Raw genomic sequence first — 72,089 nt, 5'->3', positions numbered from 1 at the left:
TTTTGAATTAAAATGAATGTTAATTCCAGTTCGGGTAGCAAGCTGGTGGGTTTGTCTTTTTAAAGGAGCAAACAGATCTTATTATTCCTCTGAATGTTGCAGGAGAAGGGATGAACATTGCAGAGCACACGGGTTTGGGAAAGTACGTAACTAGGTATGTGTTGGGGTCACCTGCTAACATTAACCAACTATGTTCAGATCAGAGTGTGTCCATGATAACTGCTGGCAGGCTGTTGGTTTCAAAGTGGCTGGATCAGAGCAGTACAGCATACAAAACATGGAGCACTTGCTGGCTGTATGTATGTCCAAGGTACGGAGTCACAAGCAACAGAGGTATTTGGGGGCACTCAGGGTTATAATACAAGTGGTGAGAAAACTCTCGCTGGTGTGAATTGCACCCGAGAATGTGGCAGGTTCAGAGAAGACTGTTGAAGGGGATCTCCTCCCACCCTCTCTAAAACTTCCAGCTTGGACTCTAAATAAGAGTATCAGCTCCCTTCAATACCCACCATACTATCCTGTCCAGGTTACTTCCTTCTAGAAATACCCTTCTTCAGGGCCTTCTAACTCCCCCCCCCTCTTTTTTTATTTTTATTTTTATTTTTTTTTACTTTACAAGATAGCTTCAGCCAGGCCTTTTCCTCTGGTTGGTATGGAGAGCCCCTTCAGCAGTTTCCCCTGACCCTGGTACCCTACTAGATCCCTTGGACGTCTTTCTCGTCCTCTGTTTCTTACTGAGCATGCTCTCTCATTGGAAAAAGCGTTTTCATTCCTTGATGCTTCGTCGCCTGACCCAACCACCATTCCCGAATCCATCACCTTTGAGGCAGATAACTAAGCACAGGTGACGCTAAACCCAACTTCTTCCACTTAAAGGGCCAGCCCACCCTGTGACAGGCACCTTTGCATGAAATCATTGTTAATCAGTTATTACAGCAACCCATTTGTGTTTATAATATTAGATATTTAATTAGCTTTCTCACAAAATGAAGTAGTACTGAGCTATTTTCTGTATTGCACTTTTCCTTTGAGCACTAATAGGATGATTAAAACTGTCTACTTCTCCTGAATATTTACATATGTTAATGATCTATCAAAAGGGAATAAAAAAGGATCAGATGGATATCTGCTGCCCAAATTCTTATGGTGTCTGCCAAGTAGTATATAACTGTCAACAGGGAAGGAGAAAGTAAATCAGAAACTATATTCATCCAACTGAAAAAAGAGAGAGAAATAAATCCACAACAGCTGTTAATTAGACATGGGCCAGAATCAAAATACCCATGTGCAGGAACAATAGAAGTTTGTGAGCGTGAAAAATCCATTAATTCCAATGAATTAGTTTCTTCCTGTGAATTTCTGGAGAGTGCTCCAGAATATAAGCTGTCTGATTTAAAAATGAAGTTTCCCTCCATTGGGATGCAGTGATAACCTTGACAATGTAAAATGAAGCACTTATTTCTTTTTAAGTCTATAGCCAAACACACTGGAACAGTAGTACTGAGAGAAGTGTGAAATTCTCCCATTAATCCCTATACAGTGTTAAATGTGAAGCCTAATTAAACATGCCAACCTCGTTAACCATTTCACTACTGATTTATTGTATTCAAAATAGGCAGCTAATATGCTTATCCAATTTGGCTGAATGTAACTGTCATGGTCTGTGGGGAGGGAACAGTGAGCATGTTGAGGTCACAAAAAGGGATGGATGTTTTGGTCCAGAGACTTTTAAAGAACATTGAATTTGTGGTATTCATTATTCAGGTCTACAAACCTGTTCTTTGTTATGCATACTTGATTCTTAAATACAACTGTTTTTTAATCAAACAGTGTCAACTTGAAATCTAGATAGTTTAAAAAAATGATCTCACAATAATTTCAGATCCCATACCTGCTTTCAAGTCCCCTAGCCAAAATGTGTGGTTTTGCAATCATATTTTCCATTTTTCTCAGTTGTTCTTTTGTGAATGATCCAGACAAATGGGAAAACTAATCCTGCAAACCCTTAAACGTGTAATTTCATATGCATGAGGAGTCCCATTGACTTCTGTGCGTTTTCTTAAGTCTGTGTGGGATCAGGCTCTATGGAGACGAAACAGAGTGAAACTGACTATACACAAAGTATTCTCAAATGCACAAAACAAAAAATAAATTAAACTGGTAAATGTTTCTTAATTTCTTTCACTGATAATCATCTTAGGTGCCACTTGTAAAAATACTTCCAGAGAGCAGAGTGAGTGTTAAGTTGACAGTGCCCCTCTAATGTTTATATTTTTCATTCTATTTAGCACATTTAAAAGGGATTGATAAAAAAGAAGTTTTTGGAGATGTTACTGATTTATACAGTATGTATTATTAAAAGCATGTAAAGATTGGGAGAAAACCCTGAAGTTGTTCCCAATAAACTCTTTGGGGCAGGGGCCATCATTTTGTTCTGTGTTTCTACGGCATCTAGTACCATGAGATGCAGGATAAGGGCTCCTAGGCATTACTGTAATTCAAATAATAAATAAAATAGTAATCATGATGATGAGACAATAAGGCAAGGCTAGTGCCAAACTCTGAGTCATCAATATGTTCATCACGTGAGCAGGAGACAATGTGATTACGAGGGACGTGTTAGCATTTCTGTATCTATAATACAGTTATTCCAAGCTTCTCTTGCACATCTGTTACACATTGTATATTTTGAAATAGAAGCTTCAGAGCTAGTGGTATTAATACCTCTAAGTCCATGAAGGAGATGAATTAATAAAGGAATTGAAGGCAGTATAACAAGCACTGAGGCTGCCACTTGTTCACTATGAGCCAGATTTTGCCACTTCCCTACACAGGATCTCTTCTATGCATGGCCTTCCTAGGCCGGGCAGAACTGCAGTCTCTGTGCCTGAGTATGGCACCTCAGAGAGGGCAAGGAAGAGTGGAGAGCAGGTGGAATCATAGTTCTCTTCTCCCTTTGTGCAGGCCAGTGGGGTTGTCTGGCAATGTAGGAGGAGCGTCTGCTACAGCCCATGCACTGGGGAGCTCTGGAAGTCATTCTGCCTCTCTGATACAGAATGCCATGCAGCTCCACTCTGCCCTCACACGTCTGTGCCAACAAGGGAAAATCTAGCTCAGGGGTTTTCAACCCCGCCAGGGGCCCAGCTCAGCTGTGTGATAAAGGCCAGCCTGCATGGCGGGGTCAGGGTTCCTGGCTGCCTGGCCCAGTAGGATCTGGGATGCCCCACTGCGCAGTGTGGCGGTGTTGGGGCTGCCAGTCCAGGTCAAGCCAGCCTGGCCCATACGGTGGAGGGTCCAGGGTCAAGGCTGCCAGCCAGCCCCACGGGGTTGGAGGCCTGGGGTCCAGGGATGCTGGCCTGCCCCATGATGGGGAGGTCCGGGACTCCCAGCCGGCCCTGTGGGTTGGGAGTCCAGAGCTTCCGCCCAGCCCCGCAAACTCCAGGCTCCAGAGCACTGCCTGGCCCCTCCAGCCCAGATAACACATTGTGGCCCACCTATGCGGCCAACAATGATAAATAAGTTGAGAACCACTGATCTAACTCTAAACTGCGTTACCTCCTTTTCCCCAGCTATAAAACAGGGATAGTAAACTTGACCTAGCTGAGAGGACTGTTGTGGGTGTTACTTAATTGTGAAGATGGCAAGCACTATGTAAGTGCTACATATGTCTATTAATGAGTTGACTTTTCAATGAGCAGCAGGTGCATTGGTTAGCTAAATAGCCCCATCAACCATCAGTCTGGGAATACTCTCTCAGGTTTTAAAATATTCAGAGGTTGTTAGCAGAGTCCAATCCCCACCTGTGTTTCTATAAATTTCATTCAGCATACAGTATTATTCAACAGCTGCAAGATAATGAGGTCATATGACATGTGGATAAGAGAGATTACAACAAAAAAGAAAAGTCTGAAGAGTTTCATTGATCTGAAACTGATGAAAGTTCTAGCCTTCAGAACCTACCTCATGCAAAATAATTATATACACGAGATGGCTTATTGTTACATAGATGTAATAAGCGTAACCACTGGCAATGTACACCACTGACTGTAAGAGACGATTACTTTAATGAACCAGTTCGCATTGCAATTACTATATGTATATTTCCAACAGTAATGAGAAGGTTTTGAGAGAATGTTAAATGAAGGACATCTTGAAGATTCCTTTTTAGATAATGAATATCCCTGAATATTTTCTGCATCAATTACGGTAAGGTCCTCCTCTTAAGAAGTGTTGCTTGCAGCAGAAAATACAAAATAAGAGACCTAATCAAGTACAGAACAGGACATTTTAATAAAGCCAGTCACAATAATATTTTGTCTTCCTTTCCTTTTTAATTTTCACAATAACTTAATAACTGGAAAATCATTCAATCACACAGAGAAGTAGGGTAACTGCATCTTCAGAGTATCATTCCATTTGCTGCACATAGAGAGTTAAATATTCCATCAATGGTGGCCCTTACTGATTTGGGTGGGACACAACTCTTGCTGCATCTGCTCTCATTGTTACTGTTCCCTGAGACCAATATCATTCTCTTCACTGGAGAGTGGGTGTAGTGCTAGGAATTTGTTCAGATTCATAAATCTTTTTCCCCAAGGTGCTCTGTTGTTAAGTCTCCTTTGTGAGGAGGAAGTGGAAGAAAAAAGTCTGATGATCATCATCACTCTATTTCTGAAATACAGACCGTTCTATTGTTTCACTGTGAAAGGAGCAGCATTCACAATTAGCTAGAACCAAGTGCTATAGCATATACTTTAGAAAAGCTGCGTGACTTGCTTTGGCCACATTGTTATTACCAAATCAGTAAATCAGCCAGGAATAGTCTGTGGTTCAAATTGACTATATCACACTCCTACTATTATAATAACATAACTAAAAACCTTCAGGCATCTTTCAAAGTTGTACATTGCTGTTATTCCCTGAGTCCAGGAAAGTTTTGTTTACAAACAAAAAGTCAGAATCTCATCAGCAAAAGCATTATTGATTAGAAAAAACACATTTAATATACTGTAAGAGCCAGATGTCACTGGGTTGTTAATAGAGTTTCTTTAGCTCTGGTAAAACCAAGGGGGTAAGGTAGGAATCACATACTGTAGGGATTAAATTAAAGATATCCATTTGTTCAATCTAGCGAGTGGAGCAAACCACAGTTTTTTAAATGTCTGTGGAGTACACAGTATCTCAGTAGAAAACACCCAGGCAACCAAACAAAAACAGAAGCTCATGCTGTTTACAATTGAGATTCTAGTCAGGGCAATTGCCATACAGACTGTTTTTATCAGGTAATTTACATTAACTCTGCTCCAACTTTCAGATCCTTACATGCTCTCCATTTTAGACTCCTTCCCAGGTGTTTTCAGATGCCCTGTTAACGTTCTGGGATCTGCTTCTTGCAACTTCCAACCCAATTTAAGCACAGCAGTATTGTCAACTCAGAGTCTTCAAAAATCATGAGATTGTCTAAAAAAATTACAAGATTTTTAGACTCAGTACATCTTGGGTTCTTTTTAGTCTTCTGGTTTTTGAGCCTTTACTGGTTAAGTTTTCAAGCTTTTCTAGTACTTTGGACAACATGGTTCAATTCACTGCTCCACCACAGACTTCCTGTGTGACCCTGGACAAGTTCCTTAGCTTCTCTGTGCCTCAGTTCCCCATTTGTAAGATGGGGTTAATAGCACTTCCCCTACCTCAAAGAGTTCCCCTACCTCAAAGAGGTGTTGGGAGGATAAAGATATTAAAGATTGTGATGCACTCAGATACCACAGTAATGGGGACCACATACATACCTAAAATATATAGAACTATGTAGGCTAGAAATTTACTCTCCTTTTTTTTTCAAATGAAACCTGAGCTTCTCATATATTCACATGACTCCAGGAGCTGGGACCCTAAGAAAAATACCAAATATTGCAAGATAAAAAATAAAATCAGGATAACTGGCAGCACTGTAGCACTCTTGCTGCAGAAATATGGTATGGTTTTATAGCAGTGACTCCAGAATAAGCAGATCAGGAAATACTCAGCACATTCCATTCTCTCTCTCTCCCCTGTAAAAAATAAAATAATATTTTATTATATTAAATTTCCAGCAATTTATCATAGAAAATACCAGTCTAGGAAGTTTTCTTTTGTACTTATAATATTACAGTGTCACCATGGTTATGGTTTAAATGGTTAGTTTTTAATATATGAATAATGCACAGGAAAAAAGCAGGAACCCCAAGCCAATGCAGCAATGGAATGCAAAAATGGAAAGAGAGTGATGCTAAGGAAACATGCATATAACATGCAAGATTCAATTAAGAACAGCTGGCTTGCATCCGGGCTGGTTTCATGAAGGAGGTGTGATTGATATATCTAGCAGTTTTTACGACACTCACTGAAACCATAACTTCAGATGAGGATGTATTTGACACACAGATCTGAAAAAGAAAGCCTGGTTTCATATATATATTTATATATCACACACACACACAACTGCTGCATTATGAAACGTAGGTCTCATCTCCACTGTTTTGTCCTCAGCTGTATCTGTAAGTATGTGAGATTACGATGATTGTCTCCACGTGACACAGTTTCAAATCATAATCTGTAACTCAGCTCTAACCCTACTCTGGATTTAGGGTATGGTAGCACAACTGTTGTACCACCAATTCTTTCACATATGGTTTCTTCACATTAGAGGCTGGAACTTGCAACTGTCATCATAACTGAGCTATCTGAACCTCCCAACAATCAGTGTCTTCTGTTTTAGGGGACTCCATAAGAGGGAGTCCTCTGTACCTAGCTCTTTCCAATGTTCACTAATGCCACTGCTTCAGCCACCCATAGTGCATCGCTGCCTGTATGAGGTTAGATTAGGTTAGATTCAGCAATTCTTGCTCTTGTTCAATAGCTCTCCAGACAGTTAGAGGAAAGGTCAAGAGTGCAACTGAGGGAAGAAAATCAGAGTATAGCAGCACAGCAAGATCCCTAATCAGCATGAGCAGCTCCTGATGAAAATCACTTTGCAGGTTGCAGAGGACAGGATCTGCATGTCCACCCATTTCATCCTTTCCAGATATGGTAATACTTTTCCCTCCTTCTGTTTATGGCCATGCTGAGTGCACAAGCCTCTGGGCTGAGGTCAGAGAACTCTTGTCCTGGTTCATCAAAAGAGATTGAACACAAGATGGGGTTTAGATAGTGTTTTGGTGGACTCCTGAAGGAAGCTGGTTGAAATCAACTAGTTGTTCAGGTAACAGATTGCATCAATACCTTCCTTGCTGAGGCAAGCTGAGATATTGCAACTATTATGGAAACATTATAGTTTATAGGTTTTACAGAAGGAGAAAATTCACTAAATCAATGTAACATCACACCTTTAGTTAAACTAGTGCAACATCTGTGAGTTGACAAGCCCTTAAAGGAGGAAAAGTTGGAGGTATGACTGACAGGGTCAAGAACAGGTGACAAAGGTATCAAGGGCACTCATGTTTCCTTATCTCTGCATTTTGTTTAGGAATTTCATCATCTTTTTTCCACTGGCAGCAACCCTCCTGTGCTGTTCATATTTCAAGCATTCATTCCATGAATGTATGATTGTGGCTGACAAGGCACCACAGGTCTCACTGTTGGAAAATACATGTAATGTCCAAAGCAGCCTTTAATTGACAGAAGAATTTTAGGACATATGTAAAAACTCCCGTAAAGCAATGAGATTCAGGAGGGACAAGACTAGAAAATTACCAAAATCCTCTGCTCTGACCAGCTGAGATACCATGAGAATTCCCATAAATGAATACTTATACAAAGATAAGTATAAAAACAGAAAACAGTGGAGATTTTTAATCAAAATTTGAAAACTTTTGTTGTTTTCATGTTTTTGTTTTGTTTTCCAAACTCTTTAGAATTTGTTAATTGTATTTGATTTATCTGTTTAATTTTCTGAAAAATTAAACTTTTTTAAAAAAATATTTTTATTTTTAAAAAATGTGTCTAAACTGCTTAATAAAAAAAGACAATAAAACAACTAACCAGGCAATTAAAACAAACCAACCTCCCTCCACACACACACACAAAGAAAAAGAATATTGTGCATTATTAAATTGCCACCATAGTTGTCCTAAGAAATGAGCAAAATATCAATTAGCTAAAAATAAATACATCAATTCATCTTACGCTTTCTATACTCTGGAAAACATATATCATGTACCGTTTTAAACATGCACTGAGAGTGAAGGACATACATCTATACCCCCCTTCATCTAAGTATCTCTAAGGCCTGGTCTACACTAAGAAGGGGGTTCGAATTAGGGTACGCAAATTCAGCTACGTGAATAGCGTAGCTGAATTCGAAGTACCCTAATTCGAACAACTCACCCGTCCAGACGCGGTGGGGTCGAACTCCGCGGCTCCCCCGTCGACTCCGCCAACTCCTTCTGCCGAGGTGGAGTACCGGAGTCGACCGCGGCGCTTCCGGAGTTCGAACTATCGCGTCTAGATCAGGCACGATAGTTCGAACTCCAAAAAGTCGAACTCTCCGCGTCGAACCGGCAGGTAAGTGTAGACGTACCCTAAGAATGTTTTCATACTTTAATTAATCCTTAAAACACTGTTGTTAAATACTTAAGGAGTATATATAATAACAATAACTTCACTGAGCAATGAAATGCAGCTACTACTGCATGGGACAGAACACAACAATTGTTTAACAGTGTACAGGACCATTACACATCGGTTTAGGACAAGAAGAGATGAAGAACACTGTATTCAATTCAAAAGGCAAGGATATGAAATAGGTAGTGTGTAACACCTGTTGTGAAATTTATACAGAAGATCAGAGGTAATCCCTCTAAGCTCTTACAGAAATGACCCCAAATAGTCAGCAATCAGAACATTGATTTCACATTACAAAAAGATGAGAAGGAACATACAACAGCTTATTACAGTTAGTTTTCTGCACAGTATCATCTCACTCAACTTCTGGCTCCCATTCCTTCCACTTATTGTATCCACAGTCATCACAGTTTTCAGGACCAGTGAAACAGATCTGTTGACTTGTGACTGTTAATAGACTTAAGTATTATCATAGACTTCTTTCTTTCTTTCTTTCTTTGTCTCCCCCTCCCTCTTTTTGCCTTTATAGTAAATTTGGATTGATTACAGGGGAAATATAAATAAAGCAGATATTCAAAGAATTTTGAAATGCTTGGTTTATTATATTAACATCATGTGATATGGTAACTGCTATTTAATACTTTTATATTTAACTCTACTAACCTCAACAGATTTAACACCATGGTTAAATTTGCCCTTTACTTCTGTTCTTCCCCTTTATTCTTCAAGTTCATCCCTCACATTATTTTCACATATATATTGGGTTAAATAACTATCCAAGAGTACATTATCTACTACGAAAGATATATACTGCCTTCTTGATGTGTTCACTGAATTCTCATTAGTATTAATGGAAGTTAATGCACATCAAAGGGATACGATACCCCTGAGAGCAGTGCCTGAATGAGGGGAGGAAGTGGGTGGATAAAACATGTCCTTGTTGTCAGTTGGAAAAGGAACACATTGCAAAGAAGAGGGAAGGTATGTAGGAAGGGATGCACACAATCACTTTTCTTTGTTTACATGCCATCTTTCCACACCCACCCCAATACACACACAATTCGAGCCCTGAATGAAAGTACAGATTGTGTATATACCATATTTAAAGTTTCCATTTATTTTCATAATTGTAACTGATATTAAAAATAGTGGCCAATATTTTCAAAAGTGATTAGTGATTTTGGGTGCTCAATCTGAGATGTAAAAGGAGCATGATTTTCAGAGAATGGGGGATTGGCACTTTCTGAAAATTAGACCTTTTTAAGGTGTCTCATGTTGGTCACCAAGAACTGAGGCACCCAAAATCATTAGTCTTCTTTGAAAATCTTGGCCAGGAATACTTCAATAATCAGCTAGTATCTCTACATGACCGAGTTGCATAGTTTAATTTAACCATACTCTTGATTTAGAAGACCTTAGGTTTTATTGCTAGACACCAAAACAACACAATGATGGTGAGGGACCACATTTTAATCTGACCTCCTTAACTGTGCCAATAAAATTTACAAGCACATCTGATGTGTACATGCATATCAGCACTTACATTTTCAATGATACATCCTTTCAATGCAAATACAGATTTTGCCAGTGCAATATTTATGCATTTATGACCTTTTATGACCTTTCAAAAGAATCAGAGTTAAACCAACAAAATAATTTGAAAATGAGTGGTATATCCATTCAGAATAATAAGGGCTAAGTAAAATGGACAAATGTCAACAAAATATTCTGGGAATATCCTTTCAAATTGTAATGGTGTCCTTTTGCATGCATGCCTTCTGCTGGCATATTGATGGAAACAATTAACATCATTAGCATCTCGGAGAGTGTTCATGGCAAGCCAATTCTGAATTTTAAAATTTAATACCAGAAATATGACTCCAAGCTGCTGCACTTATCTTATAATGGAAAGGTGTTGTACTCTGTGACATGTGTCCAATCAAAACCAGCAAGAACAAGAAAGACAATCCAGTGCTTAAGGTGCTAGCCTGGGATTCAGAAGATTTTCATTCAGTTCCTGACTCCAGCAAGGACTGTTTGACCTTGGACAAGTCACTTACACTAAGATTTTCAAAAGTGACGTGATTTGGAGTACCTAGGTTTTTCAGGTGCCCAACTTGAAACACCAAAAATGGGTTGATTCTCCAAGAGTGGAATCTCAGCACTTTGTGAAAATCTGGCTCCTTTAAGGTTTCTCAAGTCAGTCACCCAAAAATTTACCTGACCTAAAATCCTTAGTCTCTTTTTTTAAAATGCCACCCTTAGTCTCTCTGTTTCTCAGTTCCCCAACTGTAAAACATGTTAAATATTTTCAGGTTTCAAGACCTACAAAAGAGGGGATCAGACACCATGGATATATAGGTCCAAGACACCTTGGAGATATAGGGCCAGTGTCATAAATATAAAGAAAGGGGTAGCATAAAATCCCTCCTTGGCAGCTGTACTGAATCACTTTATCTGTAAGGGGTTAAGTAGCTCAAATCACCTACTTGGCACCTGACCAGAAGGACCAATGAGGAAAGAAGATACTTTCAAATTGGGGGGTGGGGGGGAGAATTTGTTCGTGGCTCTCTTTGTTTGTTCCCTCTCTGGACGGTGAGAAAAGCCAAGCAGGGACATCTCCTAAAAATATACCTGGAATAATCCATCTACGATTACAGAAATTGTAAGTAAGGCAAGGAAATGTGTTAGGTTATCTTTTGGTTTAGCTTGTGAATTTTCCTGTGCTACAAAGGTAGTTTAATTCCTGTTTTTGTAACTGTGAAGCTGAGTCCAGAGGGGAGTCCTCTGTGTTTTGAATATTTTTATTACCCTATAAAGTTACCTTCCATCCTGATTTTGAAAGTGTGATTCTTTTACTTTTTTCTTTATAATAAATTTCTTCTTCTAAGAACCTGATTGATTGTAGTGTCCTAAAAATAAAGGGTCTGATCTGTACTCACATTGATAAGGCAATAAATTGGTATATTATTCTCATGCCTCCCCAGGAAAGGGGGTGAAGGGACTTGGGGGATATTTTAGGGGGATAGGGACTCCAAGTGACCCTTCTCTGAATGTTTGTGTAAAACACTTGGTGGTGACAGCAATACTGTCCAAGGACAAGGAAATGAATTTGTGCCTTGGGGAAGTTTTTAACCGAAGCTGGTAGAATATAAGCTTAGGGGGTCTTTCATGAAGGTCCCTACATCTGTACCCCAGAGTTCAGAGTGTGTGGGGGGAACCCTGACAGCCAGTATCTGCTCATAGCTGGCCATAAAGGAATTCTTCTGGTGGAAAAGAACTTCCTACAGGTGCAAAGTCAATGGAGCTGGTTCCTGCACCATTGCCCCCTTGGCATAGGGGAGGCATAGCAAAGGAGAAAGAAGTTCTTTTGCGGGTAGGGTGAGGCAGGGAGGAGGTGAATGAGATCTGCTGTTACTCAGACTAAGGTCAAGACCAGTATAGACCAGTCAACAGGATCAGGGAGAAGTAACTGGCTCTCAGATGCCTGCCACTGCCCTGTGCAGGGGATAATGCAGCCACTAACAATGGTGAAAAGCTTATACACCAAGAATTTGCATTGGATATATTGGATTATACTGCTGACCTAAAACTTGTTTAACGGATTACCTGATGATTCTGCCTGTCTGAGGATATCTTGGGTGAAATAGAGCAGCTATAGTGGTTCCTACTACACCATCTTCTGGTGGACCCTGGTGCAGGTCTGTGGCTGGACAACAGGGACCATAGCCTGAATATTCCTATTCTCTGGTGGTCTCCAAATGCTGGACCAGCTGCTGGGTATCATTGGCAGACAGAGTTAGCCAAGGATCAGGAGTTGTAAAGCACCGATCTCCCCGCCACTCCACAGCTCAGGATCTGGACTATTATTTGTGAAAGAAACCCACAATACTTAAGATAGTATCCATATTATATTCATTATGTTCACCTATCAGGCCAATAACTATGTTAATTGCATTATAGTTCTTCCTTTGATATATTAATTGCTTCTTTCAAACTGGTGCACAGTTGACCTTTTGCCAGGATTTTGCATAGCAAGTGTACAGGCTGCAAACTATTGTTGCAGGTAAAAGTGGCCAAGTCCCATGACATTCCTGTTAAATCATATCTGAGATGTGAAGCAGATTCCCTGAGGAAAGTTTTAATAGCTTCTGTCAAGCCAGAGCAAAATATGATTCTACTCTGCAAAGTGACTAAAAATGACAGTGTTTATTATGGCTAACTGATTCAGGCTTAAATGTGCTCAGTTTACAAATAAAAAGACAATTTTCCTACCTGCCAGTCCTGCTAACTGGGCTATGGAAATCAAGCTGGTTTCCCTTCTTACTATCTGCAGGCCAAATGATGCTATCAGTTATACCTGTTTGATCTCATTTTCTTCAAACCAGGCCCTCAGTTACACCTGTGCAAATCCATTGGCAGGTGACTATGGGTCAGACTGAAGAAAACAGCAGCAGTCCCACTGAATTCAGTGGGTGCAAGATTGAGCCCCATATCCATAGCTATAGACTACGGCCTTGCCTGCACACAAAAGTTGCATGGGTTTAAGAAAAATAGTTATTACATTGAACTCAGTTAAATGTATGCATCCTTTGCATGAACACATTTAAATTGGTTGTTAAACCAGTATAAACCAGTTGCAGGGATGTGCACTGATTTAACTAAATTGATTGAAAAATCTTAGTTAAACTGGAGCAATTTTGTGCTTAGTCTACCCTATGACTCAAAGACTATGGCCAGAATTTCACAGCTGGATGGGCACCAAAACAGGAAGATATTCATCTAATCTGGCATGCAAGGGCAATTCTATCCCTCTCCTTATCAGGCCTTCATCACCACAGGCCTGGTCTACACTATGCGTTTAAACCGAATTTAGCAGCGTTAAACCGATTTAACCCGTCCACACAATGAGGCCCTTTATATCAATATAAAGGGCCCTTTAAACCGATTTCTGTACTCTTCCTCGACGAGAGGAGTAGCGCTGAAATCGGTATTGCCATGTCGGATTAGGGTTAGTGTGGCCGCAAATCGACGGTATTGGCCTCCGGGTGGTATCCCACAGTGCACCATTGTGACCACTCTAGAAAGCAATCTGAACTCGGATGAACTGGCCAGGTAGACAGGAAAAGCCCCGCAAACTTTTGAATTTCATTTCCTTTTTGCCCAGCGTGGAGCTCTGATCAGCACAGGTGGCGATGCAGTCCCAAATCCAAAAAGAGCTCCAGCATGGACCATACGGGAGATACTGGATCTGATCGCTGTATGGGGAGACAAATCTGTTCTATCAGAGCTCCATTACAGAAGACGAAATGACAAAGCATTTGAAAACATCTCCAGGCTATGATAGACAGAGGCCACAGCAGGGACTCAGCACAGTGCTGCGTGAGAAGCGTAACGGAAAGCCAAAGAATCAAATGGACGCTCATGGAGGGAGGGAGGGGGTACTGAGGACTCCGGCTATCCCACAGTCCTCGCAGTCTCCAGAAAGCATTTGCATTCTTGGCTGGGCTCCAAATGCCTGAAGGGTCAAAAACATTTTCCCGGGTGTTTCAGGGTGTATGTCGTCAATTTACACCCTCCCCCCCTGAAAGAAAAGGGAAAAAAATCGTTTCTCGCCTTTTTTCAATGTCACCCTATGTCTACTCCATGCTGCTGGTAGATGGGGTGCTGCAGCGCTAAACAGCAGCATCCTCTCCCCTCTCCTCCCCTCCGGCAGATGGTACAGTACAGAAGGACTGGTATCCGTTCTCGTCATCAGCCCGTGAGTGCTCTTGGCTGGCCTCAGTGAGGTCTGCCGGGGGCGCCTGGGTAAAAATAGGAATGACTCCTGGTCATTCCCAGCAGACGGTACAGAATGGCTGGTAACCGTCCTCATCATAGCAACTGGGGGCTGAGCTCCATCACCCCCCCCCTTTCATGTCTAAAGAAAAGATTCTGTACTGCCTGGACTATCATAGCAGTGGGAGGCTGGGCTCCTCTCCTCCCCACCCTTTAATGTCCTGCCTGGACTATCATAGCAGCTGGAGGCTTCCTCCCCCTCATTTTATCTCACTAAAAAGTCAGTGTTTCTTATTCCTGCATTCTTTATTACTTCATCACACAAATGGGGGGACACTGCCACAGTAGCCCGGGAGGGTTGGGGGAGGAGGGAAGCAACAAGTGGGGTTGTTGCGCGTGCACCCCCTAGAATGGCATGCAGCTCATCATTTCTGCGGGATCTCTGGGGCTCTGACACGGATCAGCTGTGCTCTCTGGTTCTCTAATACACTTTCCCCGTATTCTAGGCAGGACTGACTCTACCTTTAGACAAAACATAAGAAGAAAATGACCCGGGGAGTCATTCCCATTTTTGTCTATGAGCCCCCAGCCGACCTCAGCGAGGCCAGCCAGGAGCACCCATGATAGCAGCAGACGGTACAGAACGACTGATAACCGTCATCTCATCGCCAATTTACAATGGCATGGCAGACGGTGCAATAGGGATGGTAACCATCTCTGCTACTTTGCAAAGGCAAATGAATGCTGCTGTGTAGCACTGCAGTACCGTGTCTGTCAGCAGTATCCAGTACACATATGGTGACAGTGACAAAAGGCAAAACGGGCTCCATGATTGCCATGCTCTGGCATCTGCCAGGGCAATCCAGGGAAAAAGGGAGCAAAATGATTGTCTGCCGTTGCTTTCCCGGAGGAAGGATTGAGTGATGACATTTACCCAGAATCACCCGCGACACTGTTTTTGCATTGGGATCTCAACCCAGAATTCCAATGGGCAGGGGAGACTGCGGGAACTATGGGATAGCTATGGGATAGCTACCCACAGTGCAACGCTAGCCTCGGTACATGGACGCACACCGCCGAATTAATGTGTTTAATGTGGCCGCATGCACTCGACTTTGTACAATCTGTTTTACAAAACTGGTTTATGTAAAATCGGCATAATCCCGTAGTGTAGACATACCCACAGTATCTGAGTGACTCACAAAAATATATTTATCTTCACAACCCCTTTGTGAGGTAGGGAAGTACTGGTCTCACTATTTTACAGATGAGGAACTGAGGCAAAGAGAGACTCTGTGATTTGTCCAAGGTCACACAGGAATTCTGTGATGGAGCAGGAAGCTTAACTCAAGGCTTCTGAGTCTCAGGCTAGCACTCTAACTACTTGACTTGACTTCCTTTCCTATATATGCATCCATGGGATTTTCAGAAAAGAACCTGGGCCACACATAAGGCAACTGTGTGTCTTGTAGAAAGGGTACAACTCTTCCATTCACTGCGGGAGTGGCCATGGAATTGTTAACGCCTTATTTTAAATAGCCTCTGTCCCTGGATTTGATCTTTCTCCAAACTTGTGGTGGTCGAGGCAAACGTTCCCATGAGTCAACCATCCCCCTTCTTCCCCTGCCCCCATCGCTGCTCGAAAAGTACTTGCAGTCAGTGTCAGTGGCTTCCATTGTCTTCTTCTCTCAGATGACACTTGCCCTCTCTCATTACTGATAACATCATGACATCACTCTTTTGTGCAGTTCTAAAGTGAACATTGACTGTAGACTGGGACTAAAAGAGCCTAAGGGAGTTAGGTGCACAAATCCCATTGCCAGTGGAGTTGACTTCCCCTTTGAAAATCCTAGCTGTAAAGAGCACATTACTTGTATTAGGGGAACACTAGCAATAGTCAGGGGATTGATTGACTGATTATCCTGCAGGGTGAGAGGGACATACAGTGGGTTAGTGTGAAACCTAACTATCAACCTGCATCTTAGTATACATTTCTCCACCCATGGGGCAATAAATTCTTTCCACTGCACATACATAGAGGAATCAACTAGTTTCTCACCATTATGCAGCCATAAGTGATCCTGGAGGGAAAAATACATATTCTCTACAGCTCTCCCATAAGCTTTGTGGTAAAGTATTTGGGGTAAGATATCTGGAGAATTTCTAATTAAATATTGGTTTATAACTGCAGTTCAGAATTAAAAATAGCTACCTATATTCAACTGCCTTCATTTGTGACAAAACAGGTATATTTACTAATATTGTTACTTTCTTGGTGTCCACCTCAGGAGAGATTGAAACTTGACTTTGAGAAACAGGAGACACAAGGTAAATCCTTAAAGCCTTTGAATAGCCCCATTAGACACGTGCGCACACACACAGTTTCCCCATGAGCATCTGACTGTAAAGTGCTCAATGTCTGGACATAATGCTGTAATTAGATTGTCAGGAAACAGCAGCTCTGATCTAATGGCTGACATCACTTTCCATTTTCTGCATCACTTTTATAGTGTATTCTAATCCAGCATTTCTCAAATGCCACTCTGAAAATTCCTAATCTCTACTACATATGGAAATCTATGCATTCATCTGCAAGCTTAAGCACAGAGCACTATTTTTAAAAAATCTGCCCATTTGTTTATAATGGGTCATGGTAATCACAGATTCCATAATCTCGCTCTTCACTATCTCTAGGACTATTGTTGCTGAGGCATAATGTTTACCATTCACATCTGCAGCACAGGGGACTACTAAACAAATGCTGCTGATTTTTTGAAATCTATCTATCTACCATGGAAATGTTTCTATATAGCTTTGTTTTTTTGGAAAAACCACATGTAAATTTTGAACCTAACTTGAAATTGTCCCTGTAAGCTTACAGTAGGTTAGGAAGAGGGGGTCATAATTGTGTGAGTTTGTGATGGGTGTACATCATTCTGGGAGTGAGAAGGTGCTTAAATACATTCATCATTTCCCCATTTCTGTGGCTATATATATATATTGAGTCCCTTGTAAATCAGAGACAAGCCATTTCATAGGCTACACAAGCATAATAACAAAAACACTTGCACTGGAAAGTCAAACATATTCCACAGAAATGTGGAGCTGAGTCCTCTAATATAGAATGATTGATGCATTATGAATTAAATAGACTACAGTACTCCATCTCTTTCTAGTGTAAGTAGGGAAGTAACAGGCTAATGCTGGCACATCTGTAAAACTGGTTCACACAGAGAAAGCCCCGCTGATGGATAATACAAACGTGTTTACAATTTGCTGCTTCCTAATGTTACACAATTTTTCTTCTAGCTGTACACAAATAAAAATAAAGAATATCTTGATATTTCTTTTTTTAGTTCACACAGTTAGCCATAATTCAAGTTGTATTCTCTGCTCTAATGAGGAGGTTTTGACTGACAAAGGCTTTATACTGGAGATTGGTAGTATCTGGCCTCCCAAAACTGTTGTCTTTCTCAAAGACAGATGGTAAATCTGTCAGCAGTAGCATTCTGCACAACAGCAGTCCAGATGCTTTTAAGCTTTCTGTGTGAAGCTGCTCCACCCCTGAAGAGTACCAATGGGCTACATGCCAGAGAAGGGTCCCAAAGGCAATTAGCTGCCTCTGAATTCAACTCCAGCTGTCTGGGAAGTCAAATGAATGCAGCTTGTTTGGTCATACACCATTTAATGCGAAGAGTCTGCTTCTTCTGTATAATAAAGGCAGCCTTCTATATTTCAGCCCAGCTGTATTCTAATAAGAAACCTGTGTGACTTTTATTGTTCACAACAGAAAATTTTAGATCAGTGTCTTTTTTATTCTTATTAAAGAAAACTTAATAGTCCTACTAATTATTTATTATTCTATAATTGTCCTGTATACATATTTGCCATGCACAGACCCTAATAACCACAGTATTTATGGCTCCCTGGATGCAAACTGAAGTACAAAGGCATTAGACCTTGCACTTAAGTGCTACAGAATGTCACTGGACCCTTGTTTAAGATGATTCAGGGGTACTCGCAACAAAATTTTTGGTGGCCTCTTGCTGGTGGCCACTCTGACTATTTTTCCTAAAATACTTAATTAACTTTAGGAAAAACAAATAAATATGCACATATATGTGTCCAAATCATTGTAATTTATTTATGTACTTTTTTTGCAAACTCAATAATAAAAATAACGTACACTTGTCTCTATTCTTTACTGGACCTAAACAGAATTCAAACACAAATAAGGTGCTTTGTATATTTTGCTTTTTTTGTTTATTTTTTTTTAGACTTTCAGCCAGTAAGACTGGTACTTTGAAAAGTGATATGTGTATATTTGTTAATATCAGTTTTCACAGCAGACTTACTCAGCCCAAGCAAGCTGAGCGACCAATTAAGCCCTGGATGGGGAGATTGGGGGACCAGGGGCAATGGGGGAGTTGGAGGTAGCAGTTGGGGTCAGGGTGATGGGGGGGGCGGAGTTGGAGCCTGGCGTCCCGCTTAACAGCTGGGTACTGGAGGAGGCAGCAGGGGCCAGGGGTAACATGCAGAGGGTGAGCCTGGGATCGGATCCCCGGGGCCAGGGCCCGAAGCCCTGCAACTTGGGGCCAGAGCATACCACCCACTACCCCAGGCTGAAGCCCAAGCAGGGCTGGCTTTATGACCCGCGGGGCCCGACTGGAATACTCAGCGGCGGTTTTGGGGCATCAGGGACACTTCGGTGGCAGGGGGTCTGCTCCAGGTCTTCCATGGCATCAAAGGACCCCCCACTCCCACCGCTGAAATACTGCCAAAGACCCCTGGAACGGGGCTGCCTTAGGCATGGGCACAGGGCCCTCTTCAGTGCAGGGCCTGATAAATGTAAATGTGTAAACTGTGAAGACAAGCATAATTCAAGACAAAGCAAGGCCCACGGTGTGATGTAAAAACTGTCTCATTAGAAATCAGAGTATATTATAAAGGAATAAAAGAACTATGATGGCTGAAACAATAAAAATAAGGGATGCTTAGGGCTATGGTTCAGTTGAATTCACTACATTCTTAGTGTATATATATGCTTGAAAAACTATAGTCAAATTTAAAATAGAGACAGGAACAGGCAAATGTAAACCTATAAAATCATTCAAAATAACCCAGAAGAATATTGTGTGTAGGTACCATGACACAAAACAAACTACTTCCATGTGCCAATGGGTAGAAATTGTGCTACTATGCAGAGGCAAAAAGGGACCCAAACTTGCTCCCATCAACGGGAGTTGAGCTACTAACTTCAACATGGGAGTCAGGCCCAAAGATCCAGGTATCAAGAGCCGCTGAGCCCCTACAAGTATCATAAATAACCGTAATCAATGGAAGTGCTCAGTACTTCCCAGCTACAAGCCCCAAACTATTACTTATGAGCTCTACATAGCATTAATTCTGTGGGGTTTTTTTAATATTGTAATGTCAGGTGTATAAAAAAATGAGATGAGGCTACATTGTCTAAAACTCCAAGAAACTTTAATGCAGACCCCTCACACACCTCTCTCCTAAGCTGGTGAATGGTGGTACCCACCCAGCAAAACACCTCTTTGGCCTTTTCTACACACAACAGTTACTATCTCGGTCTAGTTAATAATATGAAGGCTGTTATACCACCATACAAGTGCCTCCCAGCTAATGGGCAAGAGAAAGTCCATTACTGCTTTAAGGATCTAATCTTGCTCCTGTTGAAGTCAGTATTAAAACACTAATTGACATCAACAGTACCCACCAATGACACCAGAAATAAATGGAGAAACTGATGTACACAGGCACATTATGTAACAATACATCAGCACCACACAGGACAGCCAGCTAGGAGGAAGCAGGCATTGGAGCAGATCCTCAGCTGCCGTAAATTGGTGTTGCTCTTGAAGCCAATGGGGCTACAGTGATTTAAAACCAGTTGAAGCTAAAGATTTTACACAACAGCATTAAATGAAGACCTAACAAAACAACTGGATTATCAAGGGGGGAAAAAGGGTATTCTAGCTACTTTAAGAGAGTATTGGAGTTATTGAGATGAACTGTGTGAGATGAAAGCAAGGTAATGGAGAATGAAAAAAAATAGTAATTCTGAAATCAGTGAGCCAGAAGATGTTAAAAAGAGTTCAGCGAGGACATAAGAAATGCAAATAGAGAGTATTCAAGAGAATGCATCTTGGCATGAAATAACTGGACAATAAAAACACCCCAAACCTTATGTGCTAATGTGACAGACCAGTGTAGTTAAAACTCTCCAGGGGGAAAGAAGGAGATGTTCAATGATCTTGAGCAGTATCATATAATTCTGGAATAGACTTGTTCACATGAATTAGGAAAGTGTATTGAATCACAGTAGTCCTTCTCTCTGGCCACCAGTTCATATCTGAATAAGTACGATTGTGAATGTAAAACCTCCAAAGATGTGCCTTTTAATATTTTTATAAATACTGTGTGCTGAAAAAAGTCAAAATAGATCATTCATATTGCCACCCTTAGAAAAATGAAAATCTGCTCCTGTTTCAAAACTTTCAGACAAAAAAATATTTCATCTGATTTTTCTAGGGAGCTCTAGTAACATTAGTGAAACTTGTGGGAGCATTCGGGACCTCTCAGGATCTATTCTAGCCAGTAAACATTGTATGGGCTGATTGGAAAAATTTTAAATCATGACTGATCTCTGTGATGATTAGGAGTGATTGTAAGGATTGTTGATGATTTAATCACTTAGAAGAGGATTTTCAAAGATGAGAATGGCAGACCCATAAAAAATAGAAATGGAAAAGACTTATTAGATCATCTCATCCTTCTCGCTGCCAAGGAAGGAATTGTTCCCTGTGCTGTTTTGTAAAATCTACATTTAAAGGATCCAAAACAGGGTTTTGACCACTTCCTGTGGGAGACTACTGAGTATACTTTGAAGGGATCCTGCGGAAACTCAAGATAATAGCAAGGAATGTCCCATGATCTCATCAGAATAGCACAGATCAGTTAACTTTTAATGATTTATTTACACAATCAATGCATGTGAATAGGGAGATGTTTTTCCCATTAAGACAGAAAAGCATTCTGTCACTTTAAAGGGATAATCATAATTGCTCAGCCCATATTGTTGGGATGATTTCCAGTCTACTACGCCAGTTTCAATTAAAGGTGTTAATATAGTGATTAAAGGTTATGGATTACTCATGAGTAATATTCTCTGCCTGTCTTATACAATGGCAATCAGGATACTGCTCTGTCATTACAATTAGAGGTGTTGCTATATCAATTAAGAATCATGAATGCTGCAGTAGAATGCAAAGTATGGCAGAGACGTGTGGTTAAATGCCTAAGTTATGCTGACAAAAAACACTGACACTAAGGCCTGGCCTATGCTACCTTGCGTTGACCTAACTCTGGAAGTGTCTTAACTTAAATTTGGCTCCTGCCGATGTAAGTGCCTGTCTACACCAATTTAGTAACACTACCTCCCTGAGCAGTGTAGAGTCACGGTTGATGTAATTAGGCTGACACAGTCACAGTGTAGTCCAGTAGTGGGCAACCTGTGGCCCGTGGGCTGCATGCAGCCCATCGGGGTAATCTGACTGCAGGTCGTGAAACATTTTGCTGACGTTGACTGTCCGCAGACACGGCCCCCCACAGCTTCCAGTGGCCTCACTTTGCCGTATTTGGTTGCCTCAGAAATCCACAGTCCTTCTGTGATGTCAAATTGGGAAAGGTTCTGGAACCATCTGAGTTGCACAGGGAGAGAGAGGAACAGAAGGTGCTGGGGGCTACCTGACTCTTCTTGTGTTTCTAAAACTTAAGTGATACTTTGAAAAATTGTTCTCCATAAGTGTAGGCACTGAATTTTCATCCCAGTGAAGTGATCAGAGGAGATCAAGAGTGGCAGGATGGACAGAAGTCAATGGACAGATGCACAGGCAAGGCACAGGGTGAGGAAGAGCTTTTTCATCTGTATCTGAGGCTGGGATAAGGTAAAATGAATGGGCATTGCTCACCAAATAGAAGCACACCATCTCTAGAGGGAGTAGAACTAAAGTTTATTACTAGAAGAAATTCAGGCAAAAGGGGAGGAGTTTAATATAAAGAAATAAGTTGTGTGAAGAATAGAATTTCCTCTCTGGGGCCAGGGACGGGGAGTTGCTAAATTCTTCCTGATAATGTAATTTGCTGGTCTGGTTATCTTCTGTTATAATGCAGACACCCAGAATGGAGGTGGTGAGACTTTCCCCCAAGACAATGGATTTGAATGACTTTCCTCTGCTTCTTTCCACCTTCACCATTGCAGATAGGAGGGATAGGTCCCAAGGCAAGACCCCAGATCCACATGCCCTGAACTTTGTCAAAGTTGAATCGGTACAAACATCCCAGCCCAGCTCTGTTGGAGAGAAGGACAGATTCTCTCCTCTGACAAAGGCAATGGTTTGCCCTGGATGCTTTAATCTGACTGTTAATTCTGCTGCCTGCCTTTTTGTTTTGAAAGTTTGGCAATAGTTAACAGGCCATGGAACCTTTGGGATTTAAAGCTGAAATCTCTAGATCTTACCCAGGTGCGGTGGGTGTAAGTTACAGCATGTGTGGTTTATGGTTGAAGAATTCCATAGAACAGCCTGTAGCTCCCTGCTTCAGACACAGGCAGGTATCTTGTGCATATTTTTAATGTCATCTTCCAAACTGTGTGAAGGGGTTTCATTTGTTTGAAAGGCGACCTCGCTGAATGGTATTTTCATTGTTTCCTTTAAGTATTTAGCCCTGGAGTGGGTCTTGCCAGCTGGTTACTATCTAGTGGTCATTCAGGCCCTCCCCTCTTTGTGTTAATGGTCTGACATGCAGAGATGCTGGGAACAAACTGGACTGCATGTGCCGGCCCCAGTCACATGAAGTGGGTCAGGGTGGCAAGAATCAGTCACATGATAGGGGCCAATAATCACTTTAATTATTGAGGTTGCTCAGTCCTGGAGTACAGCAAACCCCTAAAGTGCCAATAGTGTGCCAGGTGTGTTACAACTTAGAGGCAAGCACTGTAGGTGCTTCCACAGAGAGGCCTTGTAGGCAATCACCCTGGCAGATCCAGTAACCACTCAGACCCATGGCTAAGGGACAGGATATTTTACTAGGGCTGGCAGGAGAGGGAAGGGTTGCAAATACCCTAGGCACAGAGGGTTAAACAGTTACAGTTCAAGTGAGCAAGGGCTGTAAAAGTCTGGATCCCTTGGGCAGTCCAATCAAGGTTCAGAGCTAGTGCCTTGGGAGCCCTCTCCAGCCCAGTCTCTTTTTCAGCAAATAGACACTTGCAGGTTTCCAGGCCAACCTCAGTTAATGTCTCCAACTGGAGCTCCTGTGCATCGGCTCCCTACTAAGCTGCTGCTGCTCTGTACAGTTCCTGGTGGTTGCTCTACAGCTCTACAGGTTGTTCCTGCTTCCCCAAAGGTGCCTAGTCCCTTCCTGGTTCAGGACCTTCCCCCTATTTGGCCATAAGTGCAGTGGGGAGGGTGCTGATGAGAAATGTGGTCCCTGTTTAGCAGATCCATTACATCACTGACTCCAGGGGTTACTGCCATATGATATATGCAAGCAGGGCCGGTGCAAGGATGTTTCGCGCCCCCCCCCGCGCCCCCGCCCTGAGGCGCCCCCACCCCCCTCCGCCGTGGCAGCTCCCCCCCTCCACCCTGAGTACACCCCTTGCGGCAGCTCCCCACCCCCCTCCCTGAGGCACCCCCCCGCCCCAGCTCCCCCCTGCTCTGAGCACGAGCACCCCGAGCACGCCGTCGCTGCTTCACTTCTCCCGCCTCCCAGGTTTGCGGCACCTAAGCTGATTGGCACTGCAAGCCTGGGAGGCGGGAGAAGTGAAGCAGCTCACCCCTGCCCCGCCTCCTCCCCGAGCACGCCGTGGCTGCTTCACTTCTCCTGCCTCCCAGACTTGCGGCGCCAATCAGCTTAGGCGCCGCAAGCCTGGGAGGTGGGAGAAGTGAAGCAGCCATGGAGTGCTCGGGGAGGAGGCGGGGCAGGGGTGAGCTGGGGCGGGGAGTTACCCTGCGTGCTGCCCCCCCCTTACTTGCTGCAGGTGGCCCTCCCCTAGCTTCTCTGCCCCAGTTCCCTCCGCCTAAATGCCGGCGGTGACCGGGGTGGCTGAAGATCCAGCCACCGCGGTCGCTGCCGAAGAAAATGGCGCCCTCCCCCCCAAATCCTAGCGCCCTAGGCGACCGCCTAGGTCGCCTAAATGGTTGCACATTGATTGTGTGTTACCATCCTACATGGAGGTAAATTAAGGTAATTATGATATTCTCTGCACTGAGCACTGACCTAAACTGATGCATCCTGGGGACAGGAGGATGAGGAGGTGAATGACTCCGAGCTGAAGGGAGAAACAAGGCTGAAAATTGTGGAACCACCTTTCCCTTCGGTTTTCCTGAGAGCTGGCTGAGAGCTGGGAGGTCACTGTGAGGCTGACAAGTAAAGAGAACATAAGAACAGCCGTACTGGGTCACACCAAAGGTCCATCCAGCCCAGTATCCTGTCTACCAACAGTGGCCAATGACAGGTGCCCCAGAGGGAGTGAGCCTAACTGATAATGATCAAGTGATCTCTCCTGCCATCCATCTCCACCCTCTGACAAACAGAGGCTAGGGACACTATTCCTTACCCATCTTGGCTAATAGCCATTAATGGACTTAACCTCCATGAATTTATCCAGTTCTATTTTAAACTCTGTTATAGTCCTAGCCTTCAGGCTAGGAGCTCCACAGGTTGACTGTGTGCTGTGTGAAGAAGAACTTCCTTTTATTTGTTTTAAACCTGCTGCCCATTAATTTCATTTGGTGGCCCCTAGTTCTTATATTATGGGAACAAGTCAATAACTTTTCCTTATTCGCTTTCTCCACATCACTCATGATTTTATATACCTCTATCATATCCCCCCTTAGTCTCCTCTTTTCCAAGCTGAAAAGTCCTAGCCTCTTTAATCTCCTCATATGGGACCCGTTCCAAACCCCTAATCATTTTAGTTCCCCTTCTCTGAACCTAATGCCAGTAGAAAAGTTTCAGAGAAGGGCAACCAAAATTATTAGGACACTCGCTCAGAGCTCTGAGACCTGTGAACTGCTCCATTCAGCTTACTGGGTGTTTCTATCCCCCCTCTCCAGTGCTTCAGAGCTTGTGATATCCATCAAGGACGACCATTCTCAGCCCCTCAGCCCCATGGGGCAGAGTGTTCTTGGTGAATGTTCCCAGGCCCAGCTTCTCACCAGAAGAGCAGGGCTTCCCCAGATACTGACTCACACGGGGCAGGAAAATTGGCTCTTCTGACCCTCTTTGTTACTAGTGGAACAAACCACATACACACCCCGTACTTCTCCCGCAATCCCAACTCACATGAGAGGCAGGGAAAGGGTCTGAGACACCCCTTAGAGGTGCAGCCTGCCCCCCACATATCCTGGCACACACATGGGGGAAGGGGTAGCTCAGACCACCCCCTACCCCTCAGAAGTGCAAGCTCCATCCTGGTCCCATAGGCGAGTCAAGAGGTGGGACTTTGACATCACCAGAGGCACAGGCCCCCCCTCATCTTGGTGCACACATAAGAGGGGAGAATGTGGGGCTAACAATCACTCACTGCCCAATGCTTTCCACTGGCCCTGCCACCCACTTCCATGTCACCCTCTCCTAGTATCCCACCACTTCCTCTATTCCCCAAACCATCACCCTAACCTGTCACCCAACCCCTGTTCCCTGACCTTCTAGCCTTCCCCATTTATTCCTCTCCCTTCACTGCAGCCCCAAATCCCTCCCCTTTTGCCTGCTGCTCCTCCACTCCTCATTCCCTACCCCCTCTCTGCAAGTATTCACATTTTTGTAATTCATTTTCTTTTCAAAAATAAATTCAGTGCCTTCTCAATTTTTCAAAATAAACCCTCAAAGTACAAAAAAATCATTGATAGAGGCAAATTGCAGGAACATGGCCCCTTTTTTATTCACGGGTTTCTGCCTAGGGTTAGGTTTTCAACTTACAATGTCAATGTAGAATTCAAGTACAATGGCAAGAACATCTTCCCAGAAGCTACACGGCTTCTATGATGCACAGCTGACTTGCAATCCTCTTGGCCACTCAGGCTGCATAATCTGGTAAATGAGCAAAAGGCATGGACCAATGTTGAGCGCTAAACTCTTTGGCAAATACTCTTTTTAATTTCCCTCCACACACACGCACAAAGGATAGTGAGTGCCATGTACTCACTGGGGGTAACTCGAGCAAGAGAGACCCTTGTGCCAGGATCAAAGCTTTGTTTTGATCCCTAGATCTGTGAAAAAAAAATTGATAGAATCTGTGAACCTTAAGAAAAACTGTTATTTCAGGGACCTGTGTCTTCAGAAACTCCTTGGTCAAATGACTCCAAATTTGGACCAATAATCCTAGACCATAATCCCATGATGCACCCAACGTTTCATAACGTGTTTGGCAGGGAAGCATGTTACATGATTTTAAATATGGGCATTTGCCTTTACTCAGATTTGGGGGTTTATTGTTCTTTGTTCATTGTCCATTGTTCCTTCTCACTGGTATGTGAGAAGGAAGAAGATGCAAAAAAACCCAAACACAGAATGACCACATACGTTTCTAGGGTCTGGACTGGAGAATATCTCTCTAACCAGCATCAACCACCTGAGCTGGCCAGTCACAGAGAGGAGAGTATGTATGTTCCTCCAGCCTGCAAGTTCTCTTAGACACAGCCCTCCGTTGGAGGTGGTGTGGAGTTGCAGCACTCTGGGGAAGCACCAAGCAGTTTTCTGCTTCAGGGGTGCAACCATCTTCCACAGCTTCCAGTGTACATAGGGAGGGGCCTGCTACTACATCCGTATTGATCCCAGCTGCATGCTGGTCCTACTTCACAGGTTGGCGCAGAGGGGGATGGGTCCATGGCCCTGGCTTCTTTCCCTCCATTTTCCCCTTTTGGGGCACCAACCATGCACAAGGGGCAGGCATCCCAGACCACAAGCACTGATTGTCTGGCCTTTATGTGAGCCACACCAGGTGTGTACGAGAGGAAAGGACAAGGCTGCTTAAGCCCAGTGCACCCAAGTGAATGCCAAGCAGAATCTAGCCTCTGTTAACAGCACAATACAAATGTGAAGTAACTGGGGTATTTTTTTGAGTAAGGTCTCTGGCCTTGATTTGCCACAGATGATGTTGTTCCACTATATGGAAGTGAAAACCAAGCACTTCACAAGGAAAATTATTGCTACCCAATTGCTAATGCATTGGTGAGATTCCTAGCTATAGGCACCGACTTCTGCTGGCGCTGGTGGGTGCTTGACCCCCCGCTGTCCCCGGCCCTGCCCTGACTCCACCCCACCATGTCCTCATTTCAACCCCTTCCCCAAATCTCCACCCCAGCCCCGCCTCTTCCCCACGTCCTCCCCTGAGCGTGCCACGTTCCCGCTCTTTCCCCCCACCCCCGGAGAGTGCAAACCGCTGTTTTGTGGCAGCAAGCACTGAGAGGAAAAGCGGAGACGCGGCGCGCTCAGGGGAGGAGGTGGAGGCAGAGGTGAGGTGGGGCGGGGGGGAAGAGCAGGGAGAGGAGCTTGGCTGCCAGTGGGTGCAGAGCACCCACCAATTTTTCCCCATGGGTGCTCCAGCCCCGGAGCACCCACCGAGTCGGCCCCTATGTTCCTAGCTCCCCTGCCCAAGAGGAACCTCCCTGAGCTATAATCCTGTTCCAGGCTCCCTGCTTTGCAGGCTACACTGTTCTTCAGCCTACTGTCCCCAGTATGGAAGGGCCATATCTCTTCCCTGCCCCCCACCCACCTGGTTTGGGGGCTGTGCACAATGGGAGTAATCTCTGCTCTCCCAAGTGCAGACACTGAGCTTGCTTCTGGGACTCATGCAGACCTCACAAGGGTGAACTCTCCACTGCACATGGGTCAGGGACAATCTTACCTTACACTTGCTGGTTTAAACATTGTTTAATTCTACTCTGGTAGTAGCCTAGGAGCCCCTGTACTATACCAGGACCCTACTGTACTAGGTGCTGTACAAACACAGAACAAAAAAATAGGCCCTGTCCCAGACCTGTTATATGCAGTCTCTCAATTTTGAAAGCAAAGGGAGATCATCCCTTAAATCATGTCCAGGGGGAGCGATGTCTGATATTCTGAAATAATAATCCTAAAGTGTTCAAAATGCAAGGTATTAAGAAAAACAAACAAGAGCTTGCCTTTCTATTACATATTTCTAGTAGCATACCAGCTATAGACAGCTGCATTCATCACAACACTAAGAGAGTGCTACACAATTTCAGGATCAGTATAACCCAGCATTACAGTATAGTAAACCAGAAACAACTCATGTGGTCTGATTCAATGTTGCCCTTTCTGGTGTTAACTGTCAAGGTGTGGTATTTCAAGAATAAATTCCGTTGTAGCCAGTAATAACCTGGCATTCAGCCTTTGTAAACTGGGGTCTTTATGTCACATGCAGGAAGAAAAGGCATTCAGTGTAGATAATAATGTGTGTAGTGAATAGCTATTACTACAAGAATGTAAGCTATAATTTTAACTGTAGCTGTAGGGTTGAGTGAACGAACTGTTGTTATGGAAGAATTGTTATAGAAAACTTTTGGTTCAGCAAACCAAATCAGTTTGTTGTCTTTCATTGCTGACATACAAATGCAGATAGATTCTTTTTTAAAAAATACACTATACATGGGGTTGTATCACCTGAATTGACAGATGTACTGGATAGGATCATGCCTAGAGACTAAGACCTACATTCAGTTTGGATTTCAGGATAGCATTTTAAATCCAAATATAGCTGTTGACACTCATGAGCCAATGCTAAGCAGAGCATTCAGTTATAATAGTTAATGCAAAGAAGGAGTTTTGGAAGGGATTAAAATCTCATGCTTTAGGATATAACCCAATCTCTAATTTTTAGGGATTAGGATAAATCCTTCACAGGGGACAGACTACACCAGAGTATGGGATTCTTGCACCTGCCTCTGAATGCTGGCCCCTGTTAGAAACAGGAGACTTGACTAACTGGACCATGGGTCCAGTCTGGCAGATCCTATATTCTTAATTCACAGTCCAGGCTCCCCCACTAAAATGTAAAGATAAACCTCCACAAGTAGCCTAGCATATCCTGGGTCCTACCCACATCTGAAAGCTCACCCTGAATTTCCTGTAGCAGGAAGCCTAGGAGGGGTGCTGGGGAACGTGCTAAAAGAAAGCTGCACAATGAAGCAGAAAGACACAAAGTAGCTTTAGTGAGAGAAGTATTTTCCCTTTTTCGAATAAAGTTCCTTGCTCACTGTTAGGAGAAAGCAAATCTATTTGTGATTCTTTAACATTTGCATGTGACATCTTGTGGCAGTTTCAGGATGACAGCACCTGTGGTCCACTTCAGGAGTATCCAGGTCTCAGGCCTCCAGCTCTTCTGTGTCTCTGGGCAGGGACTCATGTTCCACTACCAGTGTTTTAAGGCTGCTCTCTACCTTACAGTGTGATATCCCCAACAAGCCAGTCTGCCTAGCAGCCAACTCCTTTGTTTCCTCCCTAAGGACAAAGAGCAGGTCCCAGCAGTTACAAGTTACCACACAGCTCTTTCTCAGCAGAGTACATTTATTTGCAGGGCAAAAGCATTTCAGAAAATACATTTAAAAAGCAATAAATGTATTTTAGAAGCTCGTAGATAAAGGCACTCCCAGAAAAATATAGGGCCCCAAGGAGGAGGGTTGTACAACTCTTAAGCCCAGTAAAGGGATTTTGTCTCACTCTCTTTTGGACAGTATGGAGATTTTAAGGGGTCCTGAGAGAAGGGAAACTGAGTTAAGGAGTGCCTGCAGCACCACACTAGGTCATGAGGGGACTCTACAGGGCAGGGACACCTTGTGACACCCCCGTCTCCCAGTGATTCCAGTTTCTGTAGTAACTGAATACCCTCCTCTCTAGTGGGCCTGGGAAGATGTTGTGTTCTTCAGTCTTCGTTTTCCTAGGATCAAATTGACCACAATTCTCATCATTCGGTGAGCAGGTTTCAACCAAAACATTATTTTAAATGTTATTCTAGTTTGCAAGTGGCTATGTGAAAAAGGTGTCATAGATTCTACATTTACTATGCCTCAATGATTCCATATCAAAAGTGCTTTGCTAACGAGTAGAAAGACATTTTTAACTGCCAACCCTGGAAACTCAACCTCAGAGCCCAGCTGCATCCTTTTGTTTTATACAGTAACAAAGGTTCTCCAGGCCAAATTACACCTCATTTACAGTTGTGTCACCTCATAGTCTTCAGATTATGCTTTCATTGACATCTGTGCCATTGTAGTGCCACCAGAGATTTTACATAGATGTAATTACTTAGCTCTGTAATTGGAACTTAGTTAATCTCTCTCTAGCTGGTGCTCAAGAAGGATTGAATCCAGCTTCCTCACTCTTAGTAGCTTAGGGTACAGGTTAACATGAGGAAAAATAGTAAAAACCTATTTTTTGCCACTAAACTCAGAAGATGTGACTCTTATTACTTGAGAAGAGCAGATGTATTGGGTAAGCAGGTGCCACTTTTAGACACTTCCCAGAGTAGAACTGTGTTTTCTTTTGATTGCCTGAGCCTAGTAATCCTTTAGTAATGTGGTGTTGTTTATTCTTTTAAAGGCCTCAGAGCAATTTTCACCAAATTCAACTCTGCTGCTATGATTCCATGTAGCAAGATATCAAAAAGGGGCATGCATGATTTAATCAAGTCAGTAAAATAGGGTAACATTTTCAAAATCACATTAATAACTTAGGGCCAGATTCTGAAAGAGAATTAGGCACCTAAAAATGCAGACAGGTGCCTACTGGCATTTACACAAGCACTTAAAAAGATTTAGAGCCTAACTCCCTTTGAAATCACTGGAAGTTAGGCCCTGAACCTGCTCATGCTCTTTTGAAAATCCTGCTATTAGCCCATGTGTATCTTTAGGCATCTAAATACCTTTAAAAATCTGGTCCTATATCTCTTTTGAAATTGGGGCTGGTGTATATGTGTAATTAAAACAAGTTACACTAAAATGATACCCAGACTCCATGTCACTAATTTTCCCTCCAACGGGGGAAGCCCTGACATCTCCTGTTCTTTGACAGAGTGGTGACAAAGTCAACTGAATTAACAAAAAAAGGCTACATTTACCCTCAGATATGCAGCGACCTGGTGATTATGCACTGACCATATGTTTCTGAAGTGAGCAACAATCTGCAAATCAAAATAATACCAGGAGTTCTGTAATGCAAGATCCTTTTTTTTAAAAATGGCAAAATTCACAGCACAGAAGGATCTGCCAGAATTATTGACATAACCAAAATGAATCTCAAATTGGGTTCTAAGTGGCTGCAGACAAATATGTGACAACATACAAGGCATTCAGAAATAAATTTAGTTTGTAAAAACAGATCTCATCTGGGTTGTCCAAAACACTTAAAAAGTTGACTGTGATATTAAGCTGAAGTTTACAGTCAAAACAATCAAATGCATTCTTCAGGTTTTCTTTGAATACCTCCATTATCATCATCATGTCCTGACATCTGCAACCTACCCAAACAAAAACTCTTGTGTTTTTTGCTTGAATAAGTCTTGAATACATCATTTTGAACATCCCATCAACTTCAAGTTCTAGCTTCCTGCAGACTAGAAAGTCTAGTTTTCTGTTAATGAACCAGTTGCATCTTATCAATAGAATAAAACCTTCCTGTAAGGTGAAGTCTTACACCAACTCTCAGTAATGAGGGTAGTCTCAGATGCCATGAAACATCTTTAAACAGATGTGATTTAATTCATCCAGGGTTGTAATGTGACATCCTAAAACTGAAGCCCTTGCAATGCCTTTTCAAAAGTTGATTACTTTTTGTTTCAAAGTAGCAATAAGGAGAAAAATGAATGTTAACTAGGCAGATTCAAGCTTTGTTTTCATTACAGACATACATTATAACTAGAAGAAAATATAGAGTTTATGTGAAGATTAGAAGAAAAACCAAACAAAAGGACACCTTTAAGTAGAAGTCCAAAACTGAGTACATTGGCCCCAATTCTACACTCAGATATACTGGATAGTGGTGGCCACAGGGAGCAGGTTATGGCCAGAGACTCCTGCTCACTGTCAACAAGTGAGTGGCCTATACCACACAAGAAGATGTGTGATCATGGGAGACTTTAACTTCCAAGATATAGACTGGAGAACAGTGCTAGTAATAATAATAGGGCTCAGATTTTTCTGGATGTGATAGCTGATGGATTCCTTCACCAAGTAGTTGAAGAACCAACAAGAGGGGATGCCATTTTTTATATGGTTTTGGTGAGTAGTGAGGACCTCATAGAAGAAATGGTTGTAGGGGACAACTTTGGTTTGAGTGATCATGAGCTAATTCAGTTCAAACTAGATGGAAGGATAAACAAAAATAAATCTGGGACTAGGGTTTTTTATTTCAAAAAGACTAACTTTAAAGAATTAAGGAAATTAGTTAGGGAAGTGGATTGGACTGAAGAACTTGTGGATCTAAAGGCGCAGGAGGCCTGGAATTACTTCAAGTCAAAGCTGCAGAAACTCTCAGAAGCCTGCATCCCAAGAAAGGGGGAAAAAATCATAGGCAGGAGTTGTAGACCAAGCTGGATGAGCAAGCATCTCAGACAGGTGATTAAGAAAAAGCAGAAAGCCTATAAGGAGTGGAAGATGGGAGGGATTAGCAAAGAAAGCTACCTTATTGAGGTCAGAACATGTAGGGATAAAGTGAGAAAGGCCAAAAGCCATGTAGAGTTGGACCTTGCAAAGAGAATTAAAACCAATAGTAAAAGGTTCTATAGCCATATAAATAAGAAGAAAACAAAGAAAGAAGAAGTCTTTAATGAGGCTAATGAGGAGCTTAGGGATGGATAATGGTAGGATGACAAATGGGAATGAGGATATGGAGGTAGATATTACCACATCCAAGGTAGAAGCCAAACTCGAACAGCTTAATGGGACGAAATCAGAGGGCCCAGATAATTTTCATCCAAGAATATTAAAGGAACTGGCACATGAAATTGCAAGCCCATTAGCAAGAATTTTTAATGAATCAGTAAACTCAGGGGTTGTACTGTACGACTGGAGAATTGCTAACATAGTTCCTATTTTTAAGAAAGGGAAAAAATGTGATCTGAGTAACTATAGGCCTGTTAGTTTGACATCTGTAGTATGCAAGGTCTTGGGAAAAAAATTTAAGGAGAAAGTAGTTAAGGACATTGAGGTCAATAGTAATTGGGACAAAATACAACATGGTTTTACAAAAGGTAGATCGTGCCAAACCAACCTGATCTCCTTCTTTGAGAAGGTAACAGATTTTTTAGACAAAGGAAACACAGTGGATCTAATTTACCTCAATTTCAGTAAGGCATTTGATACGGTTCCACATGGGGAATTATTAGCTAAATTGGAAAAGATGGGGATCAATATGAAAACTGAAAGGTGGATAAGGAACTGGTTAAAGGGGAGACTAAAATTGGGTCATACTGAAAGGTGAACTGTCAGGCTGGAAGGAGGTTACTAGTGGAGTTCCTCAGGGATCGGTTTTGGGACCAATCTTACTTATTCTTTTTATTATGACCTTGTCACAAAAAGTGGGAATGTGCTAATAAAGTTTGTGGATGACACAAAGCTGGGAGGTATTGCTAACACAAAGAAGGACCGGGATATCCTACAGGAAGATCTGGATGACCTTGTAACCTGGAGTAATAGTAATAGGATGAAATTTAATAGTGAAAAGTGCAAGGTCATGCATTTAGGGATTAATAACAAGAATTATGGTTATAAATTGGAAGTAACAGAGGAGGAGAAGAAGGACCTTGGAGTATTGGTTGATCACAGGATGACTATGAGCCACCAATGTGATATGGCCGTTAAAAAAGCTAATGCGGTTTTAGGATGCATCAGGCGAGGTATTTCCAGTAGAGATAAGGAGGTGTTAGTACCGTTATACAAGGCACTGGTGAGACCTCATCTGGAATACCGTGTGCAGTTCTGGTGTCCCATGTTTAAGAAGGATGAATTCAAATTGGAACAGGTACAGAGAAGGGCTACTAGGATAATCCGAGGAATGGAAAACCTGCCTTGTGAAAGGAGATTGAAAGAGCTTGGCTTGTTTAGCCTAACCAAAAGAAGGCTGAGGGGAGATATGATTGCTCTTTATAAATATATCAGACAATAAAAGGTCAAAATAGTATTTGTGTGTGAAGCAAAAATGTCACTGTGCATTCATTATGAGTGAAATGGCTCTCAGAGTCAGTATGTAGCAGAGAATGTCTCACATGCAGACTACCTCAGTGAAAAGAACATATATTATATCAAATCAAATTAATAAAACAACATACATACAGAATAGTGACATCAATATACTGTCTCTTTAAAATACTCATGTCCCTTTGAAATGACCATTTAATTCATTCTCCTCACTACCATGAAACTATTTTCATTAGAGACAATGGAATATTAAATTCTACCGCCTTTAATATCCTCACTCTTCAGAAGAAAATTATTAAAGTAATCTCATCTTGAACAAGTGATTAAGAAACAAAGAAAAAATTATACTAGAAAAGTAAAGATAGGCCTAGCTGTCACCTCATGTATCCTTGGAAGACTTTATCTAAATGAAAACTGTGTCACAGAAACTGAGACTAGAAGGTTATCACAGGTTAAAAAAAAAAAAGCAAACAAACAAAAAAACCAACATAAGAACAGCCGTACTGGGTCAGACCAAAGGTCAATCTATCCCAGTATCCTATCTTCCGACAGTGGCAATGCCAAGTGCTTCTGAGGGAAAGAACAGAACAGTTCAAGCTGTTTGGAGCTGCTGGGAAAAAACAAATATTTTGGTAAGAATTACAAGGTGTTGAAATGCTACATCTCTTTGAGAAGAAATATTCAGAAAACTGTCACTCACTGCTGGACAAACAAAGGAAGATCAATTAATTGCTGCACTATTTGAAAGCAAGAATGAATTGGAAGTATTAGACATAACACAAAAGAGATAACAGCAAGAGGTTGTGAATTAGAATAAGTCCTTAAAAGAATGAAGAATATGGGCAGGAATCTCTATATGAAGAATAGGCATGAATCACTTTAAAAAGGCTAATAAAAGTAGTGAGCACACATAATAGAAAACAACAAATGAAATATGACAGCTACCCTGACCTCAGGGCAAGATGAGGCAGACAGCCTTGGAAGTTGATTTTACAGATTTATGGAATATTACCAAATGTACTATATTCAATAGGTTGTCTTCTTGGCTGCAAAGAATTTCTCAAAACAAATTCACAGCGTAGCAAATATCCTCAAATTCCAACAGAGTTAGTATACCAAGGCTTTGCCTTGCATGTTTGGACATGATGTACACTGAATCAGTATGTAATGGTCAAAGGAAAAAATTAAGCTCCTAGATCAGTGGTGGGCAACCTGTGGCCTGCGGGCTGCACACGGCCTGTCAGGGTAATCTGCTGGCGGGCTACAAGACATGTTTACATTTGCACAGCCACCCATAGCTCCCAGTGGTCACAGTTTGCCGTTCCCGGCCAATGGGAGCTGCGGGAAGCAGCGCAGGCTGCAGGGACGTGCTGGTCGCCACTTCCCACGGCTCCCATTGACTGGGAATGGTGAACAGTGGCTACTGGGAGCTGCAGGCAGCCATGCAAATGTAAACAAACTGTCTGGTGGTCTGCCAGCAGATTACCCTGAAGGGCCACATGCTGCCCACCGGCTGAAGGTTGCCCACCACTGTCCTAGATAAAATAAATCTAAGCATATTTTCACTTGCAGATCCCATATCATTGTGTGTATGGTTTTTTTTTCATTTCTTTCAACAGCACAACACCCCATCCATCTTTCACCTTTTCCACGTTTTAACAAAGCAAAAGAAGTACACAAAGCTTGCTATGTCAATACAAGCCAATAGTTCTTGTAGTCCAGTATAATGTTTTTCATAATGTATAAATCAAGTAGGCTCATTATGGGGTTCTGAAATTTCTTTTGAATCATTCAGTATTGGCCCATCAGAACCATAGGAAATATTTCTTCCTACCTCCAACTAGTGATCAGCCTACCTTCTGAAACATGATTAATAGCCCTTGTAATGTTACCCTAGCAAGTACTGTATTAGCAAAGACATTTTTCTCATTGATATAATGATCCGATCCTCTTTTGAAATTCACCAAGCTGTTTGACTCACTAATATCTTGGGTCAATGAGTTTCAAGGATTATATATATGTGTAAACATTTTCCATTTTAAAATTAATTTTGTTTTAATGCTGAATGCTATTTTATTCTTATATTGCTGGCAAAGGTGAATAGGAACAATCAGTTCTCCTTTTTATACCACTCCTCATTATCTAATATTCCTCTCTGCGGTGATTTATATATGAAACTCCTAAGGAGGGGAAAATCCTACCCAACGTGCTTGAATCTGAGAACCAAGTTAAAATACAAAGACATAATGGGTGGAATTTTAGAAAGTGTTCAGTGTTGGCCTAATACCAGTCTTGAATGAGAGTTTTACAATTAATTCCAGTGGGAGCAGTTCAGCCAACGTTGAGCATTTTTGAAAATCTCACCCAATATATTTGTCAAATAATAATGCAAGCCGCAGATGAACATAGCAAGGAGGCATGCTGTTAGTGAATGCCCTGAGCCAGTGAACAGATTTGTTTGTTTACTGAGTGAGGCAACAATTTTCTGGATTTCTCCCCTCCAAACAAATCACTGCTCTTTATTATTTATGCTCTTATTCTTCTACTTTACAAATTAAATAGTACTTTGATGTCCAATTTAAAATGCACTTAGAAGTGTAATTCAGCAATGCTCACTCCCACCTTACTGTTAGTCCTCTGCTAATCAGAATGCCTCACTTTATCCCCCAGATGAACACTATTACTCCTCAAGGGAGTCAGCATGACAGCTCTGGAATTGTATATCTTCTCTTTATTTACAGAGGGCCATAGTCTGCTACCACAGATGACTTACTGATGGTAATGGAACTGCTCGCATGAGGATCAAATAAGTATTTAGCTCAGAACACGTATCCTCTGGGAAGCAGCACTGCAAACTGCTCCCTCACTGCCCTACCAATGTAACTTAATCATGAACTGATCAGACCACTGTGATAGAATATAGTTCTATATTCACACCCTACATATTATTGTAATAATCTTTGTACAAAATATGCCTTGCAAAGTATCATTTGAAAACTCACAATATGCTGCTCAGTATTGCCCTGGTAAAATAGGTGTGGCAACATTGTATGTGAAGTTATAAGATTCCACTCTATGGTGTTATTATCACATGTTCTAAATCCCACAACCCTATCCAAACAGAAGTTGGCAAACAAGTCTGTCCTAAAGAAAGGAATGTGTGCTCTGCTTAATTTGCTTTTAAGCACTAAAGATTCATCAAGCAGGAAGGAAAACAAAGGAAGATCAAACAGGTGAGAAAAAAGCAGCAGGGAGCATCCCTCCACAAAGACTTTTTGTCTCCCAGTGCCCAGCTGGAAATGTTTTTCAAAGCAGGATTTAAACTATAAAAAGGATGGACAAACACCCCAAGATACCCTATTTCTCTCTCCCTGTCAGTCCCATTCACTACACCTGAAGCAACAAAGAAAGCCTTCATTGGACTCTGAAGGAAGGGGTCCTGACCTACAAGGTTTGGTCAGTAGGCCTGCTAAAAGCATATGGTGAGAAACTTTGCTTGAATCTGCTGTAGTTTGTTGTTAGGTATTAGTAAATGTCTTAACTTTATTTTTCTTGTAACCATTTCTGACCTTTATACCTCATTACTTGTACTCACTTAAAATCTGTCTCTTTACAGTTAATACTCTTGTTTTATTGTTTTATCTAATCCAGTGTGTTTAAATTGAAAATCCATTTGGGATAACAAGTGCATACTATTTTCTTTAAAATATAACGGACAGAGGGCTAGGCAGTACAAGACATACATTTCTGGAGGGAAATCTCAGACTGGTATTGTGTTGGGGTCACCCTGCAGTGTAGCCAAGTGAGACCCAGAGTGTAACTCAATGTGGCTGTCAAGCTGCAGTTACACACAGACACTCAAGGAGTGGATTGCACGCTGGAAGGCTATTTGTGAGTGGCCCAGGTGGGGGAAACTTCAGCAAGTCATTGTAAAGGGTTACAAGGCAGGGATAACACAGTTTCTCATTAGTCTGGATTGTACTCTGCTATGTCACAATCATCTTTAGGAATGAATGGATAGTTCAATCCTCATTCCCATTTGGCTACTTAGCTACCTTGCTGGGAGTGCCAATGAGGTTTTCATTTAGTTCCAATTCTTTTATTTTTACAGTCTGCTGCTAGGATCCAGACTGAGATAATGAACTAACACAGCTAAATAGCTCTCAGAATACAGTAACAACTTTCAGCAGCTATTATTTATTATTTTGTGAAAAAGGTTAATTAACTATTGCTTATAAAACATTTGAGGTTCTCAAGGAGAAGGAACTACAGATATGTAAGGTATTTGTATCATTTAATATAGGCAACATAGGTAATGACACTATAAAGGCAGCCAACACATTACTGTATGAAATCTTGTTTTCACTTCTTGTTTATAACTTACCCAAACTTTAACCATTTGGGCCCAAAGTTTCCATACTGGCTGTCTGCCTAAGGGCTGAATTTATTTATGGCTTCATGTAATTATTTATTTATTGGAAAGTTCCTGCTAAAATAGTTGAGTTATTTCTTAGAAGAAGATTAGAGGGAAATATAGTGCTTTGTCCATGACTTAAAAAATGATTTCTCACTTGTTTTCTTTAGATACGGTAGCACTTCCATGCATTGAAGCATGGACTTGAAATTTGGCAAAGGGGCAATTTGGTCCCTGATGTCAGGGATGTGCCATTCCTGTGAAAATCTGCCCTAATTTAGCCAAGTTAAAAAACCTCTAAAAAATCCCAGTTTGCCTATACTCAGTAGACACTTGTTCGAGTTTGGCAGCCAAATTATACAAAGATTCCAGGGGGCTTCCCTGTGTTCTGATCAACATTAGCTGGAGGTACAATTAAGTATTTGGAATGTCAAAATTTTAAGCAGAGGTGTTAGGCTATGCATAGCTACCAAACTCACCCAAATGTATTTGATCTAACTTTTAATTTCCTTAAAAAGCAACAAAGAGTCCTGTGGCACCTTATAGACTAACAGACATATTGGAGCATAAGCTTTAGTGGGTGAATACCCACTTCGTCAAATGCAAGTTTCCTTAATTGTTCTCTCTGTTTTCTAATAAAGGTTGCCAGGTTGTTTTAGGAAAAGTGTTGGACTCGTGGGCTGTTACAAAAGAAAGAAACCCACAACCAGGACTCTAAGGAGATTGTGTAAAGATAGTGGTACCTATCTGGGCACATTTTCCCATATGAAACTATGGTGAACCATGACTTTTAAGAAGAAAAAAGACTAGGAATAATATCATATGTCTAAATATGTTTGTCCTGATGGGTACTAAGCATCCTCCATTTCCACTGAATTCACTGTAAATTAAGGATGTTCTGCACCTTAATCAGTCCACTGACTGGCAGATACTCTGATGTTATTTTTAAAAGTGCTTCTGTTGTAATAATTGGGTCTACAAATTTACCCTAATTGCAATCTCAACTGTAAAAAGTGAGTACAATTTCATTAAATGTCACAATAACCTATAAACTACAAAAGTTGACGGAAACAGATGCAAAAGGGAGATAAGGCAGCCTAAATTAGTCAAAACAAAAGGCAGTTGATATAACTCAAGGACTGAGTTAAGATCATGCCCGCTAAACAAGAAAAGTGTGGGACCAGAAATCAGTGAACCAAAATGAGTGTGTCAGAAATTAGGCTTATTGGTAGATAAAATAATGAGGGAATGGGCTATTCTGCGCATCACTGCCTTTTGGGGTCCTTAAAATGAGACTTTGGGGGGAAAAGCTGGCTACCATAATAGTGGCTGGCTGAAATGAGGGGATGCAAATTCTGGTTGACTAAAAGACAAAAGAAGTGAAAGGAGCAAGCTTCGCCATCATGACTGCTAGCCCCACTGTCTTCTGGGATCCCGGGCCTACTTCATCCTAATCCTGAGAGATGCATTGACCAGCTTGGGACAGAGAGAGGGACCCTGGTGACTTTGTTACCTCCATTAGCTCCATCAAAATCCTGACCACCACTTGGAATGTGAATTTTTGTCTCCACCCTTAAAATGTGCCCTTTTCCTTCTCTACATTATTTCGTCTCTTTCCTTTTTCCTTCTTTCTAATAAGGAAGACTGCATATTTTGCAACATTGCTGTAAGCCTGTGACCAGAAAGGCAGCTAAATGCAATGCCATAAATATCCCAAAGCTGGTATAAGATTGCCAGGCCTCAAAGTGGTGTAGGGGCGTGAGCAGAAATTTTACTTTGACCCCTTTTGGAGGTGGGGAGGCATACGTTCTGTGTCCCGCCCCCTGCTCTGGCAGGAGCTCGCTCTTCCCTCCCTCCCTCTCCCTGTCTCTGCTCCAGCAGGAGCTCACTCTCCTCCCACAGCCCTATGGCCAGGAGGGGCTCGCTCTCCCTGCATTGCAGCCCCCAGGCTGGAAGAGTTTTGTGCCTCTGATGACTATTGGGTGTGGGGATAGTGCCTTTGCTTTTCCCCCCTCCTCCTGTTGTGCATGCCCCTATGGCTGATAAGATCATGCAAATTTCCTGTGTTTTTTCCAGCAGTGAGGTTGCAAGTGAGAGTCAGCACCAGAGAGAGAAGCTGAATTTTCTATCTTTGCTCTTCTTTTCTTTCCCCTTTTGTGTGTGTTTGCTTGTTTTGTGCTCTAGAATACAGGACTGGACTTTAACAACAGCAATGACAACAGCTGCAGCCCATCTCAATCAACTTCTCTTTTTTCCAAAAGTTAAGTTATCGTCATCTTTACTATCATCTAAAAGACTGTCAAACACTGGGTTTCCTTATAAAAACTCTCAGTGAAAGCCTTACTTAAAACTTAATGTTTCAAATGCATTAACTGTTTTCCTTTTCTACAACTTTAATGAAAAGTTTAAGAGATTTTCAGTAAAGTGTTTACCATGGTTATACGCCGGCTGAGGTCTCTGCGTACCAAACCTCAAACCTGCTAGACAGTGGCGGGGTCATGTTAACACCTTTGACTCTTTTTTTGGCCTATATATTCTATCTAAATTAATACAACACTATCATTCAGATCTGATACTTCAGGCATAACCAGAAGGAACACTACAGACACAAGTATTAAATTTTTCACCACAGCAGGTATGTGGGGAGTTCCATAGGCGAAAAGGGAATGGTACATGACACACTACCATGATATAAGTGGGAGCTGCTATAAAGAGGAAAAAACTTTTCTCTATATAATACATCAGAAAACCTCTATGATGAACATTCCAGGAACAATGTTATGTCTCATGCAATCCATGAACCAATCATGTCTTCAGAGAAACTAAAATGACTGTAACTAGACAGATTAAATAAACAATAAAAATACAAAATGAATCAAGTAAGAGACTCCTTACAAGCTGCCATCCCATCCTTACCTAGGCTCAGTCTCTGTTTCATCTGCAACTGACAATTTAGCTGGCCCTACTGATACAGATTTTAGAGGTGCAGTAACCAGATAAAGTCACCCTAGTTTGTTAAAGCTACATACACTACCAATAGCTTGGAAGCAGATTTGGGCGGAGAAGTGTAGTACTTTATTGGGCAGATTCCCTTAGTATTCATTAGCTCCATAAACTTAAGCAAGAAGTATCAAATGGCATATCTCATGACAGTTTGTTTGAAATGAAACCTTGGCTTTGTTAAAAGTAGAGCACAGTACTGTAGACTGTAGAATGAATATTTGTTCTATATTTATTAAATTTCCTGGCAATTCACATTATTCTTTAACATTTAAATTTGACACTGTGGGTTTAAAAAACAATTCCAGAATAATGTTACTTTATTTGCTTTTAGACAGCACAGAGTGCATTTCAAAAATGATCAGGCAGGAAGGCTTGTGTTCGCACTTATTGAAATGTCTATTCAGCTCTGGGTGGATATACTGGTGTGTTCAATTGTGGCTCCTTTTGTGAATATAAATTGGCAAATGTGCAAACACAATTTATCTGAATGTTTATTTCCAGAAAACCTGCTTCAGTGAAACTATGGCAACCACATAACAATACCTTTATTATTATTTCATTATTTGTATTACAGAGGTATCTTGAGACTCCTGCCACAGCTGGGGCCATATTGTGCTAGGTGATGTATAAGCACATAATAAGAGACAGTCCCTACCTCAAATTGTCTAAAATGTAAGTGCACCGAGTCCCACTGGTTCTGGATCACTCCGAAATAGAGTGATCCAGGGTTGGGAGGAAGAAAATATTTTCTCTGTTATTCAGATGGGGAACTGAGGGACTAAGAGATTAACTTTCCCAAGGTCACACAGGGTATCTGTGGAAGAGCAGGGAATTAAACCCATAACTCCCGAGTCCCCAGTCCTAACTTTATCCATGAGAACATTATTTTTCCTTGATAGCACAGAAAATATGCTAAATACCACTAATACTATCTATTTGGCAAGAGTTCTGAAAGTTTTACTAGATCCATGTAATTCTGGTGCATAGGTGAGTGAAAGGACTGCAGTTGTGGCTGGACTTTATGATGGAGGTTATGAGGGAGGGAGCATTGCTTCTTACATTCTCCTTCTCCATTGTAGCTCCAGTGTTGGCATATATAAAATCTGCCTTTTAGGATTATAAAGCCTAAAGGACTGCTGAGGTGGTCAGCACACTGGCTCATATTCTTTGAAGAATAAAAACATATGCATACATTCAAAATATTAATGTTAATAAGCAAGTGTATACGTACTATAATAATTTCAAGGTAACATAATAATTTTGCATACATGTAAATATTCTTTGTGTATATACAACCCTTAGGTGCACAGTCACTTGTTTCCTTCACGTAGGGGGATGAAGGAGATAGAAGCACAGTAGCAGCTATTCCCTGCTGCCTCTCACAGAATCCTGTCCAAACATATCTGCTTCTAGGAGAAGGAAGAGGCTTACTGATGAACAGGCAGATAAAAGGGGCTGTACATATCAATTAAGACAATCAGTAGGTTTTATATACAACAATTTTAGCCAACACTTTTTGGCAGAACTCACCCAAATCTAGTGCAAACCTCACAAATGAAGAGATTTGTTTCTATTCTGGAAAGCTCACTTCTCGAGAAAAAGGTCTATTAACCTTTTTAAAATAAGGAAACTTACAGTGAAATAAGAGAAGTGGCACTTGCACAGTTTATCATGTCGCTCGTGGAAGTTCTATGGAAATCATCTTTAATAAATAGAACGTCACCACTCTGACATGGTAGTAGTAGTCTGGTGTTTTAATTCTGATTGAGGATTAGGGCATACAAACAACATTTGCAATGTTTACATCATCCCTTTTTAATTTTCAGTTGAACAAACAGAGAATTCTTAGAACGTGAAACTAGAATGTCAGTCTCATAACTCAAAAGCAGATTGTCAAATTAATCTCAGAATATTTATTTTAAAAATATCTTTCTAGGCAGAAACTTCGCATGAGAAATGTCATCTAGAATGGAGTTGCTTTCAGAAAAATAGGGTTTATAAGAGAAACTGTCTTACAGCTTTAACTGTTTATCTAGGTAAACATCCATTACTGTGATATCCCAAGTTTCTCTAATGTGATTCAACAATAGGGGCAAATTTTTCAGTGTAGATATCCCCACATAATATGTGCACATATGCTCAAACTGGTCACTGTGAGTACATAACATGATCTTGCGAATGCAAATTGGTAACTCTGACTACTCAATGGGTTTCTTTTAGAGGGTACCAAGCAGCTATGCAAACCAATTCACTCTAAAGCAACCCAAGTTGCAATTAGTATTTCTCCTTTGAAGCCAATCTGCATGCAAACTTGGACAGTACACTGTTACTGCACTTTGGGCTTGGCACAGTAGGGAGGTCTGACACCTCAGAGTGTCAGCCAGCTTTGGAGAAGCCGGCCAACAACGCCTCACTGCACTTCAGGTTTGGGCAACCAGAGCTGAGTTAAACTGAGTTCTGTAAATACAATTTCCCCAAACTAGACACTTCTCATAGTGATGATTTAATATGCTCTTGCCCCTATGGTCCAGGATTAAAGGCTGACCTCAGCTTCATGTCATCTTTACAGAGCTGTTGTCTCACTTGAGTCTGAGGCTATTACAGCATTATCTTTCCCATCAAGTTACTATCCTGATAATTCACATCATAACATCACTGTTCACCTTAATATTTTCCCCTGATGTTATACTTTGGTTTCATTTACTAGCTACTGGGGACATTCTGGGCTCTCTTCTGGTTTACTAAGATCTTCAGGCCAACTTCAGAAGTGATATATAAGGTTCTGTAAAATAAAACCTATTGCATTCACTTGAACTACCTTAGACCTGCTTATACCACTTCTCACAATGTAAATTAGTGTAACTTCTATGCCAAGGAGATGAAAGAAGTTGTAAGCTAAAGTAGTGATTTAACTTACACCTTCTGGCTCTCTGTCATGTAAGAGCATTACTTTAGATTTGCTTACTCACAGGTAGAGCAGATGGAAATACGTCTAAGGAAGCATAAATTGGTGGAAGGGAGCTTAAGGTAGACTTACAGAACCTTCTGCATCACTTCTGAATTCAGCTCCATCTCTTCAGCAGAACTGCACATATTTTCAGTTGAGAAACAAATGTCTTGTTTAAAAACCTGCAATGAATTGTTCACCTGAAGCTTTACCTCTGACACAAAAGCATCTCTTAGACTCTGCTTCAAATAAGAGAATAGTCAGGCCTCATCCTACATTTACCTGTTAATTTCATTCATAAGGGATACAACTATAAAGGGGAAAACATAAGGCTGTGATGCTCTGTGGTAGATCAATGATAAAGAAAAGCTTACAGGTGTATATGTGGCCTGTGAAGAGCCTCAAATACAGCAGTTGGTGAGAAACTGAGGACAGCATGGATGTGGGGTGCTGCTAAACAGGAAAAAAAATAAAGATGTCTATATGTGGCAGCAGTGGAATCTGACTGAAAGTGTGAAGAGTGAGAAAATAAAATTGGACTGAAAAGGTCCTCTGAAAATATATTGTCATTGCCTTTGCTGAGCAATCTAAGAGACATCTGTGAGGTACCTGCTGACTTAAAAGTTATTGTAGAGGATGAGCAGGGGGAGCTCATGAGTTTGAAGAACTTTATTAAGGAGAGACGTAGATTGCAAGAGTGGGTATTTTCAATCTTTCACTGCTCTACTATTTTAATTCTGTCTTTTCTTATTTCCCCTAGGACCTCCTTGCCTTTCTGACTCTTCACTCTGACAACCCATACTAAATCACCAAATTGCTTATGGGAACTTGAGTCTATATATTAATAGGTTGTTCCGTTTTATTTTCTGCAGAAGGGAGATGTATTTGCAATAGCTTTCCTTCACTCAAAACCCTTTGTCAAAAGAAGAACAGCAAGCTGCATCTTTATATATGGAAGACATTCTGTTAAATTGGTGAGATATAATTGTTTCAATGGAAGCAAAAGTTGGCTACATGATTACAGTATTAGGGATCCGCATGTGAATACACAGAACAAATGGCTCCCTAACTTAGCAGCCAAAGGTTAGTGCACTGCTCTTTTTTTAACAGGGTTTTGTGTTTTGCTATTGTAAAATAAAAACAAAAGTAATTCATTGTAATGCATTGTAAATGGTTCAAGTTGGAATTGCTTTAATTGTGTTCTCCTATTGGAATATTCATGGAAACAAACCTCAGGACTGCTTTGCATTTTGTCTTGAATATGAACAAATTTGAGTACAGACTGAAAGTTGCCTGCTGCCTAAATCAGTCTCCCTTTGGTTGTCTCAGTCAACTTCCATTTCAGCAGTCAACAAATAGATTGATGAAGGAAGCTGTTGTCATGTTCATTTTGACATGAACCTCCTCTAGATTTTTAGCCAGGCTGAAATGGCTGACCGGCTGTATAGATGTTGGTTGCTGGATCATGAACGCAATTGCATTGTTGGATAAATGTGTTTATATCTGAATTTAGGATCAAACATTAAAAGATGTACATGAATATCAGCCTCCAACTCAACTCCAGTACACGACCCAACATCAGTGCAATCTTAATGCTTTCCTTCATTATTATGTCTTCCAGAAAAGATCAATTCCTTCTTTAAGACTTTCAGGAAAAAGATTTTTGTGTGGATTGCGATTTCTTAACTAGTTGCTATCTTCTTTAACGCATCAAATACAGTCTCCTGCCTGAGAATACAGGAGAGAAAGTGCAAATCAGGGAGTAACATCAGACATTGATGAAAGCTGACATTTTGTGTACAAGGCAGAATTAGAATTTTGCAGAGTCAGCATGATGAGAAATTAAATCTCCTTCACTGACTTGATTGTGTTCATGTGAAAAGTCTACCCGTCATTTAGACATAGGAGTTTGGTTTTAATAGTCCTGTCAATCACACTTTTCCCTTTAGCACACATAAACCCAAAGTTTATTCTCTATAAAACAAGTTTGACCATCTTATCTCTTGTAGGGTCTACATATATATGTTTGATCTTCTTTTCAAACATCTATTATCTCCTACATAACACTCACTTAGTTTACCTTAGGGGGCAAAAAAGACACTTTCATATGCCCTAATCAGTCAATTAAAGTACATTGCAGAGTTATTTTTCTGTGTCAGACCTGACCACAATTGAATTTATGTCAGATAAGATGTTGTAGTTATACCTCCACGGGGAGCAGAATAAAGATATCAACCATAAGGTATACAAAGATTTCTCTACCTTTTATTCTTAGTGAAACAGGTGCTATTTATTTTGTGGTGTACTGTGTAGATGCTTGAACGAAGGTCTAATTTACCTGACTTTTTTAGGCATTATCTCTTCATTGCACCATCTGAGAGTGACAAGGCCAGGCCATCCTATCTCATGAAGATAAATTTATTATCAATATTTTCCCAATTTATATCATCCCAATGGTAAATTTAAAAGCTAAAAATAATTGGCAGTGGATGAGTTAGCAATGGGTTAATGTGCACTACTGTGGCAGTCCTGTAACTGCTATCCCAAACTGCTTTGTGAGCAATCATTGTTGATCTGTCTATTTACTTATGTGCCCTCCAGGGCTATGGTGTCAAGTTGACTGGATGTCCCCTCTCCCATTTTGAAAACTTGTGCAGGGCCAGAATTTGCCCATTTTCTCCTGTATTCAAGTCTATCAGCATTGCTGCAATATTACTCCAGAAGCCTTACAACATGCCTTGGGCAGCCATTTGGAGCTGTGCTGAGACCCTGGATCTCCTCACCACTTGGGGAGAAGCATTAGTGCAGGATACTTTTGTGGACAGCCACCAGAATAAAGATCTTTTTGAGAACATTGTTAAGCAGGTGTCTGCAAGAAGTCACAGTCAGAACACCAACCAGTTCAGGATAAAGAGCAAACAGCTCAGGAGAATGTACATTCAAACCAGAGATGCCAGAAGAGGTCCAGCAGTGGAAATGTGATCTGTCCATTTTTTGCAGAGCCAGACATGATGTTCATCAAATATACAATCATGAAACCCAGGAAGGATGACCAGCAAGACTCTTTGGAAGATGAGCACGGGGAGGCCAATGAAGAATTGTACCTGAAAAGCCAAGATCTCTTTGGGACTCAGGACTCTGAAGCCAGCCAGATAGAAGACAAGACAAATCCCTGATATGCAGCAACTGAGCCTAGTTCCCAGCCAGGAACCCAGTCTGGGTCTCAGGAGGCAGATCCTCTTGAGGGAACCTCACCACATATCTATCTTTACAATTAATTATCATTATTATTGGGCTATACTCTTGTGCTAGCTTCTGTTCTAGGTGCCCCATGCTGCAGCCATGGTAGGCAGATGTCAGCTAGGCTGCTTTCCAAGTCTCTAGCCCCTGCCTCCTTGCCTCCCTCAGCTCACTCTGTCCTTTCGGGCCCCTATCCATGTTTTCAAAATGGTGGCTTCTCCAGCTGGGCAGTCAGTCTCTGTGTTATGCTAAAGCCCCAACTATCGACTGTTTTCAAGTCCATGTTATTGAAGGGCACATTCAAAATTCAACAGTTTATTTAGATAGTGGTTACAGGAAGAGAAATCTGGTTACTAATCTCAGTGTACATGAGGTAGACATGGGCATTGCATGCCCATAAAGGTACAGAGATTACAGCTCTCCACTGAGGTATAAATGCCCTACGACACATTCTTAAAAGAAAAGAGCTTTACCTTAGAGCAAGCAAAGTTCTTAATGGCTTCTTGCAGGCTCACACAGAGAAAGACTGGGAACAGTAAATGCTTCAGACAATCATTGCAGAACTCTTTCTGTTTTCCTTCTATCTAATTTCACTATCTGCAGAGGAGATAAAATAAAATCTAAGACTGAGCAATTGCTTGATTTTGGTCTGGACATTATGGGGGATAGCTGGCCTGTCATTTCCCCACTTCCACTTCTGCAGAATTTTTTTTTTGGCGGGTGGGGGAGCATCTTGATGGATAGCTTCACAGTGTATCTCACTGGCATGCCCTTTGCCTTTTTGAATAAGCCCATTCTCTGCCTCCTAGTCACCCGCCTCAGTGTAATATCATTGAGAGTCAGTACACAGCCTAAAGGGGTGTACCAGGGATTACTATCCAGCTCATCCCCAGATGTGCCCAGCTAACCTCTCCAACACCATTTTTGCAAATGTAAATCCAAATTGTGATCATAATTCCCAACCCCTTCCCTGTTCAACAAAGCCTCCACACAACATACATTTCACAGACAAAAATCCCTGTACAGCCCTCCTCATGAACACAACACTTACCAAGACTGAAAAGAATCTCAGGGAGGGAAAGTCAGAAATGCATATCAAAATGCTATCATAGCCACTCTGAAATATGAACAATAACCGCTTGTGTTTTCCTTGCAGTGCCCAGAGCCTCAAGGACAGGCCTTTATCAATGACTGAGTGAGTGGCTAATCTGAGCGGCAAAACAAGGAAAACTCAGGATTAAAATGTTGCAGACCTCATTGCAGAGTTCCAAAGAAAGACTAAAATAGCAGAAAGGTGGAGACTGTACTTGAGAACAGAGAGGGCGAAGAAAGGAAGCTCTCTACAGAGATTGTTGGAGTGGCCAAAGACGGTGTCACAGTGGTAAAGGACAGTGTTATCATGGCAAAATGATGGTTGAAAAGGAGAGGGAGATGCAATTCCTGCAGGCAAGACAGAGCAAGAATGCTCTGCTGCAGTGCATGCTGCTATTAGGGCAGCAGGCAATGCAGTGCAGTAAACCAGACCCTGCCATATTCTGCAACTCCTGGGCAATACAGAATACTAGAATCACCAGCAACTCCTCTCCCTGCAGCTGTGCTCCCAGAGGCCATTCCCTTCACAAACCCAAACTCAGGGCCGCCAGAACAGCTAGAAGACCAGCTCTTTTGAGGTATCTAATGCCCTGGTAACTTTGAGCATCACCGCACAACATCAGAAGGTCCAGGAACAAGAAGAGGCAGGGGCAAGGTATCTACTCAGCTATGAGTTGAATCCCCATCCCCTTTATGTTCTGTCCTCCACTGCACTAGGTGATTTTTAATTAAAACAATAAACAAACAAAAATTCAAGGTTTATTTCTATTTACCATATAATACAGTGTATAATAATAAAAACCATTAAAATATCCTTTCTAAAGAGCCATCAATGCATTTTACACTGAGGATCCATAGATTTTAAATAATTCATAGGATTTTACAAAAGTATCTAGGCACAGACACAAAGCAAAATAAGGATCGCCATAGAGTTCCACTTCTACCACCTATAAACACCACAGTGCTCACAGTCCATCCCACTTTGCTCTGTGGGTTAATGACTGGATATACAGCTGCACATTTTCAGGCCTGAGACTCAAAATAAGACTAATGGGTGTCTCTGACAGTGTGGACCTTTCTGTTTCTATTTTCTGTTGGATGCCTTGCTGGCTGCTCAAACGGCTGAGGAAGTGTCTGCCTCTCAGTTTCCCACCCTTCCTTAAGACTTTCTCCCTTTCAGAAATATTGTGTAAAATGCAACATGCAGCTACACTCTTAAGCATTTTTTTTGCAGCTTCCAGCTTGTTCCACAAACAGAGCCATCTCCCTTTCAAGTGGCCAAATGCACGCTCCACTGCCATTGTGCAGTTACTGAGGTGGCAGTTAAACAGTTCCATCCTTCTGCCCTAGCCTCCTGTGAACAGTTTCATTAACCATGGAAGCAGAGAATAAGATGAGTCTCCCAGGATAACCAGAGCAATCTCCACACTATAGATGTCCTTAGTGATCTGGGGGCAAACAGTCCACAGAACTGAGTTCCAAAAGATCATACCCCTGTGGCCGCTTGCAGACAATTCTTCTTTTATGTTTGTAAACCTGCCACAGTGGTCATCCAGTCCTTAGAGCACCAAAGAGAAATACCCCTCTCTGTTTAATAATTTGGAATCCTTGGGGTCAGGGGTGGGGACTCAAATAATAGGCCCATGGGTCTCATCAATTCTCCATATGCTTAGGGAACCCCATGTATACAAAGCCATCAATTATATCCTGAGCAATATCAAACTTTATAGCGTGGTGTAACAGTACCTTTCCATGCAATTGCAGATCTGCATGACAGATGGTTGAATTGGTTGGCTACGCATTGGTAGCATTTGGGGTGGCCAGTTTCCAGATGGCAATGGCGACCCACTTCTCCATGGGTATGGTGCACTGCATATTGGTATGCTTGTCACTGCAGCTCTGGGGCTAGTTCGGCACATATGAAAAAAAGGTTGCCTTCACCATACTGTAATTCTTTCACCACGGCTAGTCATCCCAGGTTTGCAGAACAATCCTTTCCCACTAATCAACACTGGTTTCCCAGGCCAGAAACAGCACTGCATGGTGTGAAGCTGCTCGAGGAGGAACCACTCCTTTAGTATCAGTTGCTCAGTGTCCTCCTCTTCTTTCTTGTCCTCATCTAGGGTGACCAGATAGCAAGTGTGAAAAATCAGGACTGGGTGGGGGGTAATAGGCACCTATATAAGAAAAAGCCCCGAATATCAGTACTGTCCCTTTAAAATTGGGACATCTGGTCACCCTATCCTCATCCCACTTCCTCTACTGCTCCTGAAACTTCTGGTGCTACTGGAGGAGCCGCTGCTGCTTTCAAATCATCTTCTCAGTGGTGCAGCAAGTGAAGTTCAAAACCAAATTCATCCTACTTTGAGTGTTGAAATACAGCCAAAGCCACCTGAGGATTCGCGATTGTCAGCATAGTGGCATGGAGCATTGTTGGGGCCATGCTGGCCCACAGCAATTCAAAAGTGATGTTAGCCCAGCCAGAAAGGAATCATGGGGCAGAGACAAAGGAAATGTGGATTTTTTGAAAAATTTGAACCCTCCTGGCTTCCACTATGCGTCCCTCATTGCAAAGAGAGAGAAATCACAGAATGCACACTGCTCAGCAGTAAAGCAAAGGACTATGGGATATCCTCCAAGAATGCCACACGCTTAGTATGCAGCAAGCTGCCCCCATTGTACACAATGATGCAAATTGAAAGAGACACAGCCATCCCATGTGCACACTATTAGTGATTCTTACCTGCTGTGAGTAAAACAGTGTATGTCAAATCAATCTGGTTTAAACCCCCTGTGTAGACAAGCCCTAAAATGTTCCAAGCCAGAGATGCAAAAATGAAAAGTTACTTTATTAATTATAATGCCAGCAAGCTCCATTCACACCCCCACATCAGAGGCAACGGGCAGGCAGAGATGACATTGATTCAGTCACGCTGGCTCAAGGCCAAAAGAAATTTCCCTGTGCTAGGGGACTCTCCATCTGCCCATTTATCTCAGCTTTACAGCCCCTTTGCAGTGCTCTGGCAGTGCAAAGGGGCCATAGAGCAGCCTAGGTTCTGGCCCTTTGTCAAAAGATTAAGTACCCCAAGAAGGGAATAAAACTAACACACACAGAGACTCAGAAGAACAGAAATGAATGGGCAGATAGTTTCACCAGGCAGAAAATCAAGAGAGTAGGATGTTAAGTTCATTTTTACATGGAGGGATAAGGAATAGGATATCCATTTAGTGGCCCAGTTTTCAATTCTAAAAGTAAAAAGTATTTGACAATGTCTCTTTAAGACACATCTACCTCAAACAGTTAAAAAGCTTAAGATTCAAAAATATTTTTTCCTTTAAAAATACCTCTTCAATTTTAAAAATAATGCATTAAAATTAACAGAACCCTTTTCACTTGCCTTATGAGGAATTACAATCAGGCACAGCTGTTTCAGTCAGAAAAATCTTTAATTTCAGAAGTAAATTGTAAAGCTCAAAAAACCCTCAAAATTGTCATCATAGAAAAGGCCTGATCTCCTCTCACGTATAGTGGAGTAAACTACTCTGCACTGGTGTAAAACTGGTGAAAGAAAGAGAAGAATCTGGCATTCAGTGTCCAGTCACACAGTGCTGATGCTTGAAATATTATTACCCTTCTTATTTCAACCCTTTCTCAACAGAAGATGCATTTACGATAAATACAGCAATTAGAATCATAAGGAAATACACTATAGTCAATGACTGATTATCCCTTGATTAGATTCTGCTCCAATCGGTATTTGTTCTCATCACTTGTTCCTTTCTGTTTCAGGACCCACCACTGCAATCAAATGTAAGACATAAACAGAGAATCACAATCTACTTGTGCTGAAATGAAATTTCTCCTCACACTGATGGGAGCGGGGTGGGGGGAGGTGTGTGTGTGGAGGTTATTCTCTTTTCAATACACAGAAATGTTTCATATTTAAGTCCACATACACAAAGAAAAGAATATAAACCCTTTGTTTTCCTTTCCTAGTAAGCACTAGAGTCTTATGAGATATGAATGATCTAATGTGGAATGCATTGTTTTTATCTCATATGCTCTCTTTGCAGCTCCTACTCCATACCTGTTTCTTAAGACCCACTCCAAGACTTAAATGCCACCTGCCTAAATGTTGGACTGGGGTAGGTCTCTATATATCTAGTTGACTGGCCTGGCGGGGATAAATATCAATGGTCTTTTATTTTAAAATATCAGATTTTTTAATATTATATCAGATTGTTTTAATATTAATTAAATACAGGTTTATTTTTTCAATTATTTTTTAATTTTTAAAATTAGTGTAGGCCTTAACAGAGGCTGTCAATTTCATATTTAATTATAAATAGGGTGTTGTTTTTTTTTAAAAATTATTTCAGTTCATTCAATTAGTTCAGTTTGTTGACTAGTTCATTGAAAATTTAGAACCCAACTGGGAGTTGGAAAAGCAGGAAAACTTTTTTTCCATTACCAAACTATGAATAAAAAAGTTCTAAAGTCTTGAAGGACATGGTGACCAGAAACAATCAGTTCAATTCATTCACTAATAAGATAATATAGTTAACAGAATATGCTGAAATTCCACCTCTTCTGAATATTGCATAACTTTCATGCCTTTGCTTGTGAAATTGACACATTTTAGTTTCCACTTGCTCGGCAATAGCAGTCAAAAATTGAGACTGCTCTTTTGCTATGGGATTAATCTTCATTAAGCTAAGGGCCATCAGTGCACTCAAGTACCCAAAGTAACCCTGTCAGACATTAACAAGCTCTACAGAATTACCACAGTGTAAGTATGTAGGCCATCTTTAACAGCCACATGTCATTACAAGTGTAGTCAAATCTCTATGCCCCAACCATGATTTATTCATTTTACAAATATACGAAATCCACCACAGTAGCTTGCTCAGGAGATTTCCAAAAACCATTAGGTGGTTGACTGATGAGTTCAGAATTAATTTGTTCACTGAATTAGCTCACATAAATTGTCATGCTCATAGAGATGATGCTGACAAATAATCCTTTAACTTTAGACAACATTGTAGATAACTAGTTCCTGGGGCTCTGAAACTCCTTCAAAGTTGATCCACATCTTAATAGAAACACTGCCTTGTGGACACTTCTCTTCCCATTCAGTTACCCGGACCACCTCCCCACTCTGAGAGATGATCAAATAAAATCCCTACAGCTATATTAACAATTGTTTACATGGGAAAGTGTTAGGAATGGGTTTAAAAGAAGTCCAAAATACATTAATGTTATATGGAAACAAGAAGGAGAGGTGGAAGTGTGTAACAAAATACCCTTCCAATGGGCCACCAACAAGTGCTTTACAGATCACTGGCAGTTCATAGGTCACTACTGAGTTAGCCGCTGATTGCATGTCTGTAATTATGACAGAAGCATGCACTACAGGTGGGATTTTAAAACACACCTTAGCAAGTTCAGTGTCCAAACCCAGTGACCTACAATGGGAGAAAGACGCCTAATTCCTGTAGGTATTTTAAAAATTCCCTCCCTAGGAACTGAAGATAAAAATAAAAGGGAACGCCTCTGCCTCATATATCATAGTTAAGAGTGCAAGATAGACAGAGAGATTAATACACTGGGTGCACTTTAAAATGCCATTAAATCAATTCTCCGCAATAGTATTCTCATGGATATTGCATTTATCTAGATTTCTGTTCATCCCATCTAAGCAATAGTCCTATTTTCCATTATTCTCAGCAACCTCCAGGGGTAACAACGCTCTCTTTGCTCACTCCACACATCTCCTGACAGTGATGATTTTCCCTGAGCACGTGCACTTTTAAACCTGGGGTTAATAAGACAACTAATTCTTTATTGCAGTCAATCACTTTTGCTTCTCTGCACTTGACTTTGTGATCTGTCATATTTCATGAGATACATTTTGTTCCCTAAGACTCAATAGAATTCTTGTATATTTCTTCCTGTGTTTCTGAATGAGAACTACATGATAGCCTCCAGCAGTTACCATCTCTTGACACTTTTAAGGTTTATATTATGCACTACACATGATTTGAGGACACTACTGTACAAACATTTATACAGTGACTGGGCAGGAATGGTCAGTTCTGATTGTTTTCATGTCATAAACCTTATAAAAACCTTATAACCAATATAAACATATCACCAACATTATAAACAATTTCTGTGCAGTAGAACCTCAGAGTTATGAACATCTCAGGAATGGAGGTTGTAACTCTGAATAAAACATCATGGCTGTTCTTTCAAAAGTTTGCAACTGAACATTGATTTATACAGCTTTGAAACTTTCTATACAGAAAGCAGAAAAATGCTGCTTTTAACCATCTTAATTTAAATGAAACAAGCACAGAAATAGCTTCTTTACCTTGTCAAATCTTTGTTTTAAACTTTCCCTTTATTTTTTTAGTAGTTTACATTTAACATGGCACTGTACTGTATTTGCTTTTCTCTCTCTCTCTCTGCTGCTGCCTGATTGCGTACTTCTGATTCCAAATGAGATGTGTGGTTGATCTGTCAGTTCGTAACTCTGGTGTTCATAACTCTGAGGTTCTACTGTATTTGATGTATCTTGTTTAATCATCATTTTTTCTATAAAAGTTCTCATTAACAAGGATTAATGTATTGCCGCAATTCTTTCACATTGGTTCCCCAAAATGCGCAGAAAATAAGAAAGAAAATTTTCTTTCTTAGAAAATTCAAAGATTTCTAATATCCTCCATGTCTGAAAGTCTGCTCTGTGGAGTGTTCCCCCTCTCCCTGCTGTCTGGAGGCAGAACAAAGATGGATGGCCAGCCTGGGGCTAGAGGCGCTTCTCTGTGGAGAACTCCAGCACCATGGCTTCCAAAGTCGAAAAATACTAACTTAATATATTTAGATATGACACTTAACTTTAACATGTAAACCTTGTATCATAGCCTCAGAGAATAAACAATTATTTCTTGATGCAAACATATTTTTTTCCTTTTAACCTGAGAAAGCAGAGTAGAGAATCAACAGCTTTCACTCTGAGAAACTCCAGGTAGGCCAGGCTGTCACAACAGTAAAACAACACCTACCACAGAACAAGAATTGCCAGTAATGTGTTCCAGTTTAGCTCTGCTGGCCAGTGCACTGGTTCTGTGGATGCAGCAGGTAAACAAACCGTCCTGGCCTGCCAGGGTGCTTACCCTAGCGGGCCGTGGGCCAAAGGTTGCTCATCCGCGGTCTAGATAAATATATTCTTGAAGTCTGTATGCCTACACAGGGCTTTAATGGAAACAATGAACAAGCCGCAAGAGAAAATAGAATACTCCAGCTCCAAAAATATTAAAACACCTGACTCATTTTAAAACAAAACATAAATTCATTTTAAAGAAGACATTAGCTTTCCCTGACACAACCATAAGGTATTTAAAGTAAAATACAATATGTTAATGTATTTTCAATATTTAGGAGTGATTGCTGTAATAAAATGTACCATTTTATTTAGCAAATGCATAAATAATCACCACTCCTTCTCATTCTTCTTTCAACAGCCTCCTATGGAAGAACTCGGTCTCCTGATTTGAAACCTCTGTTTGCATTGAGCCCAGTCCTGATGATCTTACTCAAGCAAAACTCCCATTGAAGACATTTGGGACAAATTCATCTCTGGTGTAACCTGGCATGGAGAAAATGAACTAACACCAGATATAAATTTTACCCAATGCTTACTGCCATTATTGATGCTGAAAAAAAAAACAAAAAACCTGATCCTGTAATGAGCTCATTTTGAGTGAATTCCTGCACACACAAAGAGTTCAACTATTTTAGCAAGGGTCCTTGCAAGTCCAAGGTGCACCCATTAATTAGGGCCAGCTTCATTAGTAAAATGAACTTCTAAAGAGCATCAAATGGCAGCAGTTTTGTGCTTCCAGTCCAAACATCCTGCATGGAGGTGGATGAAAGATTACAGCATTTCCACACTTCTGGAAGAATATTTTATTAAAAAGGAGCTTCAGGTGTTCAGTAAGTTAAGGCATTTCATTATAATTGCACACAAACTGACAAAATACTGCCACTGGAATATCATAGGAGTTCAAAAACAAAAAATTTAATGGTGTCATTTAACAAGCATTTTAGGAGCACATCCCTATACTAATTCCTGGACAAAAATATTAACGTAACACTTAAAATAATTCCAGTATGAATGGTGAAAGACTATTTTGCTCCTTGCAGATCATAAAGCGATCATGTCCTAGATTTCATTAGCACAATGCAACAAAAAAAGAATATGCACCTTGTATGTTATTCAAAGCACCTCTCCAAAATCAATAGACTATAAGCTAAATAATATGCCTTTTTTATTTATTTAATAGCTTTTTATCAGAATTACATTTTCTCTCAGAGCATAGCAGAACACAAGCCATATTGATAACTCATTGTAAACATTTTACTATGGCTTTATATAAATAAATTGCAGTACTGTTACAATGTCTTTATTGCTGCTCTACTATGAAGATTCCAGCATGGAAGAAACAGTTAACAATACATTAGTGTCTACATATGTTATTAAGACATCAGAAAGTTGAAAATACAGACATGCTGGATTAAGTAAAAGTGAGGCATCACCAAAGGCCAAATTCTCATGTCCTTTCTATGAAGTCAATGGAATGTAAAAGACTCGCCATCAGCAACTTGTTTGCATAGCTTAGTTTATGCGAAAATGTGTCTGTAGTAGTGTTCGTTTTTTACTGGTTTATAGTCAATTCTTTATTCATTCTTGCTTGAAGAGGTAGATTGTTAGAATTTACAATTTTATGCTACCTGAATACCTTTCAAATATCTTTCATTTCCAGGGATGTCACTGATTTTAGTCTCAAAGCTACCAATGTTCCCCACATATCTGATGTCTGTGCTTTTATTGTTGAAAATGATTTCCATCAGAAATAAAGAATCATGGAACGGAGGCTGCGAAAAGAGTTATTTACACTGTACTAATACTTCCTCCTTGAAGACATGACAAAACGCCATGCCCACCTCTTGTAGGTCACTGAGCTCTCACTCAGACTATCAGAAGACAACAAAAGTAGGGCCTGTTGACAGGTTGAGGGCTTGGTGGCAGTTTTGGATTTGTGCCGGTACTGTGTCCAGTTGATACTGCCATAGGGTTTTAGGAACACATTTGCAACATGGTCTCTCTGGCAAATAAGAAGAGTTTGGGTTGATCCCGAAATATCTGCAGAAGCCAGAGTAAACCCCACAGAGTCCCTGTATCTCCAAATTGTTTTTTATCTACTCCCCACCTCTCTGGCTTCTTGAGAATGTGTCTCCCATTGGAGCCACACAACCAAGGAATTCCCTGTTGCCCATGTAATTAACACTAGAAAATGATGGAAAGCGGAATCCAGGTAAGTTACAACTGATACAGCCAGCATTAACTTACCCATAAAAGACGCACAGGTTTGAGGAAAGATGATGTGATGGGGATAGTCCTGACTTTAGGTCAGTCACTTCCTCAGTCATGCAGCCACAGAGTTAACCCACCAGCAATTTCATTTTCCTACATGAATAAGTTTTTTGTGTCCCTAATTTTGAGTCTTTGACGTGTGGGAAGGTATACGTAACCACCCGGGGAAATTTGTGTACTTGGACATTACAATATTCTGTAAAATTTGTTTTAAATATCTTACATGAGGTGTGCAAAGGGCCGTCAATAGGAGTGATTTAGAAAATGCAAGTTATTATATTTAACAATGTATGCTGATTACAGTATCTTATAATTAAACATAATAGACTACAGTTTAGGTGCCCCTTATTTAAAGGGAAATCAATTTTTAAAATAACCTTTACTTATGTAGCAGCTGAATGCTGCTGAAATAAGCATTCTTAGGGAGCCTTTCCACAAATATCTACATTAAATGTGATTTATCTGTAATGCACACAGCAAAGTGAATATGAACTAAAAGTATTGTGCCTGTAAGGCTGATGCCTCAAAAGGTAGACCATGATATAAGGGCTCAATCCAGCAGTCATGACACAACATGATCATGGGCTGAAGGTGAAAACTAGAAATCATCTTCCAAAGCAGAGGACCTGTCACTATGAATTCCTCAGATATGGGCTATAGTCATTGCACGTGGTAGCTCTTATTATAAAAGTAAATGTTCTGCCTTTCATTTATAATTATTTGTAGATGTTACTTATCCTGTCCCCTCATTGCAGCCTGAAGCATTTCACAATCTGAGTACAGTAGCTGGAATGAAAAAGTCAGTGTTTGCCAACAATTACTTAGAGTGTCACACAAGATTTCACTAGGCCTAAAATAGACAATGCCTGGGTTTTCTCATATACCATTGTATGGTAACTCTTCAAAATTGCTGTTTTTTAATGGCAACTGCACCACTGAACTGCCGGCAATGGTGTACAGAACACTGCACAATGACAGAAAGCAAAAATTTTGGCAAAAGAGAGGGGCAAATTCTAGCTCTTTAAAAAGGCAATCTGGGATCTTGACTATGCACCCAGAACAGATAGGGCCTTCCTGTCCTTACCTGAGTGTGTGAGTGTGTCATTCAGTAAAAATAAGAATCTATATGATCTTAATTGGTTTCTTTGGCAATCCCTGACGCTCTCATCTTTAGTCACCAAGCCCCCAGTCATGTGAGATGCTAGAGTCCTCTATTTCCTTTTGTTGTCAATGAGAGATTAGGGAGCTCAGGCACTGAATTCTCACCAGTTTGGAGATGTCCCAGAATGTGCTAGATTTGTTAAACATGTTACAGTTCAGACACCTTTAAGATCACTAGTAAAAGAGCCCCTGAAGGTTTTTCTCCCAAATGGTGGCAGAACTTGACCGCATATATTTATTTACACTGGATGACTCCAGCACAGATGCCAGATCCTCATTACTTAAAAGGGGGCCCTGCCTTTTGCAGGCCTTCTTAAATCTCTCTGGATGGGGGATCGAAAGGAAAGTCAAACGCCCCCACACATTTGAGGATAATCCCTTCCCAGAGCCCCTCAAGGGCACAGGGGAATCCAAAATGCTGCCAACAATATAGCGCACTGATAGTGGGTTGAGAAATCTCTCTGGCTCAGCTGTTGAGTCAGGCTTAGTCTGTCTTGCTTATCCTGAGATTTTGTTGCATTCTCCATAGGGTTGGGCTGAAGAGTTCTTGGCTGAGAGTTCCCTCTGTGGCTTCAAGGGTCACTACAGTAGTCTCATGCTTAGAGCAATACTGCTCCTCCCCTTTAGGAGACTGCAGTTTTCTCCCTTTTAAAGTCTTCCTTCCTACCACATACGATAGACAGGGCTGGAGGGTTGGGGCTTGCCCTGGTGCCAGGGCCTCTCTGGTATCTCTCATCTACACACCCAGTCATACCCCTGGGATGCAGCAACCACTTTACAGGCTGGAACAAATCTAAAACCAAGGATAGCCAGAGTGATGGCTGAAAACAAGAAAGGTCTTTTATATTTTCATTGTAGCTTACCTTAATTACAGCTACGATATATCTAAACATGACATGTTGTATGTCGCTTCCAGCACACATTTCCAATACCGGTACTGCACCCAGTATGAAAACTAGCGTAAGGAGAGTCTGTAACTACTAAAAATCCAAACCCTGCTGTGCTCATATTGTTTTTGTTACTGCTCTCACTAATCAACAGGTCAGGCGCAGGTTTCACCTCATTGAATTAGCTGCATGATTGTTGAAAGCTATAAAGCACCACTTGGCTCCATTTCTGTCAAAACTGCTATATTACATTTGCCCGGGTTCTAAAAGATCATTCATAACAAATGTATTGATCTGTTCATAACCATTTTAGCAGAAAGACAGCTCCATAAAAGGAACCTCCACTATCTGCAGATCCATAGCCCCTCTGTAATGAGATGTCTAAACCACATGAGAGATGCCCAGTTTTTTTATGAACCCATTATTTGAAGTGACTGTACTTTAGTGTGGTATCCAGAATGGAAGAAATCTTGTGATTTTATGTTTTACTTAAAACTTTCCACTTATCTGTACAACTAAGAGACTAAAATCATGCATTACGTTATATAATCCACAATGCAAAGCTTCTGGCACTGCCAAACTCTTCCTTTTGCACCAGAAAAAGTGTACACACTGTCACTGTATGTTACAATTCTATTTTCAGCAAACTGCAGCAGGAAAATCTCATCCCATCATCAGTTTCTTACTTTTCCTCTGTACCTTTTAAGCAACATTTCCTGGAGTAATTGGTACTATGTTATTTTGGGGATCACAGGTAAATGAAAATCTCTATATAAACAATGGTGCTGACGCAGAGGAGTGGAAATTACACCCTGCCTGTGTCAGTAAGACCGTTGGTATCCAGAGGAAGGATTCACCCCAAAGGTGAGTTGTCATTGCTTCCATCCCTGGCACCTTTAACTTATTGCTTGGGCTTGAGCCATGCAGATGGCATTCACTGAATCTGCCTGTATCCTTATCATCTTGGCCTGCCCCCTTTGTGGGCTATCATTACCCACTCTTAAGAGGATGATGACCCCAAAATGTCTCCCTAGGTTAACACCTCCCTCCAGGTTAAAAGAGGTTGCTCCACTAAAAGTTAAAGTGGATGAAGCTTGATTTATACTGAATCTGGTCCACTACATTTACTTTACAAATTTGCTATATGGCAACATCACCAGGCTGCAGTCAAAAGACTTTGCAAACGTACTATAATGAGATGAGTAGAGTTTCTATTAAATCATACCAAGTCTGGTGTTTGGCAGTCTGCCGCCAGCCATCTCACAGTGGTAAAAAGTCACTGATCATTTCTGGTGTCAAAGGCAATCCATAGCTGTTTCCTTGACTATTCAAACACAGAAAAAACACATCCAGTCTGTATTTGGAGAGATGTCATCACTCATTATGCATCCTGTTGTGAATGATTATAGCGTAGCCTTTCCCTCTGTATTTCCCTACATGGTATCCATACAAGGGACTCTGGCCAACAGCACAGAAAATGGCTAGCAGGATAGTTTCAAAGATGTTACCAGTAACTGATAATAATGTGTTTACTATGCAGGCTGTTAACCCTAAACATTATATGATAATATGGCACATTGAAAGCAAAGCAACGTACAATTCTGTATACTCATTATAGGACTTCTTATCTCTCCCTCTGATCGCTGTTTGCTGAAATATTCCATTTGCTTCAAGACTGCTCCTCACTTGCCAGCATCTAATGAGCAAAAATAGGGAGGGATCCCCTTCCTGGAATGCCTTCTTTGCGTTACATAGAACTCCCTTTCTGGGCTCCTGCTCAAGTTGCACTAGGGTTGATGCCTCTTTAGTTTAAACTTATTTTGTTTTAATTGTATTGCTCACCATATATTCCTTATATGATGTGTTGTTGTAGCCAAGTTGGTCCCAGGACATTAGAGAGACAAAGTAGGTGAGGAATGAAAAAGAGCTCTGTGTAAGCTCAAAGGCTTGTCTCTCTCACCAACAGAAATTGGTCCGATAAAAGGTATTACCTCACTGACCTCATTCATTCCTTACACAGATAACCAAAGAAGAGAAAGATATAGCAATGCAGGAACGGGGAATGAGAAAACAACAGATAGAAGAGGAAAGATCAACAAAGAGAAGACATGTCAAAAAATAAAAAAATAGAAATTGCTGTTTCATCCATTTTTTTCCCTTTTCTCTCCCTTCTTTCTCCATAACCCCCTTTTTCTTTTCTCTGCCTTCACTTGTTTGCCCTTCCTTCTCTGCATGCAAGGCACAATTCTGCCCCTTTTTTCTCATATGAAATAGCATTTTAGTTAGCAGTAGTGTTCTTGATAACACAGCCACTACTTCCATGGCACCCAATGGGCTATTAAAGTGCAAGATATTACTTGACTTAGTGATAAGCGTAGCAGGAATTGGCTTCTCAATGGTCTTCCTTATACTTTCTATCCTGTTCTGTTCTGTTCCAGGTCCTCTAAAATATTCTTAGAAGCAAATGAAATCATTAAAGCTTTCCACTCAGAACTGGTTTCTCCTCAGACAGCACCTCACCAGTCTGCTCCTTGGGTTAGAGTTCTAACACTTTGTTCAATCCAGGCAGGCAACATTGGCAGTATTTAATTTGTAAGGAAAGAGATACCAGGGCTCATGCAATTAGGTGCTGGGGCTCAAGCAATTTTTTTACCTTCATAACTGATGCAGCAAGTCCAGAGGTGCTGGGGCTACGAACTGCCAAGACTTGAGGTGTCAGGTCTGGGCAAGCCTTGGCACAAATTAAGGACTGAACATTGGTATTCTAGAGGCAGCACTTCTGCCTGTCTGAGAGCATGACCAAGCGTTAATCAGGGCAGCTGGGATTCCTCTTTCTCCCTAATATCTTTTGATATACAGTACAGTGCTACTTAATTTAGTCACCTTAAATATGTGACAATAGTTTATCAAAATGCTGGCACTGCAAGAGGCTTATTCAGTCAAAACAAATCAATATTAACATTGACAGATGGGAAACTACATTAATAGTAGTTAATCTAATGCATAAGTTAATGCATGCATTGTTGTTTGCCATGTTTGGGGCAATTGTGCTTTCCCCAAGTCTGTCTCTGTGGATATTTAGACCTGATAAGAAGATGAATTGACATGTTTTGACTGCATGGGGTGGCGGGATTCAAGAAGTCAGCACAAGAAGTCTGTTACAGAATCTTCCAGTGCACAAGGGTGCATTGGAGGCATAGCAAAACCAGGGCATTGCATAGCCAGTAGATCTATAACTACACAGATCAACCGTCCGAATTCCCCAAGTATCAGTATGCAACAGGCTCCAAGACTGGGGTAACAGATGCAGCTCTGCTTAGATGATAATATGTAACCTGCAGGAAAGGATTCCCTCCCACCACAAGCTCTTCGGAAATCCCCTGACCACAGCCTTTGTAATTGTGACCAGAATTTGGCCCTACAAGTAAAAGAAAAAAGAAAAAGAAACACTTTTGGCAATTTTAGTCAGTAGAAACATTTTAGATTATTTTGTTTTACTCTTTTGAAGGCCTCAGAAAAGTTTCAGTGTTGCCAGTTTGGATCTGTTGTTGAAATGTTTATGAGATTTATTAATTGACCTTCTGGCTTTTGACATTCATTTTTCAAAACAAATTTAGGTGGTATTTCTCAGAAAGTAAGTGCAAAACTGAAACAGTCCATCCTGCTAGCATTTCTCAGCCTTTTTTCCATTTGAATCCTCTGCTCCCCTTCTTGGCCTGAGACCAATGGAGCTCAGAAGGGGGAAGCTAAGAAGGGTGTGAAAATTGCAGACTTCAGGGATATGTTAACAAAACGGTTTCTTTGTTGGCTTAGATAAACTGTAAACATTTACTAATCCCTAGTATCATCTCCACCTGTTCAGAAAAAGAAAGCAAAAACTCAGTGCATCCAGCTGGGAGAAGGGGGAATAGGAACATGCCACCTCAGTGGCATAGGAGCCCCCCAGAGTTCATGCCAAATGGCTGGGGAAGCAACTCACCACGCCTCACTTGCAGCATCTCTCCTCAGCCTTGTGGGATTTTTATGGATAAGTTAATGCTGGCTGTATCAGTAGTAACTTCTTTGGATTTCCCGCTCTGCCATTTTCCAGAGGTAATTACATGGATGCCAGGGAATTCCCTGGTTGTTTGGCTCCAATGGGAACCACACCCTCAAGGAACCTGATTGGTGGGAAGGAGCTAAGAGCAAGTCTGGACACATATAGGCCTTTGTGGGGATGACTCTGGCTTCCACAGATATTTGGAGGTCAGCCCAATATATCTGCTACTTTGCAAGAGAGACCCTGTTCCAAATGTATTCCATCTTCCTAAAATCCTATATCAATATCAGTTTCATATAGTGCTGGCACAAATCCCAAACTGAAACCAAGCCCCTAATAAGCCCTCACCATATCAACAGGCTCTACTTTTTGTCATCTTCTGAAGGGGTGAAAGAGGGTCCAATGGCCTACAAGAGGCAGGCACAGTAGTTTGTCATGTTTTCAAGAAGGAAGGATTTGCTGCTCTCCTCACAAAGTCCTGAGCCTGCGAAAGGCTGATCACCCAATGTGCCCATTAAAGTCAATGAGTTGAGGCTGCACAGCATCTCTCAGGACCTTGCAGGATTAGGCCCCACGTTATACAAAACATACATTTTTTGGCCTGGCTCCTTGGCCTTGATATAGAAAGGTGCAAAGGAACCATATAACTTATCTCGTTGGGCAGCTGAGGAATTCCTCCAGCATTAGGTACTCACTAGCTCTACATCACCCCTTCTTGGCATTCCCTGTGCAGGGGGTGTGCTGGAGGGTAGATGGGGGCATAGCTAGATCACACTGCACTCTGGTGATTCCCATTCAACATATGGCCCCTAGGGAGCCATTGCAAGCCAGCATAACTTAAAGTAGCTCTGAAGCTACTGTAAATTATACTGGGGCCAACTCTCCCACAATTTCCTGCTCATGTGCCAAGCACAGTTCAGCCAGACCTAAAAATTAGAGCCATAGACTCTGCTATGTAAAAGAACCTCACATAAATTGTGTTTATCATTGCTTTTTAAGAACACTAGTCCCAGGTACATACAAACTGATACTGCAGTCTCGATTTGAATCAACACACAGTAGTGAAAGGCAAATAAAAATGTTTAGTACCCTTTTTGCAAAACAAAGTTATTTTGTTTAACAAAATAACATCTCATATATTGATCTTCATCCATGATACACTGTCACTTTAGGATGGCATCTTACTATGAGGCAGATGATTACTAGTGATGGAGTAGATATCTGAAGACTTGGAGGTCAGGCTGAGCTTGGATAAGCCTCTAAAATATGGATGTTTATATGAAGCTTATATAAACCTCCTGAGTCAGCAAACTTTGGCAGGAAATCTCAGTCCAGTTCCAGGTCTGGCTGGAGCCCAGAAGTGCAAAGGTATGCAAAAATGATAAATGGGACAAGTAGGGAGAGAGAGGGAAATCAAACATTTCAGAACCTACAGAAAGTTTTTATTTCGTGCTGTAAATGGATACAGGCTTTTGAGTGATGGCGTGATTTTGTTTAAACCGGTTTGTCCAGACATATTTAGGGGCAGGGGGCGGAGGGGTGGAAATATCCACACACAAAATAAAGAGAGATGGATGGGAGGGGAAGAAATTTTGACTGTATTCACTGTTAATTAGGAAAGAAGAATAAGAAAAATTCCTTTCAGAGGTAAAGCTAGGAGTCAAGTTTAGTCTTCAGTGGCAGCTATTCTTCTAATTTCTGAATTTTGCTAGCTACATTAGCTCCCAGATATCCCAGGACACTTGTGCTCAGAAAGGATGCAGACCTATTAAAGTGTCATTAAAGTTTTGCTTATGGCCACTCTGAGTCATTCACAGACTGAAATAGCATCTACAATCCTCGTTTAGCATTGTAAGAATGGATTCATTATTTTCTCTTTATGTGTAATCCCCATTGCATTTATTTAATAAATATCTAGTTTATTACTATTATAATAGCAACTATTTGGAGTCATAGAAGTACTTCTCTCTTCAGCAACACAGGCTACCACAAGTACATAAATTCTGTCTACCACTCTCCACGTTGGCTTCCCATACAATCTCAAATCAAGGTGCTCAATGTCCAGTGCTCAAAATATCTAAGAGATCTCTCATAGCTCCACAGCAAGGATTGTAATCAACAGCTCTTCTCCTCAGGTATAAGCGAACTTCCTTTCACAAGGATAAGGTTGTCTATTCAGGGAAGAAAGATTCTTGGGGACCAATCCAAGCCTGTGGAATGAATTTCCACAGGAACTAAGTACCATCACAAGTTCTAAAAAGTTACAGAGATATGGAGTGATGGAGTTTCATTTTTCCTTTGCCACTCTGTAACTTTTTAAAATTTCCTCCATTTTTCCACCATGCTGTTCAAAACTCGGGGAAGTGTCAAAGGAAAGTGTCCAAAGGAAAAAAAAGTGATCAACCACCAAACAAACCCTGAACAGAATTCATTTTATTGTGCTCTGTATCAAAAAGGAAAAATGACAGCACAAAAATATGAAAAAAAAATCCATTTAAAAAAAAGTTAAGAATTTTTTTGAGAACAATGAAAAAATGTTCCGTGAAACAGAAACAACTCTGAAATTTCAAATTTAGAGGTCTATGGACAGAAATTACCTTTGTGCTTGGAACCATACAAATAGGTAACAACAATGTGGCTTTGATCCTTGGTTCCCAGGTGAAACAATTACTAATAGACTGTCAAACATACATAAAATCACATTATTTGATTTGTTGCCTCAAAGACCTGCAAGTGAACTAAATACTTGTAATTATAAAAGGAGGACTTTTTAAAAGAGAAAAGCTCTGGTTTATATGATCCCCATTACCAGGCCCAACATTTTCTTCTCCACCAATTGTATATGCTATTGGTGCTGCTATGATCCTCAAAAATAGCTTTGGAGCTTAGCTCATTTTCTGGAAGATTTGGGATTTTTCTTTTACTGACTACTGGAGCAGCAATTTTCCACGGTTTTCTTCAGTCTCACAATGGCAGGACAAACCCACCTAATCATAAATAACATTCAAAATTATACAAAAACATTCCCCCATCGTCATCCTACTTACTATGCTCCTGACAAGATCCCAAATCTCACTCTAAGACAAAACAGTACGCAAGACAATCCCCATTACATTCCCAAACTTCAGTACCCTTTTCTCCTTTTGTGAAAGCAGCCATAGTGCGGAGGCCTCACACCTCCCCTTATTTTTTATGGATGGAGCAGGGCGGGGAGAACATTCTTCATGGAAGCCTTGGATACTCAAATCATCATACTTTTTTTCAGACAGCCTTTTACCCCTGAACTTGGCCTCCTGTTCCTATCCAATTGTCCTAAATTTATGGGCTTTGGGCAGCTCAACCAAATCATTCCCCAGACGGCTCCAGAACCAGCCAAGCTCCAGGAATCCCATCTAGCTACTTAAGGTAGAACAAAGGGAAAAAAGAGGGCAGAGGGGAGCCAGCAGGTTAATAGAGCTTTCCTTTATGATTCCTCAGGGAAAGAACCATAACACTTTAATGATTTAATACAGCCTGATGTGTGTTGTCAAGGCACATAAGTCAGTACCAACTGTTACATACAATATGCCCTGTAGCCGCTAAATAATGCATTTGGCACAAAACGATATTGTGTTACTCGCTCAAAATGGTCTATGAATTCAGGCCAGACATTTTAAAAGCTGACCATGCTGAGTAAGGTAGTGCTCTAAAGATTGTATATTAAATACTGTGCTCGCAGAACTACTTTATTAGAAAGATCTATCAGGGAAACAATTATTTACTGACCTATCTTTTCTTTAGTCTCAGATGTCTGGTTTTCACCAACATCAGAGTATTTACATATGCAATGAATTTCCTCTGTAAACAGAAGGCAACACTTTTTATTTAAGGAGCCCCAATAACAGTAAAATATGCAATAAATTTTGATTGAACACCATGGTTATGTTAGACACTAATTGATCATTAAAATAACATTAATGGCATATTTATTGGGGTTCAATGGCAATGGTGTATTACATTGTTCTTTAACGACAGTAAATAAGGTAATTAAGGCAACTCTCAATATATCTCAATCAATCAATTATTTGATGCTTGAAAACTAAGAGATAAAATTATGCTGCCCTCTGGTGCACTAGAGGGGAAGACGACACAGGAAACTCTCTCACCCCTAGTGAAGGAAGGCCAGGCATAATCTGGTTCCCAGCACCTGCCAGAGGCCAGCTCTCACTGTTGCCAGTAATTGTGGCATCAGAAAGGGAATTTCTGGGCTGAGCAAGGCAAGGCTATTGCCTCATCCCTCCTTGCATATTGGATGGCTGTATCAATATATCACCAGGGCTGCAGTTGTGCCAAAGGCAGCTCTCATCGTGCTGGTGCAGTAGAAGATAACCTTCCCTCACAAGCCTCTTAAACCGTTCCCTTCAGTTACTGCTGCTTGGCCAATATGCTTCCTTCCACTCACCAGCACAGCTCTTGTAAGGGCCATAATTGAGACAGAAGCCTTGATTTTCATCCCCCACTACCTCAATGAGATGAAATGAGTTGCTCAGGGTATAAGGTCCCAATACACTTAAGGAACATAGGACATAGGGCTGGAAGAGACTTCCTGGGTTATCAAGTCCAGTCCCCTGCTATCACAGGCAACCCAGTTATATAATCCTGTTCATAAACTAAAACTTGTTAGGTTATTTGCTCCCACTAGTCCTAATGGGAGGCTGTTACGTACCGTTACTCCTCTGATGGCTAATAATCTTCTTCAAATTTCCAGCCAAAATTGGTTTGTGGCCAGTTTATACCCATTTGTTCTTGTGCCAACATTGTTCTTTAACTTAAATAGATCTTCTGCCCTTCTGGTATTTTACTCCCAGATGTATTTAGAGAGAGCAATTATATCCCCTCTCAGCCCTTGTTTTACTTGGCTAAACAACCCAATCTGTTTTAGTTTTATCTGATAAGATATTCCATTCCCCTGATCATTCCAGCAGCCCTTCTCTGCACCTGTTCCAGTTTGAATTGATCTTTCTTGAACATGGTTGACCAGAACTGTACACAATATTCCAGATGAAATCTTACCAGTGTCTTGTACAATGACATTAATACTGCCCTATGACTACTGGAAATGCAGATAACATATCTGTGTATAGGTATCTGGGACCTGAAATTGTATCATTATATCCATGGTCTTCTTGCTCATCTGGCTTAGACCTTGCATGTAGGATACAATGGGTTTGGCAATATCTCCTCCTGTATCCACACTGGTTCTTACCTACATCTGGGAAGCAATAGCAATGTTATTGCTGGCCAACTCTGTCTTGTTGACAGGGGTGGCTCTAGGTATTTTGCCGCCCCAAGCACAGCAGGCAGGCTGCCTTCGGTGGCTTGCCTGCGGGAGGTCCCCGGTCCCGCAGATTTGGTGGCACGCCAGCAGGAGGTCCGCCGAAGCCGCGGGACCATCGGACCCTCCGCAGTTTTTACAGGTAGCATCCATTGTTTACATGCTATCTTGAACGTCCTCAAGTAGACTTCTTATGTGGATTGGAGCATTCCAAGATCCATTGTCCTTTAAGTGTTTCTTGATTAGGTACTTAATTTCAATATTCCTTTCTCCAGGAACTGACCAAATGCTCTACTAAGGTTATTTAGAAATCAAGCCAGTTATTTAGAAATCAACCAACATTCATAATATCCATAACATCGAATACAAAAATGATACATGCATGCAACTGGGACAAATTACAGCATGGATTTACGAAAGGTAGATCGTGCCAAACCAACCTGATCTCCTTCTTTGAGAAAGTAACAGATTTTTTAGACAAGGAAATGTGGTGGATCTAATATATCTTGATTTCAGTAAAGCGCTTGATACGGTACCGCATGAGGAATTACTGGTTAAATTGGAAAAGATGGGGATTGAAATGAAAATCCAGAGGTGGATAAGGAGCTGGTTAAAGGGGAGACTGCAGAGGGTCGTATTGAAGGGGGAACTGTCGGGTTGGAGGGGGGTTACCAGTGGAGTTCCTCAAGGTTCGGTTTTGGGTCCGATTTTATTCAATCTATTTATCGCTGACCTGGGAACCAAGAGTAGGAGTGGGCTGATAAAGTTTGCGGATGACACCAAGTTGGGAGGTATTGCAAATTCGGAAAAGGATCGGGATATCCTCCAGGGAGATTTGGATGACCTTGTAAACTGGAGTATTAGTAACAGGATGAAATTCAATAGTGAGAAGTGTAAGGTTATGCATTTAGGGATGACTAACAAGAACTTTAGTTATAAGTTGGGGACTCACCAGTTGGAAGTAACGGAGGAGGAGAAGGACCTAGGAGTCCTGGTTGATCGTAGGATGACTATGAGTAGGCAATGTGATGTGGCCATTAAAAAAGCTAATGCGGTCTTGGGATGCATTAGGCGAAGTATTTCTAGTAGGGATAAGGAGGTGCTAGTCCCGTTATATAAGGCATTGGTAAGACCTCATTTGGAGTATTGTGTGCAGTTTTGGTCTCCCATGTTTAAGAAGGATGAATTCAAACTGGAACAGGTACAAAGAAGGGCCACTAGAATGATCCGAGGAATGGAAAGCCTGTCGTATGAAAGGAGACTTGAGGAGCTCGGTTTGTTTTCCTTAACCAAAAGAAGGATAAGAGGAGATATGATTGCACTCTTTAAATATATCAGAGGGATAAATACCAGGGAAGGAGAGGAATTATTTCAGCTCAGTGCTAATGTGGACACGAGGACAAACGGATATAAATTGTCAGTCAGGAAATTTAGGCTTGAAATTAGACGAAGGTTTCTAACCATCAGAGGAGTGCAATTCTGGAACAGCCTACCGAAGGAAACAGTGGGGGCGAAGGACCTCCATGACTTTAAGATTAAGCTAGATAAGTTTATGGAGGAGATGGTATGATAGGATAACGGGCTTAGTCAATAGGTCAATTAAGTGCCACACTGGTAATTAGTACAATGGGTCAATGATAGGATATTGTTAGCCTTTTTCCAGAGGGTATGGCTGGAGAGTCTTGCCCACATGCTCGGGGTTCAGCTGACCGCCATATTTGGGGTCGGGAAGGAATTTTCCTCCAGGGTAGATTGGCAGTGGCCCTGGAGGTTTTTCGCCTTCCTCCGAAGCATGGGGCAGGGGTCGCTTGCTTAAGGAGTGGGTGGATCGGCTTATGTGGCCTGCATCTTGCAGGAGGTCAGACTAGATGATCATAATGGTCCCTTCTGATCTTGAATTCTATGATTCTAAATAGTAGATCATACCTTTTATGGAGATATG

The 72,089-nt window shown here is 41.3% G+C and overlaps 1 long non-coding RNA gene across 1 annotated transcript; it reads left to right on the top strand.

Moving 5' to 3' along the window:
- Nucleotides 1–22,104: 22,104 nt before the first annotated feature.
- Nucleotides 22,105–49,994, top strand: LOC123350801. The gene is made up of 3 exons (XR_006573835.1): nucleotides 22,105–22,304; nucleotides 45,850–46,060; nucleotides 49,374–49,994. It is a non-coding gene; the product is annotated as an uncharacterized LOC123350801 (long non-coding RNA).
- Nucleotides 49,995–72,089: the final 22,095 nt, after the last annotated feature.

Source organism: Mauremys mutica, chromosome 1 (genome assembly GCF_020497125.1).
Source record: "Mauremys mutica isolate MM-2020 ecotype Southern chromosome 1, ASM2049712v1, whole genome shotgun sequence".
Taxonomy (NCBI): Eukaryota; Metazoa; Chordata; order Testudines; family Geoemydidae; genus Mauremys; species Mauremys mutica.
This window is presented reverse-complemented; position numbering and strand designations above follow the sequence as displayed.